Here is a 72089-nt window from a genome sequence, read left to right as displayed (position 1 = left end):
ATTTCTTGGTGACCTCCCCCGCGGCTAAGGAGGCGAAGAGGGCAGCCAAGTACAGGGAGGATGTGAACAATTGGAGTGTGGGGCTGTTAAACTTGCAGTACTGGTTGGTCGACGTGATCGATTGTTGCCTCTCGTAAACGTCAGGGAAGAATTTTTCCAAGAAAGGCGCCATAGAAGTCACCCCACCTATTCAAGAATGTCAAAATAATTCATAAGAAGAATTTCATAAAGATAGATAGATAGTAATTCATAAGTACGAGGTATATATATATACGTACCAGATATACCAAGATCGTAGCCAAAAATCAAACCACCGGCGGCTCCGGCCAATACAGTTAGGAGAACATAGGGTGTCAGTTTGCCGGGGTACGAAGGTGGAGGACTTCCTCCGTCAAAGGAAACACCACCCATGGATACTAATTAAAACTAGATCAAGAGAGAGAGAGAAGAGTTATATGATCGAGAGCTAGAGAGAAATCAAGTCAAATTAATTAAGCAATCAGAATTAATAACTGGGAAGTATGTACAGCTGTATATATAGGAAGAGAAATCGAGTAGTTGTAATTGGTTTAGGATAACCAACCCTCATAAGCAGAGTTGGTACCTAGCCTTTACCAATAAGGTGAAGGTCTAGGGTTCGAGTCCCCCCCTCCCCTACTTCCCCTTGTAATGGACTTGAATTTACTCAAAAAAAAAAAATTGGTTTAGGATAGGAGTCTCTCTTGCATGCATGCGCTTAATATATTATACTAATTAAAATATATTAAGTTATCCTATTACAAATCCAATACTCTTTATGGGATCGTTAAAACTAGTAGATATTAGTTAGTAGTTAGTACTCTTAATTTCCTGAATAATCACAAATCATGCATGCCCAGATGGACTCTCTAATAATCCTGTACGAATTATTTAAAAATTATATGTATTTGCTAGTCTGATAATTTGTTTTAAAATATTTTAAATATTAATATAAATGAAATTATATCTTTATGAATTAAATTATATTATTAATCCGTATTTTAGTTGGGCTCTTTATAAATAAGCCCATCAATGAGTACTTATTCACAATGACAATCACATCCAGACAATAAACTTTTTTACAAAAAAATCCACTCATGGTCCAGATTTTGTAAAAGAGCAAAATAGTCCCTCATACTTTAATATGCTCCAATTTTATCATTTAATTTAATTTAACCTCAATTTGACCCCAAATTTCACAAATTATTCAATTTTGACCCAAAACACATTTTTATCGACAATTTCGTCCGTCACCGCTGTTGACCGTCGGTCTCCGGCGTTGACTTTTTCTTTTTCTTCCTTCCTGTTTTTTCTGCCACGGGTTTCCGGCGTTGACTTTTTCGATTTTTGTTTTCGTTTAAACAGCAATATTGATGTGATTGACAGTAATATTAAGGGTTTTTGGCACTTTGCACCCTTGAATTACACCATTTTGGCACTTTGCGCCCTTAAATTGCAAAATTCGCAGATTGCACCCTTGAAACATAAATTGTTTGGCAATTTGCACCCCAAATCACTTTTGGCTTAGAAAACTTACCTGCAACTTGTTGAAAACCTGGAAGATGGGCGAATTCGCAATTCTCTAATTGTCTATCCTCTTCCCCCAATTCTTAATCATCGTTCCACCATTTTTACATTTCGTCCTATTAATAAAATAATCCTAAATTCTTCTTACCCGTTTCTACTTGCCATAATATGTAAATTCTGAACTAAAACTCAAGAATGGTCGAAAATATATAGACAAGAGTCCGATAACACACCTTCAAAAAATCAAGTTTTATTCCATGGTAACGCTAATTTTTTTTTTTAATAATTTTGCGGATCCAAACTATTCAATGGGAGCACAAAAATATTTCCATCATGAAACTAATAGGCACCACCTTTCTACCACCAAATAAACTTCTCAGTAGCCTTATTTTGTCATTTGACTATTCAAAAAAAAAATTTGAGGGCTCGGCCTAAAATTTTCAGTTACATTATTTTTCATACTCAAAAGAAAAAAAAAAGGTGATTTACTATTATTGTTTAGTGTTTATACCGGTTTTACCATTGAAAGAAATGACTAAAAAGATTTTAGAATTTTTTGATTGAAGGGACGAAAGATAAAAATGGTGAAACGGTGATTAAGAATTGAGGGAAGAGGATAGATAATAAGAAAATTATGAATTCGTCCATCTTCCAGGTTTCCAGCAAGTTGCAGGTAAGTTTTCTAAGCCAAAAGTGATTTGGGGTGCAAAGTGCTAAAGAATTTATGTTTAAAGGGTGCAATCTGCCAATTTTGCAATTTAAGGGTGCAAAGTGCCAAAAGGGTGTAATTTAAGGGTGCAAAGTGCCCAAAACCCTAATATTAACTATATTTGTTTAACTGTAAGATATAATTGTTTATTTTATTTCATATAACTTTCTAATATCATTGAAAAATGTTCATCATATTTGTTTAACGATCACTACTAATATTCACTCCATATATATATATATATATATATATATATATATATATATATATATATATATATATATATATATATATATATATATATATATATATATATATATATATATATATATATATATATATATATATATATATATATATATATATATATATATATATATATATATATTCACAATAAAAAAATCATATTTTTTCCTAAATTTGTTAGAATTATTTTTTTCTCTATGTATTCGATTATGTGTTACAATATGACGAAACAATTATCATAATATTCAGTGTGCATCGCGCGGGTGTATTAGTATTAACTATATTACTGTTTGATGTGTCCACACCCAAAGGCCCATATCGACAAGCCCATAGAGGCACACAAATCAAGCTCAAATCGACTAAAGATAATAATACAAGCCCAAGTTGGCTAAGGTCCAAACTGGAATGATCTAAACAGTTAGGCCCAAGTCGGCCCATGTTAAGTGGTTGAGGCCCATGAGAATATATATCTCATATAAATACCCGGAAACTTCACAATTAAAGGTACGCAATTCATAACTCCCGAACAGTCTCTTGAATTCTCTGAATTCTTCTATCATATAAAGCTGACTTGAGCGTCGGAGGGTTTTCGCCGGGACCAATCCCGGCGCCCTAACGACTTTTTGTGATGCAGGTAGTGCCCACGCGAGGAATCAAGAAGTGCGAGGGAGGAATTGCAAAACGTGACGTGGAATCGTACCACATCACTGTTAAACATAGTAAAATTAACTATACTACGGTTTAACACAGTAGTACTGTTATATTAATCTCTAGCACAGTAATATTAACACAACAAAACTCATTATTATTGTGTAATAGATTAATATTATTACAATGTTGATCATTCAACAAATGTAAACATAATAAAAAGCCAAAAGAATTAATATTACTGTGAGTGACACTAATATTACTATAACAACAGTAATATTACCGTCAAATACAGTAATACTACAATAATAGAGAGTAATATTATTACGTTACTCTGTGAATAACTCAAACAAAATAAAAAAAAAAACCCAAACAAAATAATAATATTGATGTGGTTGACAGTAATAATACTATAACAACAGTAATATTACCGTCAACCACAGTAATATTATTGTATTCACAGTAATATTACAATAATAGACAATAATATTATTACGTTACTCCGTGAATAACTCAAACAAAACAATTAAAAAAAATAATATTGATGTGGTTGACAGTAATATTGTTGTGTTTAAAGTTATTTTACTGTCAACGACATTAATATAATTACGTTGACTTGTCAACAAATCAAACAAAATTAAAAAAAAAAAATAACAAAAACAAAATAATAATATTACGTTAATTTACTGTCGACGGCAGTACGATTACATAAATATATTGTCAACAACAGTACAATTACGTTAATATACTGTCAGTGGCAGTATAATTACGTTAATTTACTGTCAGTGACAGTATAATTACCGTTAATGACAGCAAAATTACGGTCAACGTTTACCGGCGGACGTAAAAAAAAAAAAAAAAAGTCAACGCTGGAGACCGGCGGGCAACGCTGGAATCCGGCCGTCAACGCAGGAATCCGGCGGCGGAAAAAACAAAAAAGAAAAAAAAATCGGCAAAATTTTTTTTTTTGGAAAAAAAAATCAAAATTAGATTTTTGTGGTCAAAATTGATTAAATTGGGGTTACAATTAAGAATTGGGTATAAAGTGTTGGGGGTAATTTTGCCATATAGATGAATTTTTCTTTTATTTATAATTAATACTAAATGAATGGGCTTATTGGTGAAAGAGATAACCCCAAAACCTAAAATAATAAAGATACTTGGTTAAAGACTTATGCATTAAAACCCAATTTTGTTCGTGATAAAATATTTTTATGGTTTCTATAAATTATACCAGTCAATGAATGACTAACGTACTATAGTCCAATTTGAGTACATGGTTTTACACTTTTATTTATGATATCATCACACTGGCAATGATTTGTGAGTTAATCTCAAAAGGGCTCATGAAAATGGCGTTTAATTAAAAAAAGTCTTCTTGGCGTGGGATCGCACAACACTGGCACTTTACGAAAAAGTGCAGCCCCGTTTTCTTAAAGTTAGGTCAACAGGAATCGTACCATAGGAAAGTCTTAAAAAGAAAGCTCCTATTTTCAAAGTAATTTTGGGGTGCCAAATCCGTTTCAAGAAAATATGCGTTGGGCTTTTTCATTCGGATAAGCCCCCAATAATCCGCCACTTTAAACTTCCCAGAAATATATTCCGTAAAAATTAATTGATCCTGAGAGAGAGATCAAATCGAATTTTCTTTTGTTGATAGGCAGAGAGAAAATGTTTGTATAGATCTGCCTGACCCTTTGATTCTTTGCAAGTACATCACCATCATACCACCGATCCCTCCAAAAAACAATTTTTCCCTGGCCAATCAATTTGTTGAGATTAAATATTCCTCATATGTTGCATCTATATTATTTTAAATTGATTGGCTATTTAACAAATTTCTAGATTTGTAATATTTTGAAATATTAAATGTATTAATTTATTAAAGTTTAACTCTACTGTGAGTAGCTACAATATATGTTTAAGAGATTAAATTCTGAGCGGATGAGCCGATATTTAATATAAATCGGATTCCACTAATTTTTTGACATGTGGCACTTTTAAGTCTAACTCTTAATAAATTACGCTATTATAATTAGGGTAGGAGGGGTTACGGGTTCTGCTGGGTTTTTTTTTTTTTTTTTCCAATTATTAGAATACTAATTATATTTTAATTTAAATTATCCACGTGTCAATCATCCTATGGCATCCTATTTTCTTATTAAAACAGACCATCCGGTCTAAATTTACACCCTATGTTTAAAATTTAAATGTGTAAATGATATAGCGTAAATGTGTAATGATTTGTGTATAACATTTAAGTAATATGCAAAACATTATGTAAGTGTGAAAATCTAACTATTTAGGTTAAAATCTGTTAAAAGAAGGGTAAAAAAACATAAAATTATCCATTGTTAAGGAAAATTTGCGCCAATTCTCCTGTGTTCTTTATATTGTGTAAAACTCTCTCTTGTGTTTTTTTTTCCTTGCATAAAATCCCCAACTATAGAGGGATTTTATGTAAGTTTGTAATATAAAAAGATTTGGTACATGATTTTGCAACACAAGAGAAGTTTATATAAAGTTAATTTATTCATTTAAAATTGAAAAATTGTTTCCTTAAATTTGGTCGAATGCACCAATCAATTTTCAATATGAAAAATAAAAAAAGTAATAGTACACATGGAAGTTTGAACCAATGTTTTAAAAATCGGACCGAACATAGAACCGAACAACTTACTAGGTCGCGGTTGGATTGGTTCAACCGGGACCCGACCAGGTTTTTATATATATATTTTTTTATTTTTTAATATATAATCTTAAGATGATTATTATACAAATATTTATTCAATACTTATATTATTCATTAGATGTCAACCAAAAACTCTAATTTATTAACTATTCACAATAAAATTGAAACGTTAAGAGAATAGAAATTAATTTTGAAACATTAATAGCATAATTTAGACATTACATATGTCAATAAGAATTAATGAATATAATTATATAAATTTTTGAAGTATTATAAGAAAAAACATAAAATCTCTATCAGTAAAGGGCAAACGGCAAAAAGGGACACGACAAGGGACTCAAATATGCACATTGGTAAAAAAAAGCAGTCTTTTATATAAACTCATCCCCGTGTCTTTAGTCTAAAATACCCTCCATAATATAATTTTTATCAATTCCATCCATTATACTAGGGCTGGGCAAAAATTACCAAATACCGATTACCACGGTATACCTACCATAAATTACCAAATAAATAACTAACTATCGGTTACCACTACATTTGGTACGGTATCGGTACCGTACCATTGCCTTACGGTACGGTAGCGGTATTGTATCTTCAATACCATGGTAATACCGTACCGCAACTTTGTATTTTTAAATTTAGTTAATATATTCAACAAATATTCAACTTTGTACTTTATATTCAACTTTAGATAAAAAAAAAATATAGTCAACAAATATTATAAAGAAAATAAAAAACAAGAATAACGATATGATACATCATATATATATTATATATACATAATTATAATTTTTTTATTATCTTCATTTATTTATGCAAACTCAATATTAGCTTTCGTTAAAGTTGTTTATGTCACGTACTTCTTTAGTTTCAAAGTCCAATTAATCACTTATTGGTGGAATAATTTTTGCCATATTTTCTTCTCCCTTTCTTTCCCCCCTGAGTTCCCAGTCTTCTGTTTAATTTGCATTATTGCAATTTTTTTTTTTATTTCTCTTACTTAAACCATCAAACATTTTTGCTCATTACAAGTTTCTACAATTTTTCTATAGATATCTTAGTAAGCATTAGTTAATTAAAGCAACACATGCTACTACGGTTGTATAATATATATTCATGTAGATTGCTTAATCGATCACCATATTCATTTGCTTAATTTGTTGTATTTATGCATTTATTTAGTATTCATCTTAATTATGATATCATCCGAGTTCATCAAAAAAATGATGTACGGTAGATTACCACGTACCGATCATACCGTACCGAAACTTACGGTATACCGAATAACGGTATACCGCAATTATTGGTACGGTAACGGTATAGAATTTTTCAATACCGAAAGATACGGTAGGTACACGGTATTGAACAAAATGTTCGGTAACCGTACCGAAACCACCCCTACATTATACTCTAAATTCCTTAAGATTACACATTGACCCTGGATTTAAACAAATATATTACATTAACCCCATTTTAATAATTTCTTGAAAAAAGATTTTCTTTTTTAGAAAATAATTTTTTTCTGAATTTTTTTTCCCGCCAGATTCCGGCGTTGACCGAGCAGTTATCCGGCGTTGACTTTTTTATTTTTTTCTTTGAAAACTTTTTTTTCAAAAAAATTTTTTCGGCCGGTCAACCGCCGTTCACCGCCGGTCTCCAGCGTTGACTTTTTTTTTTTTTTTTTTTTTGGAATTTTGATTTTTCTTCAAAAAAATATTTTGAATTAATATTACTGTCTTGGCTGCGAAATTACTATCTAAGACAGTACTATTACTGTTTGGGACAGTAATATTATGAATATTATTTGTCCGATCAGTAATATTATGGGTGGCAATTTGGCTCCGGTTCCATGGATCTGATTAGATTCGGTTCGGTCCATAAGGATCTAGTTTAGATTAAATCTAGTTGAAATAAACCGGATCGGATCTAGTTGAATTTTTTTAAAACTAGATCCATGTGGATCAACTTTAGATCCATTGAAAGTTGAACTAAAATCGAAGTGGGTCATATTGGATCCACTTTACATCCATTCAAAGTTCAACTAAAAATAAAGTGGGTCATATTGGATCCAACCAAAACCAAATTAAATACTAAAATAATTTTCTAAAGAAAATCAAATATTATTTTAATTGTAAATTTAAAAGATCAAACATTTTGAACCCTAATTAGAGAGGGATATATATATATATATATATATATATATATATATATATATATATATATATATATATATATATATATATGTGTGTGTGTGTGTGTGTGTGTGTGTTTGTGTGAAAAAATGTGTGTGTATGTGTATGTAAGTGTGTGTGTAAAAAAGTGTGTGCGTGTGTTTCAAATGTGTGTGTGAAAATGCATGAATATTATGTGTGATTGTAAAAGTTGAGATATTAAACCCCATCAATTGAGATATTAAACCCAAAAAGTTGAGATATTCAACTTCATAATTTGAATTAAAGATGGAATGGATCCATGTGAATCCAATCCGGATCGGTCTAAATTTCATCCACATTAGATCTATTCAAATAGGTTGATTTAGGATCCGGTTCCATTTGGATCCGATTCACATGGATCCGGATCGGATCCGGTCCAAGTTGCAAAATTGCCGCCCCTAAGTAATATTAATAAAATTACTGTTCCAAACAATAATATTATTGCATGAGACAGTAATATTACGTTCGTAAACAATAATATTACAGTCGAAGACAGCAAAAATGCAGGCCAAGACGATAAAATTAATTAATACAGTAATGTTACTGTCTCAGACAGTTAAATTACTGTCTGAGACAGTAATTTAGCAGCCAATACAGTAATATTAATTAAAATATTTTTTTCTCATAAAAAACAAACTTTCAGAAAAAAAAAAAGTCAATTAACAGTTAAATAACTGCTCGAGACAGTAATTTAATTTTTTTTTCTTAATTTTTTTCCCGGCGACTCAGCCGTTGTTGACCGCCGTTCTCCAGCATTGACTTTTTTTAAACCTTTATTTTCTTCTAAAAAAAATATTATTTTCATTAATAATATTGTCTTGGCCTGCAAGGCAAGACAGTAATATTACTGGAGGAGATCCACCAATTTAATTCATTCAAATCAATAACCGTTGGGTGAACGGACGATGGTGTGTTTTGCTAGAATAGGCGGTTTTACGAGCCCGCGCCTATTAGTATAATTTTGAAAAACGTAAACATATTTTAACAAGAACTAAAATATGAATTAGTAATATGGTTTAATTAATTCATAATGATTTATTTAAATTAAGATTAGTAATTAAAATATTTTAAAAAAAAAATTTGAATAATTCATTAGTATAAAAATAGAATCATGGCTGCTATGCAACTCTACCGCACAAGAAATATATAACTTTTGTGTTTATGCATGGTTTGGTTGTTCAAACTTCAAACAGCTCAAGACTCCTATCCTAAATCCATAAAGAGTATTATTAATGGATTTGTAATAGAATAACATAATAATATATGTATATATCTCCTATCCTAAACCAATTACAACTACTCGATTTCTCTTCCTATATATACAGCTGTACATACTTCCCAGTTATTAATTCTGATTGCTTAATTAATTTGACTTGATTTCTCTCTAGCTCTCGATCATATAACTCTTCTCTCTCTCTCTTGATCTAGTTTTAATTAGTATCCATGGGTGGTGTTTCCTTTGACGGAGGAAGTCCTCCACCTTCGTACCCCGGCAAACTGACACCCTATGTTCTCCTAACTGTATTGGCCGGAGCCGCCGGTGGTTTGATTTTTGGCTACGATCTTGGTATATCTGGTACGTATATATATATACCTCGTACTTATGAATTACTATCTATCTATCTTTATGAAATTCTTCTTATGAATTATTTTGACATTCTTGAATAGGTGGGGTGACTTCTATGGCGCCTTTCTTGGAAAAATTCTTCCCTGACGTTTACGAGAGGCAACAATCGATCACGTCGACCAACCAGTACTGCAAGTTTAACAGCCCCACACTCCAATTGTTCACATCCTCCCTGTACTTGGCTGCCCTCTTCGCCTCCTTAGCCGCGGGGGAGGTCACCAAGAAATTCGGCCGTCGTATATCCATGATGATGGCCGGTTTTATCTTCTTGTTCGGCGCCGCCCTCAACGCCGGTGCTGTCCACCTATCCATGCTCATCTTGGGCCGTATTCTACTTGGGATCGGCATTGGCTTTGCTAACCAGGTATTTTATTTATTTTTGTATTTTTTTTTCTTTGTTTTTAAATATGGTTATGCATGATATTTAATTTACTCAACCCAATTAATTTCTTGAATTGACGTGCAGTCGGTGCCTTTGTATCTTTCCGAGATGTCTCCGTACAACTACCGTGGAAGGTTCAACATTTGTTTCCAGTTGATGATCACAATTGGGATACTTTGCGCCAATTTGATCAACTTCGGGACGGCCAAGATAAGCGGCGGCTGGGGGTGGCGCCTGAGCTTGGGCCTTGCCGGTGTCCCCGCCGTGATAATTCTCATCGCTTCCTTCTTCCTCTCCGACACACCCAACTCCATGGTCCAAAGAGGGAGGGAGATTGAAGCCAAAGCCCTTCTGAAGCGCATACGTGGCGTTGATAACGTGGACGCCGAATTCAACGACATGCTGGCTGCCAAGAACGAAGCGGACCTCGTGGAGAGTCCGTGGAGGAATCTTTTTGGAACAAAGTGCTACAGACCCCAACTTGCCATGTCCATTCTCATCCCTTTCTTCCAGCAGTTCACCGGAATCAACGTCATCATGTTCTACGCTCCAGTGCTCTTCCAGAGCCTCGGTTTCGGGTCGGACGCCTCACTTATCTCGTCAGTGATCACCGGAGTTGTCAACATGTTTGCCACCAGGGTGTCAATCTACGGTTCCGATCGGTGGGGGAGGAGGAGCCTCTTCCTCGAAGGCGGCGTGCAAATGTTCATTTTCCAGTCACTCATAGCGGGGCTAATCGGGTGGAGATTCGGGGTGTCAGGAAACGTGACGGATATACCCTTTTGGTTCGCGGCGGTTGTGGTCGTGTGCATATGCGTGTACGTAATGGGGTTCGCGTGGTCGTGGGACCGTTGGGGTGGCTGTACCCGAGCGAGATATTCCCTCTGGAGGTCCGGTCGGCAGCACAGAGCGTCACGGTGGCCGTTAACATGGCCTTCACATTCATAGTAGGGCAGTGCTTCCTCACAATGCTCTGCTCAATGAAGTACGGTCTATTCATCTTCTTTGCTTTCTTCGTAGCAGTGATGACATTGTTCTGCTATTTCTTCATGCCCGAGACAAAGAATATTCCGATCGAGGAGATGACGCAGGTCTGGAGGAGCCATTGGTTCTGGAAGAGGTTTATGAATGAGCCAAAAATAAGGCCATCGCCATGAGCAACTTGAGAGATCGAGTTTGAGTTTGATATATCTATGGTACTCTTGCGTTTTTTTTCTTTTTTTCTTTCTATTATTGCTAATTCCTGCTTTTGTATAAATATATAGATATAGATAGTTTAATTAGTTGGAGGAGGAACGAAACATATTATCGTTTCTCAATATATATTTATTCTTTAATATATGACATTTTTTCATGTTTTGTTTTTTCCATTAATCGTGATTTTTCCAAACATGTATTACATGTTAGGGTCCATTCGACATACATCCCTCATACGGAAAATATATAGGGATAGGTCCACCCCTAAAATTCTTCCTTTGGATACTTCTGGAGAGGCAAAAGTACTATTGCGCCCTTATTTGCAATTTTCGCCCAACCGCATTCAATATTTTTGCAAACTGCATTCAGCATCATTGTTCAACTGCATTTAGCATTTACGGACCTGTATTTATCATTTTTATTGATTTATTTAATAAAATAATATAAATATTTATTTTATTATTATATTTTATAGATACCCTCTTTTGCATTTTAGTATTTTTTATTTTTTTTACTTTTTAATTATTTAATTATTTTATTTTTTTTAATTTTTATTATTTTTTTAATTTTAAAATTTTAAATTTTTTTTTTTAATTTCAAATTTTTGAAACTTACTGAACTGAAATTGACTAAACATGACTATAGTATACCACAGTCATGTATAGTTATATGTAGTCATGTACTGTCTTTTAACCCCAAAGTCATAGTAAACCGTTGATTATATAAAAAAAACTTCATCTACACCCAACAAAAATTGAAAAAAACACAATAATCAAGATCACTATACATTAGAAAAACCACATAACTTGTATATAACTATATATTGCTACGTGAAACTATACATGACTATAGTTATCTATAGTCATCTATACGACTATATTTGACTCAAATCCCGCTTTTCAATACGAGAACGGCTTGTTTTGAACGATGAACACAAAGCCCACTCCGCAAAAACTTACTACATAGTAGTTCAAACACCAAGACCTGCAAAAAAAGAAAAAAGAGTTAAACAAACAACAAATTTCGCTTCAAATTTGAATCTATACACACACACACACACACACACACACACACACACACACACACACACTATCACTTACTGACACATACATACACACCACCAACATATACTCCCCACATAACTCATACATGACTACATGTTATTGTATGTTACTATATAATACAAATCATAAATCATACACACACTATCACTTACTGACATACATACACATCACCAACATATACTCCCCACATAACTCATACATGACTACATGTTACTATATGTTACTATATATAAATCATACACACACTATCACTTACTGACATACATACACATCACCAACATATACTCCCCACATAACTCATACATGACTACATGTTACTATATGTTACTATATAATACAATCATAAATCATACACACACTATCACTTAGTGACATACATACATATACTCCCCACATATACTATATATACATGACTACATGTTACTATATGTTATTATATAATACAAATCATAAATCCTAAATTTCAAGAGGTAAATCATAAAATTGGACCTAAAAGATTCACCAAGCATACAAAATTTCATTTAATTACGACACACGTTTCATTCAAATGGCAGAAAAAAAAATCCAAATTAGAATATTATATAATAAACTAAAAGAATGCACACACACAGAGACACAAACAAAGAACTCGATCAAACACGAAACTGATTAAAAAATCTAGACAATTGAAACAAAATATTAGTTGAGCCGAAAAATTAGAGTCGAATTAAAATCGAGAACAAATTACTATAGCGTACTACAAGTCCACATGTTACTAAATGTGACTATATATGATTGCAGTCACATGTAGTCATATATAGTTTTATATAGTAAAATTTGTAGTAGATTTAAGTTTTAACAGAAGTTTTATATTGCTAATCCTTTCTTAATTCTAAGCTAACTCCTACACCAACAAATAAGTAATAGTTACAACTGATAATACGAAAAGCAAACTCCAACAAATCACCAATTATAATAGGAAAAGCAAACCCCCACAAATAGCCAATTATAATGAAATTGTAGACAAATTAGCTAACTAAGCCATAGATCTCCACCAAAATCAAAACAAACTAACATAATGAACAAAATTAACACTCCCTGTCATTAATTATTACGAAGACGAACTAAAAACATGCGATTATTTACTTCATACATTATAAATTGCAACCTTACCAAGCTAAAAACTCGTGCGGCGGAATACCGATTCCGTTCGTCGACTACGGCCCAGATACATATCTTATTCTCTGGCAATAGAAATCGTCGTCGAAATACGGATCTCGTACGGCGGAATATGGATCTCGTTCTTAGTGTGGGCAGCAGCGGCGGCAGACGGCGACGGGGGGAGCAGCGTCGTCAAACGGCGACGGAGGGAGCATCGGCTGCTTGCGGCGACGGGGGGAGCAACGATTCCATTCTCGTCGTGGGGAGCAACGGCAGCGGGCAGCGACGGCGGCGGCGACGCAAGTCAGGGGAGAAGCAGATGTGGCCATGGTTGTGGATAGAGAGAGAAAGAGAGAGTTAGAGAGAGAAGAAAAGAAAGAGGGAGAGAGATATCACGTGATAGAGAGAGATTTAGAGAGAGAATAAGAGAAAGAGGGGATGAGATGTAACGGCTGAATGAGTGGAGAGAAAAACTACGGTTTTAAATTGTAACTAAAATGGCAAAACGAGTATTTTAATTTATTTAGGGGGTCTCACTAATTAAGATTAGAATTTGAGTTTTTGACTAAGAAAGAAATATTTATTGGGCCTCCTGATATATATTTTCTAAAATAGGGGGTTATCACTCATTTCCCCTATGTATTTTGTGAAATAAAATTTGGCATTTGTACACAATTCATTTTGAACCCAAACAAACTTGCCTTTCGAAGTTATTGTGCTAAATTCAAATTCTCAAATTCCATTGATTCAAGACTTCTTCAACCCTATACTCGGTGATAAACATCGGGTGGGTCTTCTACTGCCACGTGTCTTTTTTTTTTTATTCTTTAATATATTTTCAGTTAGGGTTTACCTTTAGAGGTTTTAAAAAAAAAAAACAAAAAAAAAAACAAAAAAAAAAAACAAAAGAACATGTGGCAGCAGAAGACCCACCTACTGTTTATCACCGGGTGTAGGGTCGAAGGAGCCGTTGATTCAACATGACGAACTAAATGCACATAGGTACACAAAAAATAATCTTACAAATAAACTCATCATACCCATTTTTATCAATTTCATACATTACACTCTAACTTCTCAATATTACACATTGACCCTGGATTTGAACAAACATATCACATTAACCCTCATTTTAATATTTTTTTGAAAAAAAAATTATGAATTTTTTTTTCCAGCCAGATTCCCGCGTTGACCTGGCGGTTCTCCGATGTTAACTTTATTATTTTTTAAAAACTCTTTTTTTCTGAAATTTTTTCCGTCCGGTCAACCGCCGTTGACCGCCGGTCTCCGACCTTAATTTTTTTTTCTCTCTAAATTACTGTGTTAATAACAAAATTATTGTCTGAAATAGTAATATTGAATACCAAAACAGTAATATTACTAATATTACTGTCCCAAAGAGTAATATTATTGCATGAGACAGTAATATTACGGACGGAGATAGTAATACTATGGTCGAAGACGCCAAAATTGCAGCTCAAGACGATTAAATTAATTAATACAGTAAAATTACTGTCTATGAGAGTTAAATTACTGTCGCCGAGAGTTAAATTACTGTTGGAGACAGTAACTTAAAAGTCAAAACAGTAATATTAATTAAAATAATTTTTTAAGGAAACAATAAAATTTCAAAAGAAAAAAAAACGTCAATGCCTGAGACAGTAATATTACTGTCTCAGACCGTTAAATTATTGTGATCAACAGTTAAATTACTGTTGGAGACAGTAATTTAGCAGTCAAGACAGTAATATTAATTAAAATAATTTTTTTAAGAAAAACAAAATTGCAAAAAAAAATTAAAAACAAAGTCGACGGCGGTTGACCCGCCGCCAAAAGTAAAAATCAGAAAAAATAAAGATTTCAAAAAAAATTAACAAAAAACTAAAAAAACAAAAGTCAACGCCGGTTACAGGCGGTTGACCTGCCAAAAAAAATTTCAGAAAAAAAAAACAAGTTTAAAAAAAAAAAAAAAGCCAACGGCGGTTGGCCTCTAGTCTCTAACGGTGGCTGGTCAAAATCGGAATAAGGGTCAAAATTGGTTAATTGGTGAAATTCGGCTAAATTGGAGTGTAAAACATGTAATTGGAGTTGAATTAGGGTTTTGATGAATTGACGGTAATTTTGGTATATATATAAAAGGGTTTTGCTTATTTGCAAAATAAGTTTGAATGATCTGCAATTATTTGGAAGTTAAAAAAGTTGGATGTCCTTTTTTTAATTAAAGTGTCCTTATCATGCTCATATTTGCCATTTACCCTAAATTTTTATCTGTATTTTATCTCCTAAATATTATTTTAGATTTTATCTTCTAAATATCCGACGGCACAATTTTTTTTTTGTTCATAGTTCATATAGTGGTTCGATTTTTGCATATCTTATATCTTATATATAAAAGAAAGAAATGCTGGGCAACCCTAAAAAATCCAATGATATTTTTGTAATTATTTATTTTTAATATTTTTTCTCTATTAATTTCTAACTATAATTTTTAATAATTATCAAAATTAAAACTAACCCCGCGAAGAATCCTACCTTATTGCTACTTATATAATTATTTATTTTAATATTTATCTGTACTAATTCTTTAACTATAATTTCAACAATTAATAATCTCCTTAAACGTTGGGCAACCCAAAAAAATCCAATGGTATTTTGGTAATTATTTATTTTTAATATTTTTTCTCTATTAATTTCTAACTATAACTTTTAACAATTATCGAAATTAAAACTGACCCGCGAAGAATCCTACATTATTGCTACTTATGTAATTATTTATTTTTAATATTTTCCTGTACTAATTTTTTAACTATAATTTTCAACAATTATTAATCTCCGGTTTTTCATCAACATATCTCAAATCAAGTTGGAAATTCGAGTTGTTAAATTTTAGTCTATTTATTTGGATTACAAATCTTAATATGTAAGATTTAAAAAAAGTAATGTTATATAAAATATGAATAATACTACATTATTAAATTTTACTATAGTAGTGTACTATATTTTCTTATTATGTATTAAATTGATTTTTTTTCACTATTTAAATAATATTTCGTGAATCGCACGGGGAAAATGCTAGTCTATATAAAAGAAAGAAAGGTTATGGCTACTTAAAAAACCCTAATGCCATATTTGTAATTATTTTTATTATTTTAGATTTTTATCAGATTTGTATCTCCTAAATATTATTTTAGATTTTTATCTCCTATATATTATTAGATTTTTGGGCGAATTACAAAGAGGCCCATGACAAGGGACTTAAATGCACATAGGTCCAGACAAAAAACAGTCTTGCAAATAAACCCATACCCATGTCTATTGACTAAAATACCATCCATAATATGATTGATAGTGAAAGCAGGAAGACAAAAACACTAGAAGTCCTTTTTTGATTAAGTACATGTGTTATGGGTCTATTTGTCATTTACCTTAATTTAAAAAACCGTAAACATAATTTACAAGAACTAAAATATGAATTAGTAATCTAGTTTAATTCATAATGATTTATTTAAAGGGTAAATGACGAATATGGCCATGAGAAGAAGATCATTTAATTAAAAAAGGGACATCCAACGTTTTTGTCTTGCAAATAAATCCATCTCATTCAAACTTATTTGCAAATAAGGAAAACTCTTTTATATATACCAAAATTACCCACAACTATTAGAAACCCTAATTCAACTTTAATTTCATGATTTACACCCAATTTTACCAATCAACCAATTTTGACCCTAATTTTGACCGCCACGAATGGACACCGTCAGACTTCGGCGGTAAATTTTTTTTGATTTTTTATTTTGAAAATAATTTTTTTTTTCTTAATTTTTTTCCCGGCGACTCAGCCGTTGTTGACCGCCGTTCTCCAACATTAACTTTTTTTTAAACCTTTATTTTCTTCTAAAAAAAATATTATTTTCATTAATAATATTGTCTTGGCCTGCAAGGCAAGACAGTAATATTACTGGAGGAGATCCACCAATTTAATTCATTCAAATCAATAACCGTTGGGTGAACGGACGATGGTGTGTTTTGCTAGAATAGGCGGTTTTACGAGCCCGCGCCTATTAGTATAATTTTGAAAAACGTAAACATATTTTAACAAGAACTAAAATATGAATTAGTAATATGGTTTAATTAATTCATAATGATTTATTTAAATTAAGATTAGTAATTAAAATATTTTAAAAAAAAAATTTGAATAATTCATTAGTATAAAAATAGAATCATGGCTGCTATGCAACTCTACCGCACAAGAAATATATAACTTTTGTGTTTATGCATGGTTTGGTTGTTCAAACTTCAAACAGCTCAAGACTCCTATCCTAAATCCATAAAGAGTATTATTAATGGATTTGTAATAGAATAACATAATAATATATGTATATATCTCCTATCCTAAACCAATTACAACTACTCGATTTCTCTTCCTATATATACAGCTGTACATACTTCCCAGTTATTAATTCTGATTGCTTAATTAATTTGACTTGATTTCTCTCTAGCTCTCGATCATATAACTCTTCTCTCTCTCTCTTGATCTAGTTTTAATTAGTATCCATGGGTGGTGTTTCCTTTGACGGAGGAAGTCCTCCACCTTCGTACCCCGGCAAACTGACACCCTATGTTCTCCTAACTGTATTGGCCGGAGCCGCCGGTGGTTTGATTTTTGGCTACGATCTTGGTATATCTGGTACGTATATATATATACCTCGTACTTATGAATTACTATCTATCTATCTTTATGAAATTCTTCTTATGAATTATTTTGACATTCTTGAATAGGTGGGGTGACTTCTATGGCGCCTTTCTTGGAAAAATTCTTCCCTGACGTTTACGAGAGGCAACAATCGATCACGTCGACCAACCAGTACTGCAAGTTTAACAGCCCCACACTCCAATTGTTCACATCCTCCCTGTACTTGGCTGCCCTCTTCGCCTCCTTAGCCGCGGGGGAGGTCACCAAGAAATTCGGCCGTCGTATATCCATGATGATGGCCGGTTTTATCTTCTTGTTCGGCGCCGCCCTCAACGCCGGTGCTGTCCACCTATCCATGCTCATCTTGGGCCGTATTCTACTTGGGATCGGCATTGGCTTTGCTAACCAGGTATTTTATTTATTTTTGTATTTTTTTTTCTTTGTTTTTAAATATGGTTATGCATGATATTTAATTTACTCAACCCAATTAATTTCTTGAATTGACGTGCAGTCGGTGCCTTTGTATCTTTCCGAGATGTCTCCGTACAACTACCGTGGAAGGTTCAACATTTGTTTCCAGTTGATGATCACAATTGGGATACTTTGCGCCAATTTGATCAACTTCGGGACGGCCAAGATAAGCGGCGGCTGGGGGTGGCGCCTGAGCTTGGGCCTTGCCGGTGTCCCCGCCGTGATAATTCTCATCGCTTCCTTCTTCCTCTCCGACACACCCAACTCCATGGTCCAAAGAGGGAGGGAGATTGAAGCCAAAGCCCTTCTGAAGCGCATACGTGGCGTTGATAACGTGGACGCCGAATTCAACGACATGCTGGCTGCCAAGAACGAAGCGGACCTCGTGGAGAGTCCGTGGAGGAATCTTTTTGGAACAAAGTGCTACAGACCCCAACTTGCCATGTCCATTCTCATCCCTTTCTTCCAGCAGTTCACCGGAATCAACGTCATCATGTTCTACGCTCCAGTGCTCTTCCAGAGCCTCGGTTTCGGGTCGGACGCCTCACTTATCTCGTCAGTGATCACCGGAGTTGTCAACATGTTTGCCACCGGGGTGTCAATCTACGGTTCCGATCGGTGGGGGAGGAGGAGCCTCTTCCTCGAAGGCGGCGTGCAAATGTTCATTTTCCAGTCACTCATAGCGGGGCTAATCGGGTGGAGATTCGGGGTGTCAGGAAACGTGACGGATATACCCTTTTGGTTCGCGGCGGTTGTGGTCGTGTGCATATGCGTGTACGTAATGGGGTTCGCGTGGTCGTGGGGACCGTTGGGGTGGCTGTACCCGAGCGAGATATTCCCTCTGGAGGTCCGGTCGGCAGCACAGAGCGTCACGGTGGCCGTTAACATGGCCTTCACATTCATAGTAGGGCAGTGCTTCCTCACAATGCTCTGCTCAATGAAGTACGGTCTATTCATCTTCTTTGCTTTCTTCGTAGCAGTGATGACATTGTTCTGCTATTTCTTCATGCCCGAGACAAAGAATATTCCGATCGAGGAGATGACGCAGGTCTGGAGGAGCCATTGGTTCTGGAAGAGGTTTATGAATGAGCCAAAAATAAGGCCATCGCCATGAGCAACTTGAGAGATCGAGTTTGAGTTTGATATATCTATGGTACTCTTGCGTTTTTTTTCTTTTTTTTCTTTCTATTATTGCTAATTCCTGCTTTTGTATAAATATATAGATATAGATAGTTTAATTAGTTGGAGGAGGAACGAAACATATTATCGTTTCTCAATATATATTTATTCTTCAATATATGACATTTTTTCATGTTTTGTTTTTTCCATTAATCGTGATTTTTCCAAACATGTATAACATTATGTATTTTGTGAAATAAATTTTCGCATTTGTACACAATTCATTTTGAACCCAAACAAACTTACCGTCGTAAGTTATTGTGCTAAATTCAAATTCTGTTGATTCAACATGAGAGGAACTAGTCGAATTTCCAAAGAACAGTCTTGTTGTATATACATTTAGGGGACATAATTTGTCATTTTTTTTGGAGAATTTTCCCCTTACAAAAGTAACTTTCGGAACAAATATGGGAGAGATTGAGATCATTCCAAGCAAGGACTTAATTCCATTTGGAAACGAAAACACGAAGAAAACAAAAGCCCCCAAGATATTTAAGAGGCGTTACAGTCTCCTCTTCACAACACTTACTGGAGAAAGACTTCCTGTAAATCCAATAGACGAAAACAGAAAGTCATATTTAATTTTTACGAGCCCTATTAATGATAAGTCAATTTTAATTTAGAATACAAAATACACGTATACTTGGATGCACACCCATATAAATAGTTCAATTAGATAAAAAGAAAACATAAAAGAACACTTAATAATTAATACAACACCTTCAATGAAAGGTTCATTTGAAGCAAAACAACTAAGAGGAAAGTTGATTGACGACATCAGAGCAACATATTTTATGAAATAAATTACTCGAGTTAAAATCCAGTTGTCTTGGCAATCTTTTGACATGTTATGACTTATGATAGTAAAATAGTAAAATATGAACTTAGCAGAATAGAAAGGAAGTAGCCAAGTTACATACAATATACATGACATATAACTTGTGTTTACGGTTGTTCAAAAATAGAAAATTCCCGAGGAAAAAACAGTAGAGATATTTACCTCACGATCAACTTCACAAATTGTGTCTGATTAATAATTGCGTTGAAAACCTCAAAGAGCACATTAGCTCTTTGCTATGCTTGTTGCCAGCTGTGCACCGAGTTTTTCCAAGTCAAGAACAAAGCATAAGACAAAATTTAACAATTCTACTGATGAACAATGTGACACAACTTGCACTTTAACGAGAGAAAAAAAAATAAAAAATTTAACAGCTGATAAGAACTCACCGATCAATTTTGTTCGCAACATTTTCCTGATAAAAGCTCTGCATTTCAAGTGCATCACTCTTTCTAACCCTTCCGATCAAGGTGGTATCTTTTTTTCTGAAATTATCATCCTCATATAAATTAATATTAGAGTCGATATAACCCCGTAAAGCCAACAGAACTAGAGAGCATAGTTCAATTTTATTGCCATTAACAACATTTCCATTATGTCACAAAGCCAAGACAAAATGTGACAATAATTTAATAAAATATACCACAATTAGTCGATATTTGACGCTTATCAGCGTAGAAACCTAAAAGAGTTGGTAAATATCTGATCCATGTTCAATTGCATTCCATGAAACGTAGTCTCTACATTCTGGCAAATAAGATCAAATAAGTAGTATTCATTTAAACTAAATCTCTAAAATCTTGAGCAATTTACCTTGTTTTCCCACAAAGAGCAATTGACTAAGCACCATCATCTGTTATAACGCCACAACTTCAACTGCAAATACAAAAATAGCCCATTTAGAAAGTGGCCGTTTTCACACACATGAACCGACCATAAGCTTGAGACTGTTTTATAATTACCTTCAAATGGTTTGCGGTATCTCGTAAAGTCCGTTTCAAAGCCTGCCTTGCGCATTTCATCCAAAAGTTTCGTGTATTCATCCACATTGCCCTGCTGCAAAAGGCTACTAAGAAATCCAGAATAGGTTTTGACCGAAGGAGCAATCCCTTCCTTCGTCATTCTCCCCATAAGTTTAAGTGCTTCACTTTTGCTGCCGCTCTTAAAGCACTCGTTAATCAATGTATTGTAAGTGATTAGATTCGGAACTAACCCTTTCGATTGAAGTTTATGAAAAAGCCTCAATGCACGGTCAAGGTTTCCGGATTTACATAACCCATCTATAAGGGCATTATACGTAACTATATTCGGAGAAATACCCTTTTCCGTCATTTCGTCACGTAATAGAAAAGCTTCATTAACGTCACCCGAAGTGGCTGCACTGTGTATAAGGGCAGAGTAAGTGAACTCGTCTGGTACAAAGCCTCTTTGCGATAAACCACTGATAACTTTTCTTGCATCGTTCGTCTTCCCACATTTGCATAATCCAGCTATAACAACATTATACAGAATACTACTGGGAATTATATTTCCTTTCACACTTTCATCAATGGTGGTTGCAATTTTCTGGGCTTCGGTCGGAATTTTATCGAAGTTGAAAAAATCGTAAAATTGTTTAAGATTCGGGACAACATCTAATTCCACCATTTTCTGCAGTAACATATTTGCGCCATCTGTCCGACCAAGCTTATTTAATCCGCTAATAATTATGGTACATATATGTACATTTGGAGCAATTCCTTTTCCTCTCATTTCGAAATACGCGTCAAACGCCTTCTTGAGATTCCCTTCTTTGAACCAACCGCTCATAAGTGCTCCATATGTAATAATATTAGGACTTAGCCCTTTCGCATGAAATTCCGAAAGCAGCTTAGAAATTTCCTTCGATTTATCCGCTCGAAACAATCCACTAATAAGCGAATTATACATTTCAATAGAAGCGGGAACTCCCTCCATATCCATAATTTCTTTAATTTCAAAAGCTCGTTCAACATCTCCAGCTCTACAATACCCATCAATCAAGATTCTATTAGTCACTTCATCAATCGAACAACCCCTTTCCTTCATCTTCTCGAGAATTTGCTCCGCTACAATCATTTTCCCCATTTTACACAATCCATTGAGCATAGTGTTGAATAAAATAGTACTTTTCGTGGGGCCCTTTGCAAGAGCTTGCTTCCACATCATCAAAGCCTTATCAAAGTCTCCCTTTCTGAAAAGACCGTGAACAATTGTGCTAAATCCAATTTCATCGGGAATAAAACCTCTCTTGAGCATCAACTGCCAAAGGGAGAGAGCATCTTCCACATCACCATAATCACACAAACCTTTTAAAAGAATATTATAACTTATATTTGCCGGATAAACACCATTACCAGCCATATTACGACAAAGCTTGAGAGCATCGTCGATCAATCCTCTTTTACAATAACCATCCAATAAAGTAGTGTAGCTATAATTATCCGGCTTTAAATTCCCTTCAACCATAGTCATTATAACTTTCTCCGCCTCAAAAAGTTGACCATTTTTGCAGTACCCATTAATCATAGAATTGAAAACGAACAAATTCGTCCCCAAACCCGACCTCAACATTTCATTCTTGATTCTCACAGCATCATCCATATTTCCATCACGACAATACCCATCGATTAATACTCCATAGACCTTTTCATCCAAAACCATCATATTTTCCTTCATCCCTTTAAATACTTCACAAGCTCGATCCATTTTCCCCGTCCGAGAATAACCCTTGATCAACATCGTACATGTAATAATATTTTTAACAATTCTTCTTTGACTCATTAACCCCAACACTTTATCCACCCCCTCCATATCCCCCTTCTCGACAAACCCATTAATCAAATTATTGTAACCCACAACATTCAAATTTATTCCCATTTTATCCAATCCTTCCACAAATTCCATCGCTTCAGCAACTCTGCCATCCTTGCAGTACGCATCCACCACTATCGCACATGTGTACACATCAGGAGCAACCCCGATTCTCATCATTTGATCATAAACACAAATAGCGGTATGAAAATCCTTACCTCTCACCAAACAACTCAACAGGCCATTACAAGATCGCAAGCTCGGCAAGCGACCCCACTTGGGCATATTATCAAACATGTACAAGGCATTCTTACACAAGCCCTTTTCCACATAAGCTTTCAGCACCATGTCGAAAACAGTTCCCGAAAACTTAAATTCCCTATATACAGTAACCAATTCATCGCAAATCAAAGAAACCGGAAGATCGCTGCTTTCCGAGAGATCAACGAGACCGCGTAAACATAACCTCGTTTCATCAAACATTCGGGCATTGGATAAAATGTGGATGAGCTTAACATAAGACTTGAAGTAAGGTCTGAAGTAATTCTGTTTAGAAGCTAGGTTGAAGAAGTGAAGGGCAGAAATTGGGTGACCCTTTAGATTTTTTAGGACGAGGTCCAAAAGGTGGTCGGAGAAAGTGAAGTCTAGGGTTTTGAGGGCATCGAAGCGGCGGAGTATTAAGAGGCGGCTGATTTGAGCAGGGAGATTTACCATATCGCCTCCTCGTTGGTACTTTATTAATTGTAATAATACACAACATATCAGAAAATCTAAGCACTACGTAACAATGTCGGAGGAAGTAAAACGACGCAGTATTGTTAAAATTGCAGATTTCATTGACAGCGGCGAGAGGAGAGATTATAGTTGGTACATACACAAGATTTACTTGGGGGTAGTTTTGGGTTATATTCTTTTCCTTCTGGAATTGGAAGTTGGCCGACGGCGGCGGCGCGATAGTTGGGTAATGAAAGGTGCTTCCAGGTCGAAGTAATAGAAGAAAATGAACCAAGGGAAGAGGACAGGAGAGGGGAATATATTGACTGTGTACTTATTTTTATATTTATTATATGAGGTAATGTGTGTAATTTTTAATGAACGAAAAAACCCTCCTATTAAATAAAGTAATAAACTACCAAGAATCCTCCTACGTTATTTTTTTCTAAGGTTGACTTGGAGGAAATGAGAATTACCCTTACTTAAACATAAAACAAAATACTCAAGGATAAAAAAAAAAATTGAAAACAAAATCCAAAAAAGAAAAAAAGGGGAGAGAGATTCATCTTCCTCACACCACCCACCTCGTCTCCTGCTCTCCCCCCCCCAACCTAAAATCAAACAAACGAATCTCTATTGAAGATCTTAAATGGTACACGAAGGAAAGCCACCATTTACGAGTAACCGAAATCGTCTCCGACGACGAGAGTGGATATGGGTGTCGATGGGAGGTTGTTATGGCGGTGGCCGTGGTTACGGTGGTGACCGGGTCAGTGGCGGTTCTATTTAGTAATTTTGTGGTCAAGTTTTCAGTTTCCGTTTTTTGTTTAGTTTCCATGGATACTCTATCAACATAATTATCTTAGAATTCAGGTATTATTATTTAATTTCTTTCTTTCTTTTTTCGTTGATTCATTAAAAAAAAACCAATTTTTCGATATATTTAATTTAAAGTTGAAATAAAACGTATTTAATTTATTTGTCAGGACGATTCTTTAACCGGGGCAATGTGTTCAATGGATGTTGCGACGAAGAAGAATTTGAAGAATTTAGTGAAAGTCGGATAAAATTTGTTAAAGAAACGAGTTTCGAGGCTAGATTCGGAAAGTACAACTTTTGTGACAATTAGTGAGGAAAAGGAGGATGAAGCACTGATTAAACTAGCCGCAATGTTTTTGAGGGAGAAGAAAATTCGAGACTCGAATTTTCTTACGAGAGCAACGATATAAACATAGGGTTTGAAACACGTTAATTTGAGGAAATATTATTTTTATTGCTTAATCTCATTATGTATTGCCACTTTGTCACAACTATAAGAACATCTCCAAGGTTACAAGCTAAAAAATGTAATGTTATATCTATTATACCTCATGAATAGTGTTATAGCAAGCTACTTTTCTCCTTATCACTCCAACTATATCATCTATTTTATACCATTCTATTATAATTTATTACTTTTTCATTATTTATTTGATACTTTAAACATACCACTTTCTAACAAATCTATTATTTTAATGTTTTTATCATTTAGCTTTCATGAATAGTAAATGGTATATATAGCATTTGTAGATGAACTTTTAACTTGTAAGCTAAAATATACCTCTCCCTTTGGAGTGAATTTTTTCTTCTTCAAAAGCTATATTTGCTAAATTATTGTTTTTACCATCTCAAATTGTCTATGGTTGGAGATGCCCTAACATACTATCAAATATATCAGCAGGTCATACTACTCTTGTCATCTATTATTATTTTATAGGGAAATGAGGGATAACCCCCTAGTTTTGAAAATATATAGGGTTAGGTCCTATAGATTTTTCTTTCCTAGTCAAAAATCCAAATTCTAATCTTAATTTGATAGACCCCCTAGACAAATTAAAATACCAGTTTTGCCCTTTTAGTTATAATTTAAAATCCTAATCTTCTCACCAACTCTCATTATTTTCTCTCTCCCTCTTCTCAGCCGTTTTCTCTTCTCTCTTCCTCCTCCCACGTTTTCTCTTCTCTCTCTCAAAATGTTTGCTCTCTTCTCTCTCTCACATCCCACCGCCTTCTCCGCCGCTCCGCTTCTCCGTCGCACGCCTTCTCCGTCGCTCCGCTTCTCCGTCTTCTCCGCTGCACGCCTTCTCCACCGCTCCGCTTCTCCGCCTTCTCCGCCGCTCCGCCATGCTCCGCCGCTCCGCACCGGCTGTTTCGCTGCTCCGTCAAAGCCTTGCGTCCCTGCTCCGCCACAGCCTTGTGTCGGCCGTCGTTGCTCCTCCCACCGCCTTGAAATCGGTACTAAACCATTCACTTCACTTTTTTTAATTAATTTTTTTAATTTATGAATGTCCATTCATTTTTAATTTATTTTTTAAGATCTGAATTTTTTTCATACCTTATTTTATTGTTTTTTTTTATGAAAATCAACTAAATTCGAAAATTTTAATTGTGATCCGACGATGTGTAGTCAGATCTAATGGTGAATTTCAGATCTGGAATTGGTGGTGTTCGATTTTTATATATTTACTGCATTTATATATAAATAAAAAAAAAAACACAGCTCTACTATGTTGTTGAAGATCTGTGAACAATTAATATTAAAATATTTTTCTTTGGATTTATTTGATTTTTTATTATAATATAATTTATTTTTTGTATTTATTTGAAGATGATTCGAAATACCTAAAGTGTGAGAGCTTTGTTTGTCTGTAATGGAAATTTAACCAGTAGTGGTTACTTACATGAGTGATTTGAGTCAGGTGAATATACAGTTATATTTAGTCATATATATTTAGTCATATACAGTCATATATAGTCAGTCACATGTAGTCATGTATAGTCATGGCTACATATAACTATACATGACTATAGGACTTGTGGTAGTCATTTGTACTCAATTTCAGTTCAGTAAATTTATCAAAAAAAAAATCATGTTTTTTGTATTTTTCATGTAATTTTATTTTTTATTATAAATCGTATGTAATTTATTTTTTGTATTTATTTGAAGATGATTCGAAATGCCTAAAGTGTGAGAGTTTTGTTTGTCTGTAATAGAAATTTAACCTGTAGTGGTTACTTACATTGGTGATTTGAGTGAGGTGATTATACAATTATATTTAGTCATATATAGTCAGTCATATGTAGTCATGTATAGTCATGACTAACTATACATGACTATATGACTTGTATATACTATAGTCATTTGTAATCGATTTCAGTAGTTCAGTAAATTTATCAACAAAAAAAATCATGTTTTTTTTTTTTGTATTTTTCATGTAATCTAACTCGCATTTTTCATTTTGCTATTTAACTCGTATTTTTTTGTCGCAGGTTTTGCTTTTATTATAATTTTATGACTTGCAGAGAATAAGATTCGATGAAGTGCCTTTGTGAAGTTGGATTCATGCTACAGTAGTCTAGACTTTATGTTACAATATATAACTATAGATAATTGTAAATAACTATAGTCACTTGTAGTAACATACAGTTATATGTATGCTATAGGTTTTTAATGTACATTAATACTTGTTCATGTTTGAAGAATATATGCATGTGATTGTATTTTCTCATTTTTTGTTTGTTAGATGATTTATAATATCAAGATAAATTGTGAATTTTTTTTATTGGTGTATATCATCAATTTTGGGGTAAAAAGACAGTACATGACTATATATAACTGTACAGGACTATTGAACTTGTAGTAAACTGTAGTCATGTGTAGTATACTTTCAGTTCTGTAATTTTACCAAAATTTCAATTTATAAAAAAAAAGAAAAAATTAAAATTAACAAAATTAAAAAAAATTAAAAAATTAAAAAAATCGAAAAAATTAAAAAAATCGAAAAAAGTTAAAAAATCAAAAAATTAAAAAAATTAAAATATTAAAAAAAAAAATATTTTATAAAAAAATAAAATGATATAAAAAAGGTACAATATATATACGATAATAAAACAAATAATTAAAAATAAAAATGATGATATATGCAGTACAAAATACGAAATGCAAGTCCAAAATGATAAATGCAGTAGGTGAAAATGCTAAATGCAGTTGGGCGAAAATTACAAATAAGGGCACCATAATACTTTTGCCTCTCTAGGAAGTATCTCAAAGGAAGATTTTTAGGGATGGACCTATCCCTATATATTTTCCATATGAGGGGTGTATATCTAATAGACCCTTATTTTATTTATTTATATTTTGTGATTTATTTTTATTTAGTAAAAATGTATGTTTTTATTTATTATTGCAACCACAAGAAATAGTACAACATCTTGCAATATAGACATAAGTTAGAATTCCAATAAATTGTACTCCCTCTGTCCCATATTATATGTCTTTTTAGAGAGTTTTTCTTGTCCCAAATTATTTGTCATTTTAGATTTTTAATGCATCATTAATTGCACTATTTTCAATTTTACTCTTTATAACTTCTAATTAGTTAGTTGTAAAACAATTAATGTCAAGGATATATTAGTATTTTCCTATGCTTTTTACTATAATCTATACACATTTATTGATTTTCTTAATATGTGTGAAACAACCCAAAACATCATTTAAATTGGGACGGAAGGAGTACAACAAAAGGAAAAAAAATCATTTATTTCTAAGCAGAATATTAATAATTCCATTTGAAGCATATTTACAGATGAAATTAGTGTTAGAAATTTTATCGTACATACATACGAATTCCCAAGAACCAACATGCTTGAATCAACGAGAATTATACAGAAACATAAACACGGAAGCGTACATTACATAACGGAATCGAATCTTCGAATCTCCACTGGATTTGGGACAGGTCTTCCAAAGAATCCGCAGTTCCTTAATTATCTCTCTAACGATGGATTTTAGAAGAGACGGAATGAATGCGTTTTGTTGGGGACCACGACCCTTTATATAACTGTAGAGTCCAGTTATATTATAATTGTGATTCAGCCCCATCAATAAATCACAACTAAGCCCTAATTGTCTCTACACATTAGGCCCATAATTATAGTTTAATACCCATAAGTCCAACCCAATAACCTTTAATTAATTTGGACTTTCTTTAAGATAGCCATACACATTTACGTCACATATGTGAGCCCACATAATTATTGAAATAATTCCAACAATCTCCCACTTGGGCCACATATGTTATGTACCTTATAAATGTGTACACCTTATGAGCTCAAAATTGCTATCATATAAAAATGTATTCCTTACAATCTCGTCCATTGACCATACTAATATAGGACTAAAGAGGCTTTCGTCACATTGAGCGTGTCTAAACCCAACAGTAATCACGTATACCAATATAGCCAAACGACATAGATCAAATCATGGTGTGTAGCATGGAAATTACATATAATGTGATCTTAACATGCCTATTTCCAACTGGTCCTACTTTAAACTTTATTGAGACCAAATCTTTACATAATTGTACAAAGTGTAGCCAAATACTTTATTTCTGCAGAAAACCAAATACACAAAATTGTGTCCAAACATATCATAGAGCTACCAAAATGTATTTATATGTACACATACATACAAACTCCCACTGAACCAAAATATCCTTAAATGATATAACACCTACATGAGCAATGCTCATGAATACCTTATGTGTTAATCCTTTAGTAAGCGGATCCGCAATTGTGGAGTTTATCTTAATATGCTCTATGTACTGTTCATTTTGTACCTTTAACAACAAAGAACTTTCACAAGCTCTTGTTGTTGTTCGAAAGTATAGCTGTTAAATATTGTCACCGTATAACTTTAATACAAATCAACATGTGCAGCCTAATGACAAGTGTTTATAGCTATATTAAAAAAGAAGATGCCAAAAAATTACCATAAATTCTTAACCATCGTGAACAGAGCTTAAAGTGTTTGCTTAACACCCATGTCAAAATAGCTCAATCACTTAGGTTTACATTAACCAAAATGGATCTATACTTTATACGCATCATAAAAATCAAAATCATGAATAAACCACACGATCTCCCAAAATATCTGATTTTGATAAATGAGCATATGTATATAACTTACATTCCCTATAATTACTGTATAACCCATTTGGCTGCTTTGCTAAATGATCCACTTTATATGGTTATTCAAATATCTGCCTAACTTTATGCACACCTTAACCGAATGTGTACATTCTTTTACATAAAATATTTATTGGGCATTGAATTGAGACTAAACAAGTCTCCTTTGTTGTGAGATTATCTCCCACTGATCCTTGGGTATGTACAATCATTAACTTTATTTATCTCAAAGTACATATAAGATAATTAGCTTAGGATTGTAAAATCATTAACGGGAATTTTAATTTCTTTAATGGACTACTTTAGTTTGCAATCAATATCCTTCAAATCTTTAAATATTAAGATTTTATGGTTGCACTTTATTGTTCCATAAATGTTATCATTTGAGAAACATATTCCTTGTGTCCATAAATGTCTTAATAGAGTTGATATGAGTGAAATATTTAATGACTAAACGTACCATATATCTCTCAATATTGCCCATTTGAATTATTGAGTTTGCTCTTAAGTAACAATTATAAAAACTTGATTGGGAAATTGTTCAACATTGTCTTATCAAAACTCCAAATCCACTTTTCAAACAATGACATATAAAGACATGTACATTGTCAAAGCAGTATTAGGAATCGAATTGATTCCTCTTTAAAGACAATGTCTATAATCTAAATCTTATTAAAACTCCAAATTCACTTTTCAAACAATGACATATAAAGATATGTACATTGTCAAAAGCAGTATTAGGAATCGAATTGATTCCTCTTTAAAGACAATGTCTATAATCTAAATTTCTCCCCTCAAATTCAACATCCTTAAAAGATTTTAAATTTCCCCTTAAAAAAAATAATATATTGCAGCACTTAGTGTTTCTCCTAAATGTACTTTAGTGAAGAAGAACGACTTATCATACTTCTTTCAATATTCTTGAATGTTCTATTCTTAAATTTTGTACCATTTTAAATTGCTTATGCAAGATTTTACTGTAGGAGACTTTTACTTAAATTATAGGTCATATTTTGAATTATGAAATAGACCAAACTTAATATTTTCAAATGAACAAGCTCACCGAATTTGTTCAAGAGAAAATCTAAATTCATCTAATGATGGTACCAAATGTCTATTTCATAATTCAAAAGAAAACCTAAGAGTCCTTATAGCCTCAATCCCAAATATCTTACATAACCTTTATAGATGTATCTTTCAACATCAATTAAATATTGGTTATGTAAATAACCCTTTATATAGACACTTACGTGAATAGTGTAACCTAGGATCTATTCACTAAATGTGTCTAGGTACAAAGTCTTAGAACAAATTAAAGTGATAAACAAGCATAATTACGTTATTCAACATACCTGAGATGTCAACTGCAATTATAATACTCATCTTAAGGTGTACTAGTCAAATTAGCACTTAGTCTTTTCTCTCTTAATTATTTATTCTTCGTGTTTACGGTCAAAGTTTTATTCTTTACATTTTACAACAAACCTTAAATTGACCATTCACGGAGAAAAATAAATTAAACCATATCCACTTTCAAGTCAGCGAAACCACACTAACTGAAGTGCTAAAACTGAAAATCAGATTAGACTATTACTTAATGTGCTTACTTATGTTCCTTTTCTGTATACATAATTGAAAACAAGTGATGTCAAAATCTCATTTGTTTCAGTTTTATTGTTTTAAATAAAACGTATCCTTAAGGAACCCTCTAGTACGTAGCTCCTAAACAAACCTTATGCCCAAAAGAAAATATTAAAATTGATGCATGTAATGATCTTAAATTTTATAATTAGAACGACGATATACTCTAGGTTATTCTATTGTTCTATCCATAAAATAAAATAAAAAATCAAGATCTATGCACCGTAATAAGTAATAATAAAAATATTTGTGCAATGAAGCACAAAAGTGTTATAGGCAGATAATGTGTAAGCAGATAAATAAATTAAATAGAGAACGTAAATAAAATCAATATGCTCACATTATAATCCAAATGTGACTTTTAAATTTTAAATAATTATGGAATACATCTCAAGATGCCTAGCACAACATTAATATCAAGTCTTTGGACAGTAATATTAACTGTAAGTAGCACTCTTGTTGTAGTAATCAAGTGCTGATAATAAATCTTGTCAAATAATGAGCCCATCTTTGGATGTCACTTATTATTCACATGGAAACTTAACAATTATCACGCACTTATTACCACAATTGTATATGTGGTTCGGCCAAATACCAACCTACCTTTGGGTATAGTTAAATATTCGCATGAATTCACATATACATAACATCTTAACATTCTCAATAAGCTAATCTACACGGAGAGGTCACTTTGGTGGCTTCATGCTTCAATCAGTTATCTTAAAAGTAAGACAAAGTTAATAATAAGTCATTAGATGTACCCAAGAAAAATACTCAAAAATTAAAAGTCATTGTTGAACGTTAAGGCTCTAAAGACCTCACTGTATTGTTTTCGAATCAAACTCAGTAATATGATTATTCATAAAAAATGAATATGAATTTCAAAACATCAAATCCATCTTTATTTTGAATTTGAGCTAAAGATTATGAGGGGCTCACAATTCAACCTTATTTAGATTTAGAGGCCAAAATAAATTATAACCAATAATTCTAACCTTAAATGGATTTGAACCAAATTAATAACTCGATTTAGTCTTAAATCAAGGGTTTCGACTCAAATGCCGAATGAGTCAACCCTTATTTGGTTAATTAATAACCATTATTCATATTTTGATTCGTTAATGTTCAAATTATGCTTGGTCAGAAACTTATTGAATTAATAAATTAATTCATATCCTTAATTCGACCAATTAATTAAAACATTTAAGCCTAATAAGGCATGAACTTTAAAATCTGAAAATTCCCTAAGTAATCCTTAGAAAACCGAATTTGAAATTCCAAATGAATTTCACTTTAATGACCAAACAAAAACTTAAGTGAATTTAAATAAATTCACATAATAGTTCGGTCCCTCAAAATAATTGAACGGCCCCAAAAAAACCTTAAATTAACTTTTTATTCCTAAAAAAAATTGCCCTTGCCCCAAAACTAGAAAATCTTTCAACTTAAAGGACTGAATTTAAATTTTGAAAGACAAGTCTTTGAGTTCAAACGGACCCGAGATTCTTAAATGCTTAATTTTGGGGGTTAAAAAATGTATTTTCTGAATGTATATCACAGTTTTGAGAGAGAGCTTTAAAAAACGGGGACTGAAATGCAATTTGCGAAAGCTTGAGGGTTGTAATACAGATTTTTCATTATTTCAAATTGACCCTGGTTGAAAATCAGGAATAACCAAAATATGGGCCAAATTGAAATATTTCTAAATATCTCAAACTTAAATTAGGGGACCAAATTTGAAATTACAGAAACCCTAAATCTGCGACCCAATTGCAATTTCCCAAAAAACTCCATTCAAGCCAATTGCCTTCTTCTTCCATACCCGCCGTCACCACCTGAATCTCCTTTAAACTTTACAGCCAATCAACACCCAGTCCACCACCGTCGCCGGAAAATACCAAATTCCGGCTCATGTCTATGCGGCGGAGTCCACCGCCGGCGATCCAATATCCTTCCTTCGGCGAATCGCACCGCCTGAAATTGCGAAAGACATGGCACGAATCCTTCTATCCGCCGCCGGAGTTGCGAGGATGATGGTCGCCGGATTTACCCTTGTCGTCGCCGAGGAGTGGCGGCCGAGAAACCGAAAAGCCGTCAACTCATTAGCTGAATCGCGACGGCATGTTGACTGAATTTGGGGTTGACTGGTGGTGGTCAGAGGTGGATGATGGACATGGAGGGCTGGTTAAGGATTAACCGTGGTGGATTCTTAGGGGTGGCTCAGCCGGGAAGACCTAAACAGCTGCCACCCTCACCATCGATTGAATTTTCAGATTTTGATTCCTTCATTCTTAATTCTTAATTTAATTCTTGAGAATTGACTTAACCATAAAACATTACATCCAAAACGGAATCAATCAATAACAATTGTACAATTTCAAATAATTGAATTATGTATCAGACACAATAAAAACGCATTTAAGATTCAATATTAGCCCTAATTTCAGATTCAATGTCTGGCCAAAATTCTTGCATCTTAATCAGGATTACATAACACAATTATGGATTCAGATTTCGATAACAATTTACATAATCAAATCCATAATATCATATCTCATATAACACCTAAATCCCCGATGATTGAATACATGGTGGCTCTGATACCACTTGTTAGAAAAATTTATCGTACATACATACGAATTCCCAAGAACCAACATGCTTGAATCAACGAGAATTATACAGAAACATAAACACGGAAGCGTACCTTACATAACGGAATCGAATCTTCGAATCTCCACTGGATTTGGGACAGGTCTTCCAAAGAATCCGCAGTTCCTTAATTATCTCTCTAACGATGGATTTTAGAAGAGACGGAATGAATACGTTTCTTTGGGGACCATGACCCTTTATATAACTGTAGAGTCCAGTTATATTATAATTGTGATTCAGCCCCATCAATAAATCACAACTAAGCCCTAATTGTCTCTACACATTAGGCCCATAATTATAGTTTAATACCCATAAGTCCAACCCAATAACCTTTATTAGATCACAATTAATTTGGACTTTCTTTAAGATAGCCATACACATTTACGTCACATATGTGAGCCCACGTAATTATTGAAATAATTCCAACAATTAGTACTGTTAATTGCTAACCTTTGACTGTATTCTGCTCCGGTCCATCCAGGAGTTTTCTTTATTAGTAGGATATATGTAACTTTTATTTGCATAATTTTTTCATGTACCTACAACGAATTAAGGCGATAATACATAAATATCTTTCTGTTATCCATGAAAATTGCATTGCTATTAAATAATATAAAAAAAAATAAAAAAAATATCAGATACATTGGAATATAGCAGCTGTATGATTAAAATTTAAACCCACAAGAAAGTTGTAATGCTAACATAAGAGAGTATAAGGAAACTAAACCAAAATATTGTTCAGATATTCGGTCAGAATTAAATAATTACCAGAAATTGCTGCTGTATGTTTCCAACCGCAGGATACCTGTTGTTTACATACAAAATTGAAAAAAAAACGAATAAATTCCGACTATGTAGGAATTCTACCCGAAGAAAGCTTACAATATGAAACACTCAAAATAGATGTTAGTAAAATCACAAGATAAATAAATATGAATGTATGAAAACAGAAGTATGAGATTGAAGACAGCTCAGTCTTCCAAACCAATTCACACACACAGATCCACAAAGGTATCCACTGTTACACACACACACACAGTCTAGGATTGCACCATACTCAGAACCAATCCTCTCTCTGCACTCAAACCCCTTAAACCACCCAGATTATCAGTAAGACCACGAAGAAGATGCACTCAGCTTCTTACCCACTCACCACAGACCCAACTCACAGAAGAAGAAGGCAAGGTGTTTGAATTTAGGGTTTCAATCTAGGTCTTACCCTCTGCCACACATCTCTCCGCATTAAATAGGGACTCCAGTCAAAAGGAGCCGTTGAAGAGACAACCACTGGGACAAGCACGGCCAAGGACGGCGGCGAATGGCCCATGGTTGCTGGAGCAAAAGAAGAAAGAAGCAGAGGGGGACCAAAGGAGAGAGCAGATATTGTCTAGGGCACAAAACGGGAAAGGGGGTACAAGGGAGAGGAAAGGTCAGCTATAGTGAACGGCTGAGATCACACCAGAACCAACGGTTCAGATCTAAGCCTTCTAGCACATTCCCACTAATGGGCTGGAATTAGTCTGGATGGGCCTTTCCGAATAGACAAGTGTGTGTGTGTGGTGGAAATTGGGCTATAGGCCCAAGACACATTTGGGCCACAACCACAACAAATCTCCACCTTGGACCAAAGTGTATCATTAGTGAATTTTATGGTTTATTGGAAGTCATCATTGCTGTTTTTGATATACAGGTAAAACACAAAGTAGTACAAGTATATCTTTCTGATTTTCACATAGAAGGTCAGAAGGAGATGTCACATAGACAAAACATGTAGCAGTTCACAAAGAAAAGACATGAACACAATCAGTCACAAAGACAACACATAGTCAGTCACAAAGACTGTAACAAATAAGAAATAGCACACAGCATTTTAATCTTGGGAAATTAGGTTCAAGTTTTTCAAACAAGAACGAAATTTCTCAACTGGTAAGCACTTAGTACCCATATCAGCAGGGTTGAACTCTGAGGGAATTTTTTCAAGGTCAATAATCCCTTCTTCCACAATACTTCTAATAAAGTGAAATTTAATCTCAATATGCTTAGTTCTATCATGGAAGACAGGGTTTTTGCACAATTGTATACCAGACTGACTGTCAGAAAACACTACCACTTTGTTCCTGTAAAAACCAATTTCAATCAGCAAGCCTTTAAGCCAGATAGCTTCTTTGAAAGCCTCAGTTGTGGCAACATATTCTGCCTCAGTAGTAGACAGAGCCACAATGCTTTGAAGCTGAGATTTCCAGCTTACACAGGAACCATTCAAAGTAAACACATAAGAAGTAGATGATTTTCTGCTATCTCTACAATTTGCAAAATTAGAGTCCACATACCCACAGAGTTCACTCTCAGTTTTACACTTAGAAAACAGCAAACCAAGTTTAACAGAACCTTTCAGATACCTAAGCAACCACTTAAGAGCCTCCCAATGAGGCAAACCTGGATTAGACATATACCTACTCAAATAACTCACAGAGTAAGCAATATCTGGTCTTGTGCTGACCATTAAGTACATAACATACCCTATAGCATTTGCATAAGGCACATTTTTCATCTCAGACATTTCAGGTTCAGTCTTGGGAGACTGTTCCCTACTTAACACAAAATGGGCAGCAAGAGGAACAGATACAGGTTTTGCAGATTGCATAGAAAATTTCTCAAGAATTTTTTCAGTGTAAGAAGATTGATTAAGAAACAATGAACAGCCTTTTCTATCTCTGATTATGTCCATGCCAAGTATTCTTTTAGCATTTCCAAGCAATTTCATGTCAAATTCATCACTAAGACATTTAATGACATAATTGATTGTTTTAATACAAGGGCTGGTCAGAAGCATATCATCCACATAAAGGAGCAAGAAGACAGGAATTTTGGCAGAGTGTTTGAAATACAAGCATGGGTCATATGAACTTCTCAAAAAATTTAAGGATTTCATGCATGCATCAAATCTTTTATTCCACTGTCTAGGGGACTGCTTAAGACCATACAAAGATTTTTTCAATAAACACACATAATCAGGATGTTTCACATCAAGAAAACCTTCAGGCTGTTTCATGTATATTTGCTTATCTAATTCACCATGGAGAAATGCAGTTTTCACATCCATTTGTTTTAACTCCCAATCAAATTGAGCAATTAAGGCAAGCATAATTCTCACAGTAGTAAATTTCACAACAGGAGCAAATATCTCAGTATAATCAATTCCTTCTCTTTGGGTGAACCCCTTAGCCACTAGCCTAGCCTTATATCTAAGTGAATCAGATTCATGTTTAACTTTAAACAGCCATTTGCAGTCAACTAATGAACATTCAGCTGGTTTTGGCACAAGAGTCCAAGTATGGTTAACATGCAAAGATTCAATTTCTTCATTCATAGCATTTAACCAAGACACAGATTCATTAGATTTAAGGGCTTCCCTATAAGACTTAGGTTCTTTACCATCCAGAGACTCAAAGACATGAAACACATAAGATGCAAGCTGATAATCATCTAAATGATGAGGCCTAATGATGTTTCTTCTACTTCTGTCCCTAGCAAGTTGGTAATCACCAAGATTTTCCACATCAGGCACATTAGTATCAACATTTTGATCAAACACATCATTTTCAGGCACATTATTATCAGTTTCACTATCAGAATCAGATATAGTTTCATGTTGAGCAGGTATAACAGGGGAAGTCTCCACCTCAGCAGAGGTAGACTCAGAAGAAATAACAGACAAACAAGGAAACTCATTCTCATTGAATATCACATTTCTACTTATAACAGTTTTAAACCCCTGTTCCCCCTTAAGCCAGCACCTATAACCCTTAACCCCCTCTGGATAACCCAAGAAAACACATTTAACAGACCTGGGATCAAGTTTATCATGTTTCTGGTGCACAAAAGCAGAGCAACCAAATACTCTAAGATTAGACAAACTAACAGGAATACCAGACCACTTAGTTTCAGGTAATTCACCACATAGAGGCACAGAAGGTGATCTATTGATCACATATGCAGCAGTTAAAATAGCTTCACCCCAGAACATTTTAGACAAGCCAGATGAATTTAACATGGACCTAACTCTATCAAGTAATGTCCTATTCATCCTCTCAGCAACACCATTTTGCTGAGGGGTGTAAGCTACAGTTTTATGCCTCTTTATGCCAGATTCAACACACATATCATCAAATTCAGCATTACAAAACTCAGTTCCATTGTCAGTTCTCAAGGTTTTAATTTTCTTCCCAGTTTGATTTTCAATTAAAACTTTCCATGCTTTAAATCTTTGAAACACATCAGATTTATTTTTCAGCAAGAAAACAAACACTTTTCTGGAAAAATCATCAACCACAGAGAGAAAGTATCTATTACCACCATGACTAGGAACAGGGGCAGGGCCCCACACATCAGCATGTATATATTCAAGGATATCAGTGCATTTTGAAGAGTTAGGGAAAGGAGACACAGGAAATTGGACCTTAGTCTGTTTTCCTAAAATGCATGAGTCACATATGGGCAGATCAGACACACAGTCATTGTCAAGATAATTGTTTTTATGCAAAAGCTCAAGCCCTTTAGCACTAATGTGACCTAACCTCCTATGCCAAAGACTAGAATGATCATGTTTAACAGAATTAGCATGCAACAAGGGTTCAGCAGAACACACATACAAATTTTGCATTCTAACAGCTTTGAACACAAATTGATCACCTTTCATAATATTTTGGCAACCATTTCCCCAACTACCATGCAGACCACTATCCTCAAGAACAGCCACATAAAGCAAATTACTACTCAGATTAGGAACATGTCTCACATTTTTAAGCATAAGTTCAAAACCAGATTCAAACTTAAGGATAATAGTTCCTAAACCAACCACATTTACACCACTGCTATCAGCCATAGACACATTGCCATTTTTTAGTTCCACATAGGATGTAAATAGGTGTCTATTAGGTGTCATGTGGTGTGTGCATGCAGAATCAAAGATCCAATCATTATCACATAGAGATGAAATCACAGAGTTCACACAGTCATGCACAGACTCACCAATCATGAAAACATCACCCAGATTGTCAACAACAACATTAGCCTGTTCATTATTCTTATCCTTTTTAGGTTCAGTACATTCATTTGCATAATGACCAGGTTTACCACAGTTATAACATTTTCTGCCTTTGATCTTGTTCTTACTCCACTCTTTGCCCTTTTTAGGTTTTTGAAAAGACTGATTTTGGTTGTTATTACTGGAAGAGGCCTTGTGTTGAAACTTGAATTTAGGCTTTCCTTTCACAAAGTTAACATCACCAAAAGATTTGTGACCCTTATTGGTTCTTAAATCCAGTTCTTTGCTTTTCAAACCATTTATGACAGTGTCAAGAGTAACCTGATCTCTACCATACTTAATAGCAGATTTTACATCACTATAAGTGTCAGGAATTGCATTTAAAAGCACAATAGGAGTATAATCATCAATGTTTTTATCTCCAGTTAATTTAATGTCCTGAACTAGCTTTGTAAAAATATCCAGATTCTCATCTATATCTTTACTCAAATCCAGTTTAAATCTGAAAAACTTTTCAAGTAAAAACATTTTTGAGGGCAAAGAGGTTTCAGTGTACAGATCTTGCAGTTTTTCCCATAAAGCTTTAGCATCATCTTGCTTTCCTAATTTTCTAATCACAGAATCACTCAAATTCAAGATCATCAAAGAGTAAGCAAGTTCATCAAATTCAGCTTTCTTAGCAGCAGGTGTGGTATCTTCATAGTTTAGAGTAATAGCTTTAAAACATTTTTGCTGAACTAAAACACCTTTCATTTTCTGTTGCCATATAGAAAAGTCACCTCTCCCATCAAAAGGAGCAAGAGGATATGCATTCATGATTCACACAGATGAAAGGCACAGAATCACAAGAAATCACACAGAATCACACAGAAAACACACAGAAATACAGAGTAACACAATAGATAATCAGATTGCCCCCCCCTTTCCAGATTCCTGCGACACTAGGTGGTCCGGACAAGAAAGGGTTTGCTGAGAGCAATCCTAAGCTACACTAACAGTAGGAATAATTGCGGAAAAATAAACCACATATAGAGCTGGAAAATAAATCAAGTATGAGCACATCTGCCACACAGGGCCAAGTAGTGCCACACAGGGCCTCCACGCCACACAGGGCCAACTCAATGCCACACAGGGCTCCCAACCTCCACAGGAATAAACCAGGAAACGAAAAACTAGGGTTTCAGAGTGACTTACCTTATCAGAACCCAGTTAGGTTCTGTAAGCCTTCTTCAAGCAGATCTTCGAGCAACCAAGCTCTGATACCACTGTAGGAATTCTACCCGAAGAAAGCTTACAATATGAAACACTCAAAATAGATGTTAGTAAAATCACAAGATAAATAAATATGAATGTATGAAAACAGAAGTATGAGATTGAAGACAGCTCAGTCTTCCAAACCAATTCACACACACAGATCCACAAAGGTATCCACTGTTACACACACACACACAGTCTAGGATTGCACCATACTCAGAACCAATCCTCTCTCTGCACTCAAACCCCTTAAACCACCCAGATTATCAGTAAGACCACGAAGAAGATGCACTCAGCTTCTTACCCACTCACCACAGACCCAACTCACAGAAGAAGAAGGCAAGGTGTTTGAATTTAGGGTTTCAATCTAGGTCTTACCCTCTGCCACACATCTCTCCGCATTAAATAGGGACTCCAGTCAAAAGGAGCCGTTGAAGAGACAACCACTGGGACAAGCACGGCCAAGGACGGCGGCGAATGGCCCATGGTTGCTGGAGCAAAAGAAGAAAGAAGCAGAGGGGGACCAAAGGAGAGAGCAGATATTGTCTAGGGCACAAAACGGGAAAGGGGGTACAAGGGAGAGGAAAGGTCAGCTATAGTGAACGGCTGAGATCACACCAGAACCAACGGTTCAGATCTAAGCCTTCTAGCACATTCCCACTAATGGGCTGGAATTAGTCTGGATGGGCCTTTCCGAATAGACAAGTGTGTGTGTGTGGTGGAAATTGGGCTATAGGCCCAAGACACATTTGGGCCACAACCACAACAGACTATTACGTTAAAAAAAGCCTCTAGCTATACAAACATTGCTAACGGGTTCAAGAAATTTCTGTTTAAATGTAAAGAGTAAGGTGCCGAGGCAAAACCGTACTTTTGCATCTTAAGACAAAAAAAAAAAAAAAAAGACAAGTGAAGTGAAAATAATGGATTACTTGTAATAACGCACGTGTGATAACCACCGCATGCAACTTCTTCGGAAAACGGCAGTGAGTTAACCGTAAATGGTGTTGTCGCACTCTTCGCTTTGCCGAAACCCTAAAAAAATTAGGGATTAAGATTAAGACAACTAGGTCAGAAACTAACCAACAACTGTGCATCAATTTGAATCTTACCCATTTTCCAAATTATTTTTCACCAAAGAAATACACAGAGCCGTCTTCTGTGAACAAAATTAAAAAAATAAAAATAAAAAAGTATTGTGTTACGGTTGTTGTATCGAAATTAAGATACCGTAAAAGCATGTAATATACCACAAATGCAGACAGAGTGCAGCTAGCATTCCGGCGAAAACACTTCGGACCTAATTATTTTGAATTAAATACTATTAAATTCTAAATGCAACGAGCACAACGTGCGCTCAGATCGAAAGTTACTCGAAAGTGAAACAAAAAAGATTATTCCACAAATGAAATACCTTGATTCCCTCAAGTTCCTTAATTAGTCGTAGTGTATACTCACTGTATTTGAGACCAACAACAAAAAAGAAAAAAAAAAAAATCGTCGTGCGTAAGTAATTATAAGTCATCGTAATGTGAATATATACAGTAGCCAAACCTGTAACAACAATTGAATGTTTTAATGACGAGGAATAGGAACTATATTTTCCGCCTAGGCATGTTTTGTAATCAAGAGTAAGGGATTAATTACATCCATTTTAGTCGGGCGAAACATAGAATTACAATTTTTATTTCAGATAAAAAATGTCAACTGATACATACATATTCAGTTACACAGTGCCAGGGATAGTGTAGAGAAGGTTCGAATTGTTGATTTTAAATCATTTTATATTACATCGATAATGATTCAGCGCCAGTCTACATCTGTTCATAGTTCAGCTTTAAAAAATAAAATGGTTCTTGGTAAGAACAAACCTGTAATAGCAGCTGAATGATGATAACCGGCTGACATTTTAATAATCCTTAATTTAGGAGTACTTGAAACTATTAGAGATTACACAAATTCAGACTCTCTATCAGTTGGAACAGCCGTGCATATCTCCTCTCCTCAAAACTCTCAAACCCCAACAACTTGAAACTTATCATTCCTTATTTTTAGTCTACAATAGTTATCTTTAATTATCTGTACTTGTGTATATATATATCTACACAATGTAATCACAGAAGTATCAATAAAAATATTAATTCCTCTCAATTACGTTACTTTACATGGTAATCAGAGCCCTTCTCTCACGAGATTTCTGATCCTTTTTTTTTCTCTCGTTTCACTCAGCTTCCTCCGATGGCTTCTGGTTCTTCTACTCCCACCATTTCACCCTCCTCTTCTCCGCTTGTTACTATCAACGTTGCTGCCCAATTGCCTCTAAAACTCACCTCCCACAATTACTTCTCTTGGAAAGCTCAATTCACAGCTCTATTTTATGGTCTTGACCTTCTTGGCTATTTGGATGGATCTAATCCATGTCCCTCGTCTACTACCTCTGCAAATGGTGTACAAAGTCCTAATCCAGACCATAATATTTGGCGCCGTCAAGATCAACTGATACTTCATGCCATACTTGCCTCTCTCAGTGAGGCCGTTATTCCACTTGTCTCCTCTGCCACCACAAGTAAGGAGGCTTGGACTCGCTTGCACCGTCTATACGCCAAGCGTTCAACATCTCATATTATTCACCTTAAATACAAACTATCATCTATTACTCGTGGCACCTCCTCTGTAACAGAATTTCTCCTCTCCATCAAGCAGATTGCCGATGAACTATCCGTCCTTGGTGATTCCCCGAGTGATGCCGATTTGCTGGTCTACACAACCCGTGGGCTTGGATCTGCCTACAAAGAATTAATAACAGCCTTAAGGACTCGAGACTCGGTGGTTCCATTTGAGGAACTTTTCGATAAAATAATTGTCCACGAATCCTATTTATTGCACAATGAGAAACAATTTCTTGATCCTACACCACCCACAGCACACGTTACCACACACTCATCCAATTTTCGTCACCAAAAACGCCCCTCTGTACCATCTAATCATGGAATCCTCCCTACCCCTCACCAATATAAATCTACACAGCCTTTCACAAATCGAAATTCTCAAACCCTTTGTCAATATTGTGACAAAAGAGGACATGATGCCAAGCGTTGCTTCAAGCTATTCCCTCATCTCCGCTTAAATCGTCCTTCGGCAAATCACACCGTGACCTCATCGTCTCATGCTCCTTGGATTTTGGACTCGGGTGCCTCTCACCATGTTACCTCTGAGTTATCAAATCTCAACCTTCATCAGCCTTATGAGGGTCCAGATGACATCCACATTGGTGACGGTTCAGGTTTATCTATCACTCATACGGGTTCAACCTTTGTTTCACCTTCCTTTACCTTATCTAATGTCTTATGTGTGCCATCTATTAAACAAAATCTAATATCTGTTGCTAAATTTTGTCGCACAAATAAAACTTCTATTGAATTCTTTCCTTCTAATTTTGTTGTTAAGGATTTACGTACGAGAACACCTTTGCTTCACGGACGAAATCGACATGATCTCTATGAGTGGCCAAAGTCCGATGATGTCACTACTAGCCTGTCCAAAGCCCTATCTACCACCACTACCTCTACAGCCTCGCCGACTGTGTGGCACGGGCGTCTTGGTCATCCCTCTTCCAATATAATAAAGTCTTTAGTCCAGTCCGGTCTCCTATCAATGTCTTCGTCTGTCCCTTCATCCTTCAATTGCGAGTCTTGCTTATGTAATAAAAGCCAACGTCTTCCGTTTGGCGATTCCACCTTAAAGAGTAATGGTCCACTTGATCTTGTGTACACTGATGTGTGGGGGCCCTCCCCGATTCCATCATTCGATGGTTTTTATTATTACGTCATTTTTGTGGATCATTTTACGAAATATGTCTGGTTTTACCCATTGCGTCTTAAATCTGATGTTTTCTCAATCTTTCGACAATACAAAACACTTGTTGAAAAATTCTTTAAACGACCTCTTACCACCATATATTCCGATGGGGGTGGTGAATACACTGCACTAAAAACCTTTCTCGCTAATGAGGGCATTCAACACCTTAAAACACCACCACACACTCCTCAACACAACGGAGCTGCTGAAAGGCGTCACAAACATATTGTCACTACCGGTCTCACTCTCCTTCACCAATCCAAAATGCCACAAAAATATTGGTCGCACGCTTTCCAAACCGCCGTTTATCTAATTAATCGGCTTCCTACACCAATTTTAAATCTCTCCACACCATATGAACAACTGTTCTCCCAAAAGCTAAATTACAATAAACTGAAGGTGTTTGGCTGCTTGTGCTTTCCTTGGCTAAAACCCTACACCTCGAACAAACTTGAACCAACCTCGTCTCCCTGCTCATTCATCGGTTACTCCCTTAATCAAAGTGCTTACTATTGCTTGGATATGAAGAGCAATAAAATTTTCACTTCACGTCATGTTCGGTTCGTTGAGTCCGTATTCCCATTCTCCAATTCTGTCTCCCAAACTCCACTATCCTTTTCCACTGCCTCTATACCTTGGCCGTCCATTGTCACACCAATATCGCCCGCACAGTCAGAAGCGACCGAAGTTGGATCCGAGCCGCTCATAGAGATCATGCCGCCACCATCCGTGGGCTCAGGTAACTCCGACACATCTTCTTTACAACATTCGTCTTCATCTTCTTCCCCTTTGCACGATCCTCCCCCTACCTATATACCTCATCTCATGATTACTCGATCCAAAAATAATATCTTCAAGCCAAAACACCTTTTTCAAGTCTCTACCAAACATCCTCTTTCCGAATCGGTTGAACCCACATGTGTGACCCAAGCCATTAAACAAGTTGAGTGGCGTGAGGCCATGTCTGATGAGCTGACAGCTCTTCTCCGCAATGTAACGTGGGAACTTGTTCCTCCTTCCTCATCTCAAAACGTTGTAGGCTGCAAATGGGTTTTTAGAATTAAAAGAAACCCGGATGGTTCGATTTCCAAATATATAGCTCGTCTTGTGGCTAAGGGTTTTCATCAACGTCCAGGCCTTGACTTCCATGACACATTCAGCCCTGTTGTAAAGCCTACAACAATTCGAGTTATTCTTTCGATTGCATTATCAAATGGGTGGCCTCTTCGTCAACTGGATGTGAATAACGCATTTCTTCACGGTACACTATCTGAAGTGGTTTATATGCAACAACCACCTGGGTTCACTGATAAATCTAAGCCAGATTTTGTTTGCAAGCTACATAAGGCGATATATGGCCTTAAGCAAGCCCCCCGAGCCTGGTACAATGAATTGAAAGGTTTCCTACTCTCGTATGGGTTTATAAATTCGTGCAGTGATGCGTCTCTGTTTATCTACCAAAAAAGATCTATTACTTGTTTTTTTTTGGTATATGTTGATGATTTGATAGTAACTGGAAACTGCAGCAAGTTTCTACAGAACTTCCTTTCAGGTTTGGGTTCTCGGTTTTCGGTCAAAGATCTTGGAGATCTTCATTTTTTTCTTGGCATCGAAGTTCTTCCGACTCCCTCTGGACTCCTACTTACGCAGCATAAGTATATACGTGATCTCCTTGAACGCTTTGACATGGCTGGTGCTAAAACATGTTCGACACCCATGTCCTCTACGCAACCTCTTCATCTTCACGATGGTTCTCCTGCTGCAGACTCCACCAAGTATCGACAGGCCATTGGTGCCCTTCAATACCTATCTCTTACGAGGCCAGACATTTCTTATGCTGTGAACAAACTCGCTCAATTCATGCACTCTCCATCTGAAGCTCACTGGACTGCAACTAAACGTCTATTGCGCTACCTTAAGCTAACTATACACCATGGCTTGTTTCTCAAGAAAAACCAACAGCTTACTCTCACGGCCTTCACCGATGCTGATTGGGCGGGCAACCGTGATGACCGTACCTCTACTTCCGCTTACATTGTCTATTTAGGAGGCAATGCGATCTCTTGGTGTTCCAAAAAGCAAAAGACTGTTGCTCGATCTTCTACGGAAGCTGAATATCGAGCTCTTGCCTCATGCGCTGCTGAAATTCTTTGGCTTCAAAATCTGCTTCGAGAACTTCAAATCAGCCCGTCATCACCTCCAACGATCTTTTGTGATAATATTGGAGCAACTTACCTCTCTGTAAATCCCGTGTTTCACTCCCGTATGAAACACATCGCCATTGACTATCACTTTGTACGTAAGCATGTTACCCAAGGTTCCTTTAAAGTGTGTCACATTGCATCAAAAGATCAACTAGCCGACGCACTTACAAAACCGCTATCCACTTCTCTATTTAGTCAAATTCGGTCCAAGATCGGTATCTCCGATGGGAGCACCGTCTTGCGGGGGCGTATTAGAGATTACACAAATTCAGACTCTCTATCAGTTGGAACAGCCGTGCATATCTCCTCTCCTCAAAACTCTCAAACCCCAACAACTTGAAACTTATCATTCCTTATTTTTAGTCTACAATAGTTATCTTTAATTATCTGTACTTGTGTATATATATATCTACACAATGTAATCACAGAAGTATCAATAAAAATATTAATTCCTCTCAATTACGTTACTTTACAGAAACCCTGATCGGTCACTCCAATAATTATTTCAAATCAACTCAATATACATCAACTGCACTGCACTCACTAAATCAGGACCGTCAAATTCATAAGGCTAAAAAAACAATTAAAAATAAATAAAAAATAAAAATTTTGAGAGTCCGATATTCCTAGCTGTCCATAGTCATTGAGTCCAGTATACACATCGGCCTCCACTATCTACCATACCAACATAGCTAATTAACGAGCTTGGAAATAAAAGAGTTTTCGATATCTAATTTTTTTTTTTAAATCAAAGCAAGTATTTTAAGGCTGAAAAATGATAAATAGAGAACGCATAACTTCCGAATTTCCCGAAAGAGTGAACTATTGATGAGCAAACTCAGGGAAGCAAAATGGTAGTGATAGTTCGACAATTCTAAGCATTAGGCACAATTCTTGCGACATACTACTCCATGTTTAACATATATCATTATTATTATCACGATCGATCACACGAAACAACGGCATAATGTAAAAAGTTACAACATCTTTAATTTATGAAGGGTCAGTTACGAAAACCTCATGAGGTAAGGTTAAGTTTCGAAAAACCCCCTCATGTTTGGGTAATTACAACCACCTATCAACTATGAATCTTCTTATACGTCCATCCTTGTGGTGTCAAATTAAGTGTAATCATCTAGATTGTGTAGTATATTCTCCAGTTTGTACTCGTTTTACCCCATTCAAGCTCCACATTTTGAAACAAGATGTCTTTGTAAATATCAGATTGTAGTGCATCATAAACAACATTTTTGCATTGCACAAAAACAATACAAACTAGAGAAAAATTTACGGAATTTGTAAGATTATGTTGAATTTGACACCATAAGGATGTAGTTGCAAGAAGATTCATAGTTGAGGACGTAGTTGTAATTATCCAAACATGAGGGATTTTTTTCGTGCTTCAACCTTACATCAGGGGTGATCCGTAATTTACCCATTTATGAATTATGATTCTCAGCAAACACATCCCTAAATATATATATATATATATCCAAGAAGTTGATATATAATGGAAGATTGTAGTTTCGCAGATTGCACAAGTCAATCAATCACATTAATTCCAAGGAAATCAATTTTAGAGAGGAAATTCACCGGTAAGAAACAGAGCGCCGCCACAAGCTAACTCCTTCAAACTCTGTTCACCAAAAGCCGACGGCGAAATAGGCTCAGGACTCCACCTGGACTCCAAATTGCCCAAACTCAGCCTCCCGAAATCCCCATTCTCCCACACAGCGGCGAAACTGTTGATTAATAATTTAAAATAAATTAGTACATTAATCTAGCTAGGGTGGTAATTCATGCAACTACAAAAAACCAAGGCTTTTGTGAAGGATATCTTGTGACAGCCTAAATCCGTCACCATGAATGACCGAATGAGTGACAAATATGTGACCGAATGTACTACTAAAATTTAGAAGTTTTTTATGACCAATATGTGACGAATATGTGATGGATTTGGTGAAAATCGAAACTCAGTCACAGTTCAGTCACAAATCTATTGATGGAAATTGGAGTTGTCACAAATGCGCCACAAACTATTTATGAATGTAAGAATTTGATTCATCATGTTGGTCACAAATCCGTCACAATACCCTGTCTGTCCCAAATCCGTCATATACATTTCGGTCACAATTCCGTTACCTTTAAAGTTTTGTCATTAATTTGTCACTCTATTTATCCGGTCAAAAATCGTCACATACATTTCAGACACAAATCCATCACATTTTATGTTTCGTCATTAATTTGTCACTTTGCATATTGTTGTGTTACTTATTATTTTTTATTTTAGCAAAATTCTCTTTAATGCACTAATAGGAATAAATTGAAAATATAAATTCATCGCAAATATGTCAAAAGTAATTTCTCCATAAATTGGCATATTTGAAGTGTCGTTATTGATTTGCTGTTCACTAACTATTCAGTTATACATCCATCGAATATGCTTATTGATTACAATTTAACTACATCCTTAATTTGGTTATTAGTTACTTTGTGGAGTATATAAATGTTTCTTCATTTTTTTTTTCTTTTCAAAATCGTGACATAAAATAACTACATGATAGAATAAAACATAAATAAAAGTAATATAACAATTTAAATTACTGCTTAAATATAATGTATTAATATTAATGTACTTGAATGTTACTTTATTTTTAAATTGACAGTATTACTTATTTTTATATTTTCGTACTATACTACTAAAAAAATAAAACTATATTATTTATTTCTTATGTTTATATTTTGTTTCGTGAAAATATATAAAAAATATTAAAATATCACACCGAAAATAAAAGAAATTGATAGCATATAATTAAATTAACAAATTAAGTTTTAATTATATTGCATATTCTAATAAGAATTGATCAAATCCCCAAGGCCCACTAGTCCACTACCCAAGGAACATCGTGTACCAGTAAACAACACAATACTCACGCTACAATTAGGGCTTGGGCGGTTTTTGCTAATCGATTTTCTCCAATATAACTTCAGATTTTCATCATTTTGTGGCGGCGTAATTGATTTCTGCTATTAGGCAACAACACATCGTCAATGGCGTAATCGATTTATGTTGTTTGTTTGTTAGGCAACAATTCGTCGGCGACGGCAAACCATCGTCATAGTAAGATCTGATTTACTTTTTAATGTTCAATTGAACTATTTTTTATGTGATTTGTTTGAACTAATTATGTTGTTTGTGGGATATTCTAGTTGGAGATCTCTGAGGGTAAACTGCACATTGGTATCCTATTTTTATGATTCATTTGAACAAATGAGTAATTGGATTATAGGATACCAATGTGCATTTTACCCTCAGAGATCATTTGTCGTGTTTTTCACATTAAGCTACAAGTATAGCTTTTATGTTTTATACATTTCACTTTAGAGAATGATAATATATTTTTTTATTGACAAAAGTCATTGAACTACTGGAAATTTAGATATTCTATTGAGTGGTTGGGCGAAGCGGTAGTAATTTATAAGGTAAACGTTACATTTTTAATGTTGCGGACAATCTTTGCTCCTTGAAAGGGATTTTGTTTAAGTGTTTCACCAATAAGCTTGTTTATTGTTCTCTAATTAATTGTTTGATCATAATTTCATTCTGCTATGTTCTTAATTTATATTTAGTACTAACGACTCATCCTACTCGGTCTATTTTTAAGTCCTTGCTGAAGAACATTGTCGTTGATTCCCTCTATTTTGATTAATGATTAATGATGAATTATTTGATTGAGGTGTAAATTTTTAAACGATGAAGGATTTTTGTACTTAATTATCACTAGATGATGTCAAATAAACAATGTTAGATGTTTTATTTATTTGGACCTTGAGTCCCGATGCATTTTAATTGCTGCAAAGAAGCTGTACACCTTTTGTTTCTTTTCCCTCTACATACATTGTGTACATTAAAATACTTATAGTACAACCTTTTTTTTTTTTTTTTTTTTTTTATCATTGTTTTAATTTTATATGGGAATTTTTTATTTTTTTGGTTGCATGATATTCAACACGATTGTTTTTACATAGAAGCTACTAGAACTGGTATATGGTATGCGACTCAAGATTCAACCAACTCAAAAACCATGGAAATGGTTGCTTGAGGGTAAGAGTGAATATTTTTTACTTCTAGAATCTAGAGAACAATACGACATAATCCTTGCACACAAGCACAACACCATCTCAATTGATTCTTTAGGTGATTATGTGATCGATTTCTCTATGTATGTCCTAGTTATGTTCGAATGATGCAATAAACTACTTTTTTTTTGTACTTTTCAGTGGAAGTAATTTTCTTTTGGTGATTTGTTTCGTGATAATTAAGCTGTACTTCGTTTAATTTTAAACTCTCCCTTTTTATGTTACATGTGAACATGCAGTTCAGATTATTCATAAAGTGATGCAGATGTGGGATTATGTTCGACATGGACCATATGCTACCCCGATACGTGATGATTGTCAAATTTGAAAGATCGAAAAAATTGAACTGTTAAGCGTATGTGATGGATAGAAAGATAGATGACGATTTCATGGTCTACGGATGTTGGAAGCAAAAGAGTTGGGCAAAAAAGATGGCAGCGACACAAAAGAGATGGAACATAAATGATTGTAGAAGACAAAAGAGAACAAGGTTTTGTCATAAGATATTTATGGTTTGTCACTCGTAGTACAGTTTAATTTTAGCTGTAGATATAGAAATATTGTAAAATAAATGATCTTTTGTTTTAATAAATTTACACTTTGTGACATTTTGTTGGTTTTGGGTTACATTTCTTTTTTGTATTTGAGTGAAATTTAAAAAACATTTGGTATACAATGTCTAAAATATATTATATGAAAAAATATGATTGTCATCTTAATATAAATTGCGGATTGTGACGAACATTTTTGACAGGTTTGTGACAGCGTGACTGATACTTGTGACTAAGAAAATGTGACGGATGTATGTGACAAAGTCTTTGTGACAAAATATATGACGGATGAATGATGACAGATCTATGACGACGATAAATTGTTTGTGACATAATCCGTCACAAAATATTAGGGCGTTGACCAACATATTTGTAGAATATATGACGGATGAATGATGACATATTTATGACGGCGATAAATTGTTTGTGACATAATTCGTCACAAAATATTAGGGCGTTGACCAGCATATTTGTGACACGATAATTTTTCGTTGTGACTCAATGTTTCGTCACATCATTGTGACGGATTGAAATTATCTGTCAACAAATAATTTAGTGACGAGGCTTTTTCTTACGGGACTATTCGGTCACCTATCCGTCACAAAACACCATTTGTGACAGATTTTCATCAATTTAGTGTCAAAATTGGCTATCACAAAAGCCCCTTTTTGTAATAAAAATCACTACCATTGCCTAAATTTCGGTATTATGAAATTCATTACTATTGCCCTACCAAAAACTTTGGTATACCGACCAAAAGTTCGGTACGATAGGGTAGGGTAATGGTAATTACCAATTTATATTATCTACTATTTAAGTCTAAATTGAATATCATTTTTTTCAAAATAATTCAAGATATACATGTTTAAAATGTACAAAACTAGTTTTTAAAATATAAGTGTCCAAAATATATGTTTTAAATTTACCTAATGTAAAATATTTCTTAAATAAAATTATAACACAAAAACGTTTAACATCAATTATATCATCATTAATGAAAGCAATAAAAAATATTTTTGATATAAGAGCCATTCCCCATTTTATTTTCCTTCTTCCAACAAAGTGATATCAGAGCCATTATTTTATTCTTGTAAGAAATGGCAAGTAATGGGTTGCACTCATTTCAATTTCCCCGTCTCACCAAAGAAAATTATGAAAATTGGTGCTTGCGTCTGAAGGCTATACTTGGTGCACAAGATGTGTGGGAAATCGTAGACAGAGGTTTCGTTCAACCACAAAATGAAACAACTTTGAGTGCCGTCGAGAAGGAAGCATTAGTGAAGTCCAAGAAGAAGGATCAACAAGCCCTCACCCGCATTAATCAATGCTTAGATGAATCGATGTTCGAGAAAGTGGGTAATGCCGACACTGCATAGGAAGCTTGGGAGATTTTGCAAACCTCTCTCCAAGAAGCCGACAAAGTAAAAAAGGTTCGGCTTCAATCACTTCGTGGAAATTATGAAACTTTGCATATGGCGGAATCCGAATCAGTTTCGGATCATTGTTCCAGGGTGTTGGCCATTGTGAATCAATTAAAACGATATGGTGAAACAACTGAAGATGTCAAGGTGATCGAGAAGATCCTTCGTTCATTAACTTCGAAGTTCGATTATGTGGTTTGCGCTATTGAAGAATCTAAAGACCTTAGCGATATGACGGTTGATCAACTAATGGGTTCTCTACAAGCCCATGAAGAAAGATTTTTGAAAAAAACAAGAGGAACCTCGAGAGCAAGCACTCAAAGCCAAAATTTCCTTCAGAGATGGTGCAAGGCAGAACTATGAAGGAGGCCGAGGTCGACGAAGAGGAAGAAGTTGTGGTGGTGGAAATTTTGGAGGAAGAGGAAGAGGCAACTACGAAAGCCACTCAAAAGAAGAGAGTAACCACCAATCAACAAGAGGTCGTGGCATGAGACATGGAAGAGGAAGATATCAAAATTTCATAAATGCAGAAAAGAGGCTTGACAAATCGCACTTTAGGTGCTACAATTGTCAAAAACTCGGGCACTATGCGTGGGAATGCCACAATGAGAAAAATAATATTGAAAAAAAGGCGAATCTAGTAGGTGATAATCAAGAAGCCGAAGAGCCAACTTTGTTACTCGCTCTCAAACATGGAGACAAGGACGATAAAATTTTGTGGTACTTGGATAACGAAGCAAGCAACCATATGTGTGGCGATAAGGATAAGTTTGTGGAGCTTGATAAAGTGCGTGGGAATGTTACATTTGGAGACTCCTCGAAAATTGAGTTTCATGGAAAGGGTACCATTTTAATTTCCTCGTAAAATGGTGACCATAAGCTAATCTATGATGTTTATTATGTTTCAAAATTAAATAATACTAGTATTTTGAGCTTGGGGCGACTTGTTGAAAAAGGCTATGCAATTCACATGAAAAATCGTTGTCTTTGGCTAAGAGATTTCAATTCCAATTTAATTGCCAAAGTTTTTATGACAAAGAATCGGATGTTTTTGGTAAATCTCGAGGTTGTTGAGGCAAAATGCTTGAAGGACGATGTTAAAGATGAAGTTCAGAGTTGGCACATGAGATATGGCGATTTGAATTTTGATTCATTTAAAGCCTTGAAAGAAAAGGTGATGGTTCAAGGTCTGCCGAGAATTAATTCTCCTAATAAATTATGCGAAGCTTGTCTTTTAGGAAAACATCCGAGGAAGAGTTTTCCAAAGCAATCCATGTCAAGAGCAATCAAACCGCTACAACTTGCTCATGCCGATGTCTGTGACCCGATCTACCCACCTTCATTTGGTAAAAATAAGTATTTTGGTGCATTCAAAAAGTTTTTGGTGCTTGTGGAAAAGGAAGGCGGCTACGAAATCAAATTCTTAAGAACCGATGGGGAAGGCGAGTTCACGTCAAAAGAATTCAATCTCTTTTGTGAAGAAAATAGAGTTCGTCGTCCACTAACGGTTCCTAGATCGCAACAACAAAATGGTGTCGTTGAGAGTAAAAATCGGACGATTCTCAATATGGCAAGGATTATGCTGAAAGCTAAAAAGATGCCAAATGAATTTTGGGCAGAAGCTGTCGCATGTGCAGTTTACTTGGCCAATCGGTCTCCAACAAAAGGCGTCGAAAATCAAACACCTCTCGAAGCATGGAGTGGAAAAAAGCCTAGTGTTCATCACTTGCGGATTTTTAGGAGTATAGCATATGGCCATGTACCTATTCACGAGCGATTGAAGCTTGACGATCAAAGTGTCAAGTATGTTTTCATTGGGTATGACTTGAATTCCAAAGGCTATAAATTGTATAACCCAACCAATGGAAAATTGTCGTTAGCCGAGACGTGGAGTTTAACGAAGAAGCATCTTGGGATGGGAAAGCACAAGAAGAAGGGACGTATGATTTCTTTCCTTATTTTGGGGAAGAAGATGAGGAATTGCCGCTGCAAAATACATCTCCACCACCATCACCATTGCAACAACAATCACCTCTCACTCACTCTCCTTCTTCTTCGCAAGAAAGCTCAAATGAAAGGGCAATAAGAAAATTCAGAGTCTCAGTGATTTATATAATGAACGGAAGTTGTTAATGATTTGCTATGTTTCTTTGTAGATGATGAGCCCTTGACTTTCCATGAAGTCGTGAAGGATGAAAAATGGAGACAAGCCATGCAAGAAGAAATTGATGCCATTTGAGAAAAATAACACTTGGGAGTTGTCTAATCTTCCCAGACCATGAAGTTATTGGAGTCAAATGGATTTTTAAGGCGAAGAAAAATGCAAACGGAGAGGTGGAAAGATATAAAGCAAGGCTCGTCGCAAAAGGCTACAAGAAAAAGTATGGAGTTGATTATGATGAAATATTTGCTCCAGCGGCCCATATGGAAACCATCCGTTTGCTCATATCTTTGGCGGCTTAAATGAGGTGGAAAATTTATCAACTTGATGTGAAGTCGACGTTCCTTAATGGCTATCTTGAGGAAGAGGTCTACGTAGAACAACCAATGGGGTTTGAGATTGCCGGACAAGAAGACAAAGTTTTGAAGCTAAAGAAGGCATTATATGGCTTAAAGCAAGCACCCAGAGCGTGGAATAGCCGTATCGTCAAATACTTTGAAGATAACGGTTTCACTCGTTGCCTTAATGAGTATGCTCTTTATGTTAAGTCTTTTGCAAATGGTTCAGTTTTGCTCGTTTGTCTTTATGTTGATGACTTGATTTTTACGGGCAATGATTCGAGCTTATTTCACGAATTCAAAAAGGCAATATCTTTTGAATTTGAGATGACGGATTTTGGTCTCATGTCGTATTACTTGGGCTTGGAAGTAAAACAAATGAATAAATGAATATTTGTCTCTCAAGAAATCTACGCAAATAAGGTGTTAAAGAAATTTCACATGCTTGGTTGTAATCTTGTGAAAACCCCGATGGAATGCGGAATGAAGTTGTCCAAATTTGACGACGGAGAGAAAAAAGATCCTACTCTTTTCAAAAGTCTCGTGGGAAGCTTGAGATATCTAACAAACACAAGGCCCGACATTCTCTGTGGTTGGAGTCGTAAGTCGATATATGGAATCTCCTACCTCAACGCACATGAAAGTTGCTAAAAGGATCCTTCGCTACTTGAAAGGTACTATCGGATTTGGAGTATTCTATTATTTCTATAGTGATTTCAAGCTTCAAGGTTTTTGTGATAGTGATTATTCCGGAGATATTGATGATCTAAAGAGCACCACCCGATATGTGTTCTTTATGGAAGAGTCGGCTATTGGTTGGAGTTCGAAAAAACAACCCATTGTTACTCTATCAACTTGAGGCCGAGTATGTGGCATCAACATCTTTTGCATGTCACGCAATTTGGCTTAGGAGGCTGCTTGAAGAATTTCATTTGCCACAAAAGGAAGCTACAAAGATTTTCGTCGATAATAAGTCGCCAATTGTACTTGCCAAAAACCCGGTGTTCCATGATCGAAACAAGCATATTGATACGAGGTATCATTTTATTAGAGTGTACGTTGCCGAGAAGAAAGTGAAGCTCTGCCTTGTGAAAACGAAAGATCAAATTGCGGATATTTTTACGAAGCCTCTAAAGTTTGAGGATTTTAGAAGATTGAGAGAAAGTCTTGGAGTCAAGAAGAAATTTTCAAATTAAGGGAGAGTGTTGATTATAATTTGAAATACATTAGTACATTAATCTAGCTAGGGTGGTAATTCATGTATTTTATGAGTTCATGTATTTTGTAAATTTAATATTCATACATGGTGTTGAAGAGTCATGGAGAGATTCGTGTAGCTAGATAATCAAGGGTCAATATTAGTGGGTATAAATACCCATTGCATGTGGAATAAAAGAACTGTGAGTTGCATTTTCTCTTCTAAGCAGTTTTGTCTTCTCCCCATTTTATTTTCCTTCTTCCAACAGAAACTATTGTTCCCTTTACTCACTTCTTCATCAAAATATTCTATTCCGCCACTTTCAATAGAAACACACCTTCTAAAACCCGACCCGAATGCTGACCCTGCTTTCTTGTTGACCAAATTCGATAACAATGCGATTTTTTTCCATGCATGCGTGAGCTCTTGCCGCCACCACCAGTGCTTGTGGTAATTGGGAGAACCCATATTAGAACTCGCAATCTAGTTCCATGGAAGTACAAGAAGAAGAAGAATTTCTTATTGAGAATTAAAAATGATAAAATGTAATTTGTTACATATTAAGCTGTGTAAACGCATATATATACCAACCAACTAACTAACTAACTAACTAACTATTGCTATTTACAGAGTTAATATTCTATCTTACAGATAAAAGCGCACGCTTTAATTATGAATGTATCTAGCCACTTATAAAAGAGTCTCTATCACGTGTTATACAAAGCGTTCTCACGCTTTTATTAATAGAGATGAATGCGTTTTATTCCTTATCTCTATTAACCCACTTGGGGTTCATGTGAAATAGAGGAATTGATTGTCTTTTCAAAAGTTGTAGAATATGATGAGAAATTAAAGTTGAAGGCTTGAAATAGCGCAACATAAACGTTTTTTGTTGTTTGATGTTGGGGTGTCGGTTTTGTACACGTACGCATTTTGTGTGGTTGGGAGTTTAGCTGTTACTGTACTAGTTATTGTCAATATAGACCTAAGATGCACGAAAACTTCTATACATAAGTGTTTTCATGTTTCGAATATGTTAACACATGGAAACGTTCGGGTCCATTTTTGTAAGTATCTAGAAGTTTTGGGCACTTTTTTAGTAATAATGAAAAAAGGTAACGTGTTTTCGGCCACAAAAATCTACCTAAAAAATGGTTCTTTGATCCTACACACGGTGATAAACAATTGGTGGATTTTCTACTGACACGTGTTGTTTAATTGTTTATTATATATTCCCCCACTTGGTTTAAACCCTAAGGGTTTTAGAAAAGTACAAAAAACTACACGTGTCAGCAAAGACACACCAGGTGTTTATCACCGGGTGTAGTATCGAAGGAGTCCTAAAAACTCGAAATATATGACAATAGATAATTTGTGTATTGAGAATAGAGATTGTGACATGTAAATATTATATATAAAATGAAGATATGCTAGTGCAACCCTAAGAGAACTTTAAGGTATTTTTGTAACCCTAAACTCGAATTTTTAAACAAATTTTATTTTACTAAATGATCGTGTTTAGTATTGCGAGTTAGTGGACGATTATATATAACTTAGTGGTTAATTATTTTAGCACATGATTAATTAATCCACTAACCCATTATCTCTTCTAGTGTGTTTATTTCGTGCAGGACAAGGAGCTCTCAGATTCTATAAGTGGGAGAAGCCTTCAGTTCATCTACCACCGATTTTCCGAAAAGAGTAGAGAACAAAGAGCTTTGGGTATCGAAATACATTTCACAACACTTTTTTTTGCTTATGTTTTTCTCACGACATAATTGAGTCTGTTTGTATTCAATTGCATTGGACACCAATCTTTACTCCTACAGTTCTGCTAAGAATAGATTGTCATTGATTATAGGAAGTCATTATACGAAAAAACCAACTTGTGATTTATTCATAAAAGAGAAGGATCTTTACTTCTCTATTTATATTATTTGTTTTAATAAAGTTTTCGCCTGTAAAGGCACATCCACAATTTCTATATGCATGAACAATGATTTAAAACTTGTGTTGTTTAAATTCCGATGCAAAATATTTATTTACACAAGCTTTTATTATATCTTTTTGTGTAAATCTCTGAGTTCATATTAATTATACTTAATTACATGAATTTGACATTGAATTATTTCAATTGGCACCATAACCAACACTTGACGTATACTAAGTGTTCCATCTTGCGGTTACTTTATAAGAGACACGGATTCCTGATGGATACAATGTCTGCCTCCACGTGTCCTCCGGTACTGTGTGGGACCAATTACACTTACTTTAAAGTGAAGAGGAGGGTATTCATAAAGTCTATTGATGAAAGAGCTTGGAGAGCTGTGTTGACTCGATGGTTTCCTCCACAATGAGTTGATGAACATGGTGATGTCACAGTAATTCCTGAGGTTGAATAGGCTGATGATCATACTTTAGCACCTAGCTACAGCTCGAATGCTTTAAATGTCATTTTCAACTCCGTAGACAACATCATGTTCAAACTTATCTCGGTGGGCACAAGTGTGTGTTAGATTAGGGGATCAACAAGCCAAAATGTGGCTGTGGTTATTCCATTTATTCTTGTAATAAATAAACATTTTTCATATTAATGATAAAAACACTTAGGCATTCTATATCTTTGTCCGTTTGTCACAAACATAGATATAGTCCTTACAGTTATTACAAGTACTAGTAATTGATCTTTAGGATCGTGAGATATTTACTTTAGTATTATAACTGTTAAACGTGTTCCTAGTCGAAGGGTTATGCCACCAATGAGGATATCGGCCTCTCCCATTAAGATACTAGCACTTAGTGTATGTGTACTGCATTTCATCAGTAAACGGTATTGTGATATCGGCATGTATAAGTGGGTGCTCGTAAGTTGACGAGTTCACTGAACTCCCTCACCCTAGAAATCTCTAAGCGGTTTTCAATAACCGAGTAAAGATATATATGGTATAGTTGTACACCATTAGTCCTTATGACCTAGACATCACCGTGACTTCACTAGAGGACCAGCTGCATCGTGACCTGTCCCTGAGTTCCACCGAGGACCGCCCCAAGGGCCAGTGTTCGTGCAGTCCAAAATCTAGTGGGAGGTCTGTGCATTGTAGTCGGGGATTCGATCGATAGAATAGTCTTGGATGTCCTATGTGTTCTCATAGTTTGTAATCTCTAAGTCTCTGGCTAGAGCTGACTAAGTGATGATTAGAGAATTCGATTCTCTAAGTCATGCACGTACCAATTACAACACTTAGAACGATCGCACAGTAATTGAACTACTAAGGAGGTCTCGATGAACCATTTCCTCTAGTTCAATCAGGATATATGGAATCGAAGGGATCGTACTGTACGCTAACTATATCCAAAGGTTCTTGCAGGCACTTCATTTGTATCTAGGGAATCATGACGCGTAGTTGCTAGATGCCAATCTTGATTCGTTGGGTGATTAAGGTGAAACGAGCTTCATCTTAATCGTAACTCTAAGGGACGAGTTTTGACTAGAAAGGGTTGTGAGCCCACGACTAGCTTACACCTGAACCATCGAGGGTCACAGTGCTCGTGCACTCGAGATCTTTGAATAAACAGTCAGAGATAAAAATGTTTTATCTTTGAATGATTGAAAGTCAATATGATTGAGTCCAACATTCGTAATTTGGAATTATGAATGAGAATAAGAAAAGGAAAAGAATAGGCGAACATCTGAGTGAACTTTCTAAATCGGGAAGTTTCCAAATTTAGAAAGTGTACTGAATTAGGGTTTCCACTTTTAGAAAGTTGGAAATCGAGAATTGGCACTAATGACGAGGACATTATAATGATTCCGAAAATGTAATCGTTACAATTTTCCGATCATTGAATTGAGAGAAACGAGCGAGTAAAGAACTAACGAACTTAAGTTGTTGGGCCCGGTCCAACTTAAGCCCGTTAGGGATTTTATACAAGACATTATAAATATTTGATTTATAGGTCTTTTTGACATACAACACAACAAAATCCAAAACCCTACCCGCTCGCCCCTCTCTCTCTCGGCCAATCTCACTCACGGCCGCCGCCGTCGTCGCCGTTGCATCTACAGAATCGACCCCCCTTTGGCCGATTACTGTGGTAGTTCTTTTCCTCTTTTATTTTCTTCCGTCTATTCTAACTTTTCCGTGTCTAGTGCCACTTATGTAGTAGATAGAAGTATACAAGGTGAAATCCGAGAGGAGGAAGATCGAAGATTCGAAGAACCGAGGAGCAGTTCCAATCCGACGGTGCACGCGCTCCCACGCGCCGCCCGAAGACAGCGCGTGATCCTCATGCGCCGCCGTCGCTTGCACCGCCGCCGCCGCTGCTTCGCCGTCACCACTCCCGTGCAGCATGGATTGGTTTCCGTGGCAGTCTTGGTTCGATTCGTGCGCCAACCTCACGCTTCAAGAGGTAATTCTCGAATCCGGATTCGTTAGGTTTTTAATTTAATTAGATTAAATTATCTATGTTCGTAGTATGTTTCGTGAATTTATATGTTTTGTATGTTTACATGAAATTCATGATTTACTGCGAGCACATTAAATGATTTACTGCGAGCATGCTAATTGATTTACTCTCGATTAAATTAATTCGCATGATTGTCGTTTTTAATTTTCGCTCGAAGTGCAAAGGTACGCAATTAGTTGTTTATAATTGTCATGCATGTGATTATGTGATTTAAATTTGTTTAAATTCGCATAAACTTTTTGTTATTCGCTGCATACACGTATCCGATTCCTAACAGTGCGAAGGATGTTAGGATGTACTTTAACTGCATTGTAAATGTTCTGAAAGTCAGAAGAGACCAAAGCTTAGATTAATTTCATTGAAGTTTGAACGACTGAGAATGGACGAAAATGAAATTATTTCTCAATACAATAAGAATATCATTGACTTAGCAAATAAATTTCAAATTCTTGGATGCCCATTAAGCAATGAAACACTAGTCGAGAGTGTTATTTCTACACTCCCCTGTAACTTTTTTATCTAGTGTTTTTGCTGTTGATTGTTCATGCGTATTAAAGTCCTAGTATTGTAGTTCGTGTTTTTATAAACGTTGTTGCGAATGCACTTTTGCGCATGGTTTTTTACATTTACGTTTGTGCATGTCCTTTTGAGTGAGTGTGTTTGTTCATGTTTGTGGATTTGTATTCATGTCCTAGGATTGTAGTTTGTGTTTTCATGATCCTTTTTGCGAATGCGCTTTTGCGTATGTACCTTTGTGCATGCTTCTGTACTTTTACTTATGTGCGTATCTCTTCTAGTGAGTGTTTTTCTGCACATTTCTTGATGCACATTCATGTCCGTGAATTGTAGTATTTATTTTCATGATGGGTTTTCGTATCCAATTTTGACCATGTTCGAGTCCAAATTTGGAAATTTGGCGTGAGACAAGAATAGTAGCCCACTGAAATAGCTTTGTAATGCCGCCGGAACCAGGTGATTTGGAGTTCGGATGAGAGAGATATGCTCGACTTCGTGGACACTTCCAATGATGTTGAGGGATTTTCTCTTCTAATTTGATTTTATTTTTTTAATTGCAACTCTTTTCTTACTCTTTGATCATTTTTGCTTGCAGGACACCTAATTTTCGATTTGTACCTATAAGATACCAAATCCACCAATTAAAACAAAAATATAATTAAATTAATCCAAACACAAATCCACGTAAACGTAAACGTAAACGTGAGTGTTATTTCTACACTCCCATGTATTTTTTTTCTAGTGTTTTTGCTGTTGTTTGTTAATGCGTATTAAAGTCCTTCTATTGTTGTTCATGTTTTTATGAACGTTGTTGCGAATGCACTTTTGGACATGGTTTTTTACATGTACATTTGTGCATGTCCTTTTGAGCGAGTGTGTCTGTGCATGTTTGTGGATTTATTCATGTCCTATGCTTGTAGTTAGTGTTTTCATGATCCTTTTTGCGAATGCACTTTCGCGTGAGTACTTTTGTGCATGCTTTTGTAATTTTACTTATGAGCGTATCTTTTCTAGCGAGTTTTTTTGTGCACGTTTCTTGATGCTCTTTCATGTCCGTGAAACGTAGTACTTATTATCATGATTGCTTTTGGTATCTAATTGTGACCATGTTCGAGTCCGAATTTGGAAATTTGCCGTGAGACTGGAATTGTAGCCCACTGAAATAGTTTTCGAATGCTGCCAGAACTAGGTGATTTGGAGTCCGGATGATAGAGTTATGCTCGACTTCGTGGACACTACCAAAGACGTTGAGGGATTCGCTCTTCTAATTTCATTTTATTTTCCTAATTGCAACTCTTTTCTTACTCTTTGATATTTTTGCTTCCTGGATATCTAATTTTTGATTTGTACCCAAAAGATACAAAATCCACCAATTAAAAGAGAAATATAAATTAATCCAAACAAAAATCCATGTAAACGTGTATGTAGAGTGTTTTTTCTGCACTCCACTGTATCTTTTTTATCTAGTGTTTTTGCTGTTGTTTGTTGAAGCGTATTAAAGTCCTAGTATTGTAGTTCGTGTTTTTATGAACGTTTGTGCGAATGGACTTTTGCGCATGGCTTTTTACATGTATGTTTGTGCATGTCCTTTTTGTTAGAGTAGGTGACCAACAAGCCAACATGTGGTTGTGGTCTTTCGTATTTATTATGGTAATAAACGAACCTTTATTCGTATTAATGATAAAACACCTTGGCATTCTATATCTTTGTCCCTTTGTCACAAGCATAGATATAGTCCTTAGAGTTATTACAAGTACTAGTAATTGATCGTTAGGATCGTGAGATATTTACTTAAGTATTATAAGTGTTAAACGTGTTCCTAGTCAAAGGGTCCACCAATGAGGATATCGGCCTTTCCCATTAAGAGACTAGCACTTAGTGTATGTGTATTGCATCTCATCAGTAAACGGTATTGTGATATCGGCATGCATAAGTGGGTGTTCGTAAGTTGACGAGTTCACTGAACTCCCTCACCCTAGAAATGTCTAAGTGGTTCCCAATAATAGAGTAGAGATATCTATGGTATAGTTGTACACCATTAGTCCTTATGATCTAGACATCACCGTGACTTCGCTAGAGGACCAGCTGTATCGTGACCTGTCCCTAAGTTCCACCGAGGACCATCCCAAGGGCCAGTGTTTGTGCAGTCCGAAATCTAGTGGGAGGTCTGTGCATGGTAGTCGGGGATTCGATCGCTAGAATAGTCTTGGATGTCTTGTGTGTTCTGATAGTTTGTAATCATTCTAAGTCTATGGCTTGAGCTGAGTAAGTGATGATTAGAGGATTCTCTAAGTCATGCACGTAACGATTACAACACTTAGAACGATCGCACCGTCATTGAACAAATAAAGAGGTCTCGATGAACCAATGCCTCTAGTTCAATGGGGACATCTGTATCGAAGGGATCGTATTGTACGTTAACTATAGCTGAAGGTTCTTGCAGGCACTTCATTTGTATCTAGGGAATTATGACGCGTAGTTGCTAGACGCCAATCTTGATTCGTTGGTTGATTTAGGTGAAACGAGTTTCATCTTAATCGTAACTCTAAGGGACGAGTTTTGACCACAAAGGGTTGTGGGCCCACGGCTAGCTTACACCTGAACCATCGAGGGTCACACTGCTCGTGCACATGAGATCTTTGAATAAACGGTCAGAGATAAAATGGTTCATCTTTGCATGATTGGAAGTCAATATGATTGATTGGGTCCAACATTCGTAATTTGGAATTATGAATGAGAATAAGAAAAGGAAAAGAATAGGCGAACATCTTAGTGGATTTTCTAAATCGGGAAGTTTCCAAATTTAGAAAGTGCACTGAATTAGGGTTTCCACTTTTGGAAAGATGGAAATTGAGAATTGGCACTCGTAGTGACGAGGACATTATAATGATTCCGAAAATGTAATTGTTGCAATTTTCCGATCATCAAATTAAGAGAGAGAGACGAGCAAATAAAAGAACTAACGAACTTAAGTTGTTGGGCCCGGTCCAACTTAAGCCCGTTAGGGTTTTATGCAAGACACTATAAATACTTGATTTATAGGAATTACACACAGACTTGAACACAACACACGAACTAACCCTAGCCGCTCCCTCTCACTCGGCCGTTCTCCCTCCGCGGCCAACATCGACGTTGTCGCCGACGACTCGCCGGAATCGGCCACTCCTTGGCCGATCGTTTTGGTATTTCTTTCCTTCTTTCTTTTCTTTCGTTTTTCTAACTATTACGTGTCTAGTGCCACGTATTTAATAGATCGAAGAAAACGAGGTGAAATCCGAGAGGAGGAAGATCGAAGAATCGAAGATGCGAGAAGGCAATTCTGAAAAACTGCTATCTGATTTTCTGCGCTGTCCAGCGAGAAAATTCGCCATAAATCAACCGGTGATCGGATCGACGTGAAATTTTGACAGAAGCTTCACGACTCATAAGTATACAATATTCAGAAGGAATTGTCCATCCAGTAAATAATCATTGAGATATTGAAGTCGGAGGAAGGCTGTAATTTCAGATCAGCAAACAGGTTGGATCAATAGGAGTGGGAAGAGCAGCTAGCCATCTTCTCGAGTCTTTGTTCGATTCACGTTTCAAGGTCAGCGCATGAATCACACGCGCTGCCGTAGCTCGGATCATCGCCGCTGCTGCATTGCCGTTGCTGCCCCGAATTGCCCGGATTGGTTTCCGTGGCAATCTAGCTTTGCTTAGTGTGCCTACCTCACGCTTCAAGAGGTAAAGTTTCGAATCCATTGTCGTTCGATTCGTTTTCGTTTAAGTTAATATATGCATGTTCGTTTTAATAAAAAGCATGTATGATTTTATGTGTCTACATGTAATTGGTTTTTGTTATTGCGAGCATGATTATTTGATTTAAACGCGAGCATGCTAATTGATTTAAATTCGGTTGAATAATTAAGCATGTTTGTTGTTTTTAATTTCGCTGGAAGCGCAAAGGTACGCAATTAATTGTTTTCAATTATCGGGCATGTGTTTATGTGTTTTAAATTTGTTTAATTCGCATAAAATTTTTGTTTTCCGCTGCGTACACGTGCCTGATTCCCAACAGTGGTATCCAATTGCATAAGTTTAAAATATTTTTGAAATATTGTTTAGAATTTTTCCAGCTTTAAAATTGTTTAAAATTGGAAAATCGGATCTGAAATTATTTTTAAAATGTCGGTTTTTTAATTTGTTCAGATCGAACCGGTCGGACCGGCCGGTTCGATGGTTGTGTGCGATCCAATTGACCGAATCCACGTGGATTCAGGTCGGTCAGACCGGTTCTCGGTCCAACTGACCCAACCCACTTATTTGGGTCAACTGGACCGGGCAGAACTGGACCGCTTCGGTCTGAACCGGTCAGACCAGTCGGGCGAACCGGTTCATTGAAAAAAAAAAATATATTTCAGATTTCTAAAATTAAACTTAAAACAAATTGATTTTAATTTTCGGAAAATTATTTTCAATTAATCCCAATTAGATAATTGAGTCAACAATCATCTATTTTAGTAAATATGTGTTAGATTAATTAATTAATTTAAATTGTTAAATTGATTTTAATTAATAGAACACAAATATAATATTGATTATAGTTCAACTGAATTAGTAGTACCTCCACATTATTTGTATGATTTATGCTAGTTGATGTTCTATAATTATTTTGAAAAACTCGATAATTAATTATTGTAATTAATTATGTAGTTAGCTCGTATGTTCCTCTGATGACAATATGCGTTTCCATATACCTTTAGAGAACATAGATGTAGGAATCACATAGACCAATCCGAACCTTCTGATGAGATAAAACCTTTTAATAAAATCCCTCATTGTTAATCTATTTAAGAATCATTTCAAGCTATAAAGAAAAACCAATCTGTTGAATTTTTCGTTCCCTCTGCCAACGGTTGAATTATGTGTAGCCCTTTACTGTAGTGCAGTAAGCCGTGTTAGCGGGGAGTGCTATGGTAGAGTAAGCTCTAATTCAATTGACATAACGATGAAGGTAGCCATAGAAAAGGGTTATGCTAGATTAACGTGGCTGGCTAGATTAACTAGGGACTGCCTTAGTTTGGCATAATCAAGTTCTATGAGCATCTTTGATTGGTGGGTTAGACTTGACACACGACGAATTTGATATTCGCGAGATTAACTTAGGTCATTATCAAGTGTGAAGAAAATTAATTTAGGGTCATATTGTGGATATGATTGATTGTGATCTACCTTTGGGAACATATAATCGTGCTAGATTAACTACGGGTTATATTTGTCTACTGGACCTAAAGCCCATTAAGAAAAATCAGTTTTCTCGTTTGTCTACTAGAGGGAAGTGGAACTCGATAAAATTAGTGGGAGAACAATTAAATAACATAAGGCCAAACATTTAATTGTAACAATCATTTAACGCAAATCTCTAATAATCCTCTTCTCTATACCTCTCAGATAATCATGTCTAAGAATTCCATAATGTCAATCCTCAACAATAAACTCAATGGCCCTAATTACCTAGATTGGTTGCGTAGTCTTAAGCTTGTGCTAACCGTTGAGGGGCGTCTCTATGTTTTGAACGAGAGACTTCCCGCCACTATATCTGCCACAGCGACTGATGCTAAAAAGGAAACTTATGAAGCATGGAAGAAAGATGACACACATGCTAGGTGCTATATGATAGCCGCCATGGAGCCCGCTCTTGCGAGGAAATATGAGTCTCACATGCATGCTTTCGATATAAAGGCTCATCTCGATAGCATGTACAGTGAGAATATTAGGGCATCGAGGTACGCTGCTACAAAGGAGTTGATCACGGCGAGACTGCGCAAAGGGACTTCGGTCCACGAGCACTGTCTCAAAATGATCACTCTCCTTGAAAAGCTAGTGAATGTCGATGTCACCCTCCCGGCCGAGCTCTTGTTGGATTTGATCCTGTTGTCTCTTCCTAGTTCGTATGAATCGTTCATAGTGAACTTCAACATGAACAAACTAGATCCTCCATTGGATGAGTTGATGAACATGTTGGTCAGTTTCGAGTCCACCATTAAGCAAGAGAAGTCTGTTCTCATTGCTGCTACTTCTGGTAAGAAGAGTTCTTCTCAAAAGAAGAGAAATGAAAGAGTTCCCTTCCCAAACAGCAAGTTCGAAGTGGGTGAAGGTAGTGGGGGCCCCAAGGCAAAGGTCAGCAAGCAAGTTGATGATGCTTGCCATCATTGTGGAAAGAAAGGACATTGGCGCCGCAACTGCAAGGCTTACCTAAAGCAGAAAAGTTCTGAAAAGGGTACGTATTTCATTGACGTAAATTTTTCTGTCAATTCTTCTTCTTGGGTATTGTATACGGGCTGTGGCTCACATTTGTGCAATGATTTGCAGCTAATGACAAGAAGTCGAAAGCTTAGAGCGGGTGAGACCTACCTGAGGATGGGGAATGGAGCAAGAGTTGCTGCTGAAGCCATTGGCACGATTTACTTAAATGTTTTGGATTATAGTTTTCCTATTGTTTTGAACGATTGTTTATTTGTTCTGTCCCTCATTAGAAACCTTATTTCTATTCCTGTATTAGATATTGAAGGTTTTACTTTTGTTTTTGGAAATTCGATTTGCATTATCCAAAAGAATGAGAATTTTATTTGCAAAGGACGACTGTTAAACAACTTGTATGAACTAAATCCAAATGAAGTACCTATTAATGTTATATCAACAAAACGTAAGGAGATAGAACAAAACCCAGCACAACTTTCGCACGCTAGATTAGGTCATGTCTCTTTAAGAAGGATGAACGATTTTGTTAGTGAAGGATTGTTCTCTTTGGAGGACGTGAAATCACTACAAACTTGTGAATCTTGCCTTAAAGGGAAAATGACCAAGTCACCCTACAAAGGGAAAATGGAACGAGCCGAGGGTCTTTTGGATTTGATCCATACAGACGTATGTGGTCCACTCAGTGTTAGTGCGAAGGGTGGATACAACTACTTCGTTACCTTCACCGACGATTATTCGGGTATGTGTACTTGATGAAGTACAAGTCTGAAACATTTGAAATGTTCAAAGATTTTAGACACGAAATAGAGAAGCAAGTCGGACGAAGTATTAAGAGGCTGCGATCCGATCGTGGTGGAGAATACTTGAGCATCGAGTTCATTGACTATCTAAAAGAGAATGGGATACAATCTCAATGGACTCCACCGGGAACTCCTCAACTTAATGGAGTTTCCGAACGTCGGAATCGAACTTTATTGGATATGGTTCGATCTATGATGGGGTTCACGAACTTACCGGCATACTTGTGGGGTCACGCACTTCGCACTGCCGCGTATTTGCTGAATAGAGTTAACACCAAAGCAAATAAATCCACACCCTATGAACTTTGGCATTCTCGGAAACCCAACTACAAACATATTAGGATAAAATTTTTGTTTTCCGTTGCGTACACGTGTCCGATTCGCAACACTTTTGAGCGAGTGTGTTTGTTCATGTTTGTGGATTTGTATTCTTGTCCTAGGATTGTAGTTTGTGTTTTCATGATCATTTTTGCGAATGCACTTTCACGTGAGTACTTTTGTGCATGCTTTTGTACTTTTACTTATGTGCGTATCTTTTCTTGCGATTGTTTTCGTGCGCGTTTCTTGATGCGCATTCATGTCCGTGAATTGTAGGACTTATTTTCATGATTGGTTTTCATATCCAATTTTGACCATGTTCGAGTCTGAATTTGGAAATTTGCCATGAGCCAGGAATTGAAGACCACTGAAATAGCTTTCTAATGCCGCAAGAACGGGGTCATTGGGAGTTCGGATGAGAGAGATATGCTCGACTTCGTGGACACTTCCAATGATGTTGAGGGATTCTCTCTTCTAATTTTATTTTATTTTCTTAATTGCAACTCTTTTCTTATACTCTGATCATTTTTGCTTCGTGGATACCTAAGATTCGATTTGTACCTATAAGATTCCAAATCCACCAATTAAAACAGAAATATAAATTAATCCAAATTAAACAAAAATCCACATAAACGTAAACGTAGAGTGTTATATCTACACTCAACTGTATCTTTTTTATCTAGTGTTCTTGAGGTTGTTTGTTGATTCGTATTAAATTCCTATATTGTTGTTCGTGTTTTTATTAACGTTGTTGCGAATGCACTTTTGCGCATGGTTTTTCACGTGTACGTTTGTGCATGTCCTTTTGAGCGAGTGTGTTTGTTCATGTTTGTGGATTTGTATTGATGTCCTAGGTTTGTAATTTGTGTTTTCATGTTCCTTTTTGCGAATGCACTTTTGCTTGAGTACTTTTGTGCATGCTTTAGTACTTTTACTTATGTGTGTATCTTTTCTAGCGAGTGTTTTTGTGCACATTTCTTGATGCGCATTCATGTCCGTGAATTTTAGTACTTATTTTCATGATCGCTTTTCGTATCCAATTTTGACCATGTTCGAGTCCGAATTTGGAAATTTGCCGTGAGACTAGAATTGTAGCCCACCGAAATAGCTTTCTAATGCCGTCAGAACCAGGCGATTTGGAGTTCGGATGAGAGATATATGCTCAACTTCGTGGACACTACCAATGATGGTGAGGTATTCTCTCTTCTAATTTGATTTTATTTTCTTAATTGCAACTCTTTCCTTCCTCTTTGATCATTTTTGCTTCCAGAACACCTAATTTTCGATTTGTACCTATAAGATACCAATTCAACCAATTAAAACAAAAATGTAAATTAATCCAAACAAAAATACACGTAAACGTAAACGTAGAGTGTTATTTCTACACTCCCCTGTATCTTTTTTATCTTGTGTTTTTGCTGTTGTTTGTTGATGCGTATTAAAGGCCTAGTATTGTAGTTCGTGTATTTATGAACGTTGTTGCGAATGCACTTTTTCACATGGTTTTTTACATGTACGTTTGTGCATGTCCTTTTGAGAGAGTGTGTTTGTTCATGTTTGTTGATTTGTATTCATGTCATGTGATTGTAGTTTGTGTTTTCATGATCCTTTTTGCGAATGCACTTTTGCGTGAGTACTTTTGAGCATGCTTTTGTACTTTTACTTATGTGCGTATCTTTTTTAGAGAGTGTTTTTATGCACGTTCCATGATGCGCATTCATGTCTGTGAATTGTAGTACTTATTTTCTTGATCGCTTTTCGTATGCAATTTTGACCATGTTCGAGTCCGAATTTGGAAATTTGCCGTGAGACTGGAATTGTAGCCCACTGAAATACCTTTCTAATGCCGCCGGAACTATATGATTTGGAGTCCGGAGGAGAGATATATGCTCAACTTCGTAAACACTACCAATGATGTTGAGGGATTCTGTCTTCTAATTTTATTTTATTTTCTTAATTGCAACTCTTCTCTTACTCTTTGATCATTTTTGCTTCCTGGACACGTAATTTTTGATTTTCACCTATAAAATACCAAATCCACCAATTAAAACAGAAATATAAATGAATCAAATCAAAAATCCAAGTAAACGTAAACGTAGAGTGTTATTTCTACACTCCCCTGTATCTTTTTTATCTAGTGTTTTTGATGTTGTTTGTTGATGCGTATTAAAGTCCTAGTATTGTAGTTCATGTTTTTGTGAACTTTGTTGCGAATGCAATTTTGCCCATGGTGTTTTACATGTACGTTTGTGCATGTCCTTTTGAGAGAGTGTGTTTGTCCATGTTTGTTGATTTGTACTCATGTCCTATGATTGTAGTTTGTGTTTTCATGATCCTTTTTGAGAATGCACTTTTGCTTGAGTACTTTTGTGCATGGTTGTGTACTTTTAGTTTTGTGCGTGTCTTTGCTAGCGAGTGTTTTTGTGCACGTTTCCTGATGCGCATTCATGTCCGTGAATTGTAGTACTTATTTTCATGATCGCTTTTCGTATCCAATTTTGACCATTTTCGAGTCCGAATTTGGAATTTGCCGTGAGACAGGAATTGTAGCCCACTGAATAGCTTTCTAATGCCGCCGAAACCAGGTGATTTGTTGATTAGATTAGAGAGATATGCTCGACTTCATGGACACTACCAATGATGTTGAGGGATTCTCTCTTCTAATTTGATTTTATTTTTCTATTTGCAACTCTTTTCTTACTCTTTGATCATTTTTGCTTCACGGACACCTAATTTTCGATTTGTAACTATAAAATACCAAACCCACCAATTAAAACAGAAATATAAATGAATCAAATCAAAAATCCACGTAAACGTAAACGTAGAGTGTTATATCTACACTCCCGTGTATCTTTTTTATCTAGTGTTTTTGCTGTTGTTTGTTGATGCGTATTAAAGTCCTAGTATTGTAGTTCGTGTTTTTATGAACGTTGTTGCGAATGCATTTTTGCGCATGGTTTTTTACATGTACGTTTGTGCATGTCCATTTGAGCGAGTGTGCTTGTGCATGTTTGCTGATTTGTATTCATGTCCTATGATTGTAGTTTGTGTTTTCATGATTCTTTTGTGCATATAAATTAATCC

At 35.6% G+C, this 72089-nt stretch overlaps 4 protein-coding genes, 2 long non-coding RNA genes and 1 pseudogene across 9 annotated transcripts in view; 3 read left to right on the top strand and 4 right to left on the bottom strand.

The window, feature by feature from the left end:
- The window catches only part of LOC105949969 (sugar transport protein 1), a 2013-nt gene extending 1496 nt beyond the window's left edge, over window positions 1–517 (bottom strand). Inside the window, exons 1-2 of the mRNA XM_088826933.1 lie at window positions 279–517; window positions 1–186 (exon numbers count right to left, since the gene is read on the bottom strand). The exon at window positions 1–186 is cut by the window's left edge and continues 137 nt beyond it. Of these exons, the coding sequence (XP_088683059.1) occupies window positions 1–186; window positions 279–411 (319 nt within the window). The 5' untranslated portion in view covers window positions 412–517. The remainder of the gene's footprint in view (window positions 187–278) is intronic.
- Window positions 518–9392: 8875 nt separating this feature from the next.
- Window positions 9393–11392, top strand: LOC105949962 (sugar transport protein 1-like; annotated as a pseudogene). The gene is made up of 3 exons (XR_016034967.1): window positions 9393–9632; window positions 9725–10047; window positions 10150–11392. The product of XR_016034967.1 is annotated as a sugar transport protein 1-like (transcript).
- A 593-nt stretch (window positions 11393–11985) lies between these two features.
- On the bottom strand, window positions 11986–13912 carry LOC148766435 (uncharacterized). The gene is made up of 2 exons (XR_016034821.1): window positions 13479–13912; window positions 11986–12246 (listed from the first exon to the last, which is right to left on the bottom strand). It is a non-coding gene; the product is annotated as an uncharacterized LOC148766435 (long non-coding RNA).
- A 4002-nt stretch (window positions 13913–17914) lies between these two features.
- On the top strand, window positions 17915–19877 carry LOC148766434 (sugar transport protein 1-like). The gene is made up of 3 exons (XM_088826325.1): window positions 17915–18153; window positions 18246–18568; window positions 18671–19877. The coding sequence occupies exons 1-3, from the start codon at window positions 18021–18023 to the stop codon at window positions 19742–19744; spliced, it is 1530 nt and encodes a 509-aa protein (XP_088682451.1). The 5' UTR covers window positions 17915–18020; the 3' UTR covers window positions 19745–19877.
- Window positions 19878–20117: 240 nt separating this feature from the next.
- LOC105949989 (uncharacterized) lies at window positions 20118–24566 on the bottom strand. 3 transcript variants are annotated; one of them, XR_016034671.1, is made up of 6 exons: window positions 21610–24566; window positions 21461–21523; window positions 21291–21394; window positions 21037–21132; window positions 20810–20899; window positions 20118–20352 (listed from the first exon to the last, which is right to left on the bottom strand). XR_016034671.1 is itself a non-coding variant. In XM_088826324.1 (2 exons), the coding sequence occupies exons 1-2, from the start codon at window positions 24191–24193 to the stop codon at window positions 21504–21506; spliced, it is 2604 nt and encodes an 867-aa protein (XP_088682450.1). In that variant the 5' UTR covers window positions 24194–24499; the 3' UTR covers window positions 21456–21503. The 3 variants fall into 3 exon arrangements, 1 of the variants encoding a protein (XP_088682450.1); XR_016034670.1 differs by lacking the exon at window positions 21291–21394 and having other exon boundaries at window positions 21610–24562; XM_088826324.1 differs by lacking the exons at window positions 20118–20352; window positions 20810–20899; window positions 21037–21132; window positions 21291–21394 and having other exon boundaries at window positions 21456–21523; window positions 21610–24499.
- Window positions 24567–34282: 9716 nt separating this feature from the next.
- LOC148766433 (uncharacterized) lies at window positions 34283–42725 on the bottom strand. The gene is made up of 4 exons (XR_016035043.1): window positions 41903–42725; window positions 41723–41825; window positions 35258–35294; window positions 34283–35028 (listed from the first exon to the last, which is right to left on the bottom strand). It is a non-coding gene; the product is annotated as an uncharacterized LOC148766433 (long non-coding RNA).
- A 9915-nt stretch (window positions 42726–52640) lies between these two features.
- On the top strand, window positions 52641–52919 carry LOC105949762 (uncharacterized). Its single transcript, XM_012973079.2, has one exon. The coding sequence runs from the start codon at window positions 52641–52643 to the stop codon at window positions 52917–52919; it is 279 nt and encodes a 92-aa protein (XP_012828533.2).
- The last annotated feature ends 19170 nt before the right edge of the window (window positions 52920–72089 follow it).

Source organism: Erythranthe guttata, chromosome 12 (assembly GCF_056151865.1).
Source record: "Erythranthe guttata isolate IM_541 chromosome 12, IM_541, whole genome shotgun sequence".
Lineage (NCBI taxonomy): Eukaryota > Viridiplantae > Streptophyta > Magnoliopsida > Lamiales > Phrymaceae > Erythranthe > Erythranthe guttata.
The sequence above is the reverse complement of the archived record's forward strand: the minus strand, read 5'-3'. Positions and strand labels throughout refer to the sequence as shown.

What these genes read in the sequence shown, in the direction of transcription:
- LOC105949989 (XM_088826324.1), bottom strand. Translation starts at nt 24,193, where the DNA reads ATGGTAAATCTCCCTGCTCAAATCAGCCGCCTCTTAATACTCCGCCGC. An exon ending in ATACCGCAAACCATTTGAAG is followed by an intron (nt 21,524 to 21,609) that starts GTAATTATAAAA and finishes TTGTATTTGCAG; the next exon opens with TTGAAGTTGTGGCGTTATAA.
- LOC148766434 (XM_088826325.1), top strand. Translation starts at nt 18,021, where the DNA reads ATGGGTGGTGTTTCCTTTGACGGAGGAAGTCCTCCACCTTCGTACCCC. An exon ending in CTACGATCTTGGTATATCTG is followed by an intron (nt 18,154 to 18,245) that starts GTACGTATATAT and finishes ATTCTTGAATAG; the next exon opens with GTGGGGTGACTTCTATGGCG. An exon ending in GCATTGGCTTTGCTAACCAG is followed by an intron (nt 18,569 to 18,670) that starts GTATTTTATTTA and finishes ATTGACGTGCAG; the next exon opens with TCGGTGCCTTTGTATCTTTC.
- LOC105949762 (XM_012973079.2), top strand. Translation starts at nt 52,641, where the DNA reads ATGGCAAGTAATGGGTTGCACTCATTTCAATTTCCCCGTCTCACCAAA.